This window comes from Aricia agestis, chromosome 10 (assembly GCF_905147365.1).
Source record: "Aricia agestis chromosome 10, ilAriAges1.1, whole genome shotgun sequence".
NCBI lineage: Eukaryota > Metazoa > Arthropoda > Insecta > Lepidoptera > Lycaenidae > Aricia > Aricia agestis.
This window is the reverse complement of record NC_056415.1, coordinates 656,315-717,262: the sequence shown is the minus strand read 5'-3', so window position 1 is coordinate 717,262 and position 60,948 is coordinate 656,315. Positions and strand designations below refer to the sequence as shown.

Sequence of the window (60,948 nt, the reverse complement as noted above, 5' to 3'; positions counted from 1 at the left end):
TAAGCCCCTGTAAGAATTTCACAGATGACTCAATGTAGAAAATTTGCAACGAACTGTCACCAAAGGTATTTCCGGATCATTAAGACCTGCAAACCTTCAAGAAGAGAGCGTATTCCCTCTTAAAAGGCCGGCAACGACCTGCGGTTCCAATATTGCGAGTGTCCATGGGCGTTGGCACTTGCTTTCCATCAGGTGACCCGTTTGCTCGTTTGCCCCTTTATTTTATAAAAACAACTCACGTGACATTTCCAGGGTAGAGGTCGGTGACGAGCGGCATGACGTCGCTGGTGACGGAGTACTTCTTGTCACGACACTCCATGAAGCATGGCGGCGAGCATACGCTGGCGTTGCCCACACCATAAGCTATTTATAAATCATAATATTATGTGATATTCATAAATAGAAAAAGAAAAAGCTACTCTCAACTTGAAAAAAATATGCAAGAAATTCTAAACCTAGCTCCGAAAGCCACAAAATCGGACAAGTGCTTTGGAAAAATCATGTGGTCATACTATGCGTTTTCATACTTTACCGCTCTCGAGTAACAAAGTAACTTAAATCAATTACTTTGTGGACTTTGGAGACCCTTAAATATTATGATTTAAGGGTCTCTAAAATGTAAAATTTCAGTATAAAACACGAGTGCTTCGTTTCTAAGGTTTTCTTTTGACAGGAATACAAATTTAAACCAATTAATAACGCATTTGATAAAATAATAATTTTATATAATAAAATTTGATTATTGATCGTGGCATTATGATATCCACAAAATATTTACTTTAATAAGATAATATTATTATGCTAAAGTACTACTAAGTGTACAATTACATTGTAATAAATTGAATTATATACCTCTAAAATCACTCAAGCACTCCAAATCTTTGAACTCGCATACTGGATATAGCTTTTCTGTAAAGAGACAAAATGTGAAACCTACGTACATACGTAATTTTATTTCGAACAAAATGGTACTAGTTCATACACGCTTTTCTTTAACTGTATAATACGAAAATAGTTTTGCTGCTTTTGTAATAAACCTGTATATTTAAGGTTCAAACATAATATTATTACTTGTTTTAAGAACTATAATTAAACTCTTGACAATGTTTTTATATTGTTACATAATATTTGTATATGAAAACATTACTTAAAAGTTATTTAATACGAAAAAAATAATATGATGCATTTATAATCTTATATCATTAAACGAGCAATTCTTGTATATATTTAAAATTGGAATCTCGAAATCGGCTCCAACGATTTTCATGAAATTTAGTATATCTCTATATACTAAATTTCATGAAAATCGTTGGAGTACAGTACTCATTTTCGGAGGCGATAAATCAATCTGGCTAGGAATCATTTTTAGAAAATGTCATTTTATTCGTGTTTTATCGATAATCGATAAACTGGATAATATGACTCTTCCTGACATCTATTGGCGAATAATAATACTATTTTGTGAGCAACTAATTGCTTTAACGACACAACAACAGCTAAAGCTATTCCAGCAGATGGCGTTGTTAAGTAACACGAAGTCAATGAGCGTTAGCTATACCATCCAGGTACTATTTTTAAAGTAAGTTAAACTTAGAAATAGATTGACCTCTTGGTTATTTTATCCCAAAACTATACCGTGTTCAAATCACGTACTTTCTTCTTCCCTGACCAGAGCTTAGCGATATCTTGGCTTTATTTTCGGATATTATGAGAGAAAAGTTTCTCATTCCGCATTAATGTTCTTTAGGACGCTTACGTTATAGGATAGGAGGTTTATAAGATCATAAAATTTAAGCCCTCTAAGTAATAATCTTCTTTTATAAAAGTACTTCTGAACAAATAAGTCCTGAAATTTCGTAGGTCACGCCGCTCACTATCGTATATTTTCCAGTGTCAAAAACAATTGAGACTTGTGGTTGACTACAAAAACTAATTAAAATGGAACCTAATTGAATACAAAACTATACAAAAATTACTGTAGTTTCACCGTAAAGAGGTAACAAATGGATAGACAATCTTTCATATAATATAAGTATAGTTTTTAATTTATAATAATTATTAACAATAATTAAAACTACTTTTATTTTATTGAAAATAAAGTGTATGATAGAGCTGTACACTTTTCAACTTCACCTATTTTCTTTACTTCCCTCGTATTACATTCAAGATAGAGCTGTTGTACACTTTCTACTAGAGCCTCTTTTTTCTTTACTTTGCTCCTATTACATTCAATGAGCATTTATTTCTCCCGCTCTCAGGCTCATAGAATAAAAGACCAATTTTTTTTTTTATGAAATAAGGGGCAAACGAGCAAACGGGTCACCTGATGGAAAGCAACTTCCGTCGCCCATGGACACTCGCAGCATCAGAAGAGCTGCATGTGCGTTGCCGGCCTTTTAAGAGGGAATAGGGTAATAGGGGAGTGTAGGGAAAGGAAGGGAATAGGGAAGGGTAGGAAAGGGAATAGGGTAGGGGATTGGGCCTCTGGTAAACTCACTCACTCGGCGAAACACAGCGCAAGCGCTGTTTCACACCGGTTTTCTGTGAGAACGTGGTATTTCCCCGGTCGAACCGGCCCATTCGTGCCGAAGCATGGCTCTCCCACGTATAAAACACTGAGCTGTACACTTTTCAACTTCACCTATTTTCTTTACTTCCCTCGTATTACATTCAAGATAGAGCTGTTGTACACTTTTCAACTAGAGCCTCTTTTTTCTTTACTTTGCTCCTATTACATTCAATCAGCATTTATTTCTCCCGCTCTCAGGCTCATAGAATGAAAGACCAATTTATTTTAGGACCTTCTGGAATTAAAGTTGCTAGTTTAATTAATTTTTGCTTTCAAGTCTGTCGCTATTAAATATTAAGTCGATAATATCTTGTAATTAATTAAGCGCCTAAAATATAAGTGAAGACGTTAGTGGAAGATGCAGGTTAATAACAGTAAAAAATGCCGTTTTAGGGTTCCGTACGCAAAGGGTAAAAAACGGGACCCTATTACTAAGACTTCGATATCTGTCTGTCCGTCTGTCTGTCTGTCCGTCTGTCTCCAGGCTGTATCTCAAGAACGGCTATAGCTAGATTTCTGAATTTTTCACAGATTGTGTATATCTGTTGCCGCTATAACAAAAAATACTAAAAACAAAATAAATTACATATTTAAGGGGGGGTCCCATTACAACAAACGTAATTTTTTTGCTATTTTTTGCTCGATATTAATAGTAGCAATAGGTAGGCACTTGAAATGTTCACGAAATACTGTTTTATTTATTCTTTAATAATTAATAATAAAATTTAAATAAAATAAATCATTAAAGGGCGCTCCCATACAAAAAAACACATTTTTTACCAATTTTTGCTCTATAATGGTACGGCACCCTTCGTGCGCGAGACCAACTCGCACTTGGCATATTTTATTCTGCATAAATGGAGGTTTTAGGGTCATAAAATGATTTCAAATCAAAAAATGTGGATTTTATGAGCAGCCAGATACAAAAGCCTAAGATTAAGTTATAAGGTTTATTAAAATTATAAGGGAAAGTTGAGTAATTGTCCTTATGTTATAAAATGTTATTTGGATCTTCCACTCACGTCTTTAATTATGTCTAGATATTTTTATTGTTTACAGGCACTTCTTTAGAGACAAGCAAATAATATCAAATATTACAAAAGTAACGATTTATTATATTTGACAGTAAGGGCGACCGCACATTGGATACACGACAGTTTTTAGACAGACTATCGCATAATAAAAAATTAAATCGTCTTATAGACAAAATTGTGTAATGCGTACAAGAACTGCACCGCGACAAGTCTGACTAACGACTGTCGGCTTCCCTTTGAAGTGTATGATAATGTCAAAACTGTCTAGCGGTGTACCTAGTCTGATGATACACGTTGCGTCAATGATATTCTATGTTACTAACGTAACTAGATTGGAAGTTTACGGTAGCAACGCGTTGCCACTTCGAAGATGCCTGCAGGCGTATCTCACATACATAATGACATAACGAATATATGACTTGACATTGTCTTTTGAACAAAAAAGTGTTACGCATTTCTGAGAATCTTTTGTAAGACATTGCTACTGTACGGTTCACTAAACACGTACGGCTCGGAATGACATTGAGCCAGCACGTACATTGAACCGGCACGTTTGCTTACTCGTCATTTAAACTTGTACGGATCGGTATGACATTGACCGGCACGTATGAACTTGTATAAATTTATGCATTTAAGCAGAGTTATAGCAGTGTTATAACAGAGCAATAACAGAGCATTATCAAGCATCAAGAGCGTATCATTTAACACCTATCAGTATCAGCATCATCCAGCATCCAGCATCCAGCATCCAGCATCTGTAGGAGACAACCCCTACATATGGTCCTTCGAGCAAGGAATCAACGAATCTGTGGTCTATCAGGAGCACAACTTACCAGCATTGAAAATAAGCTGTAAGGAGCATCATCATCAAGGTCACAGCAGCTCAAGACGTACAGCACAACATCATCAGGTACTGCAAGGAACATCACTTATCATTTGGTGTGTTTTTATTGTCTTGATACGGTAGCGAATCGGCTCAACCGGTCTCCCACAAGCGGGTCGCCCCGGAAGAGTTGAGACAGAACGCACATACTGTAAAGACTCTTAACACCCTCCATCATCATGCAAGAGCTACTGGCACGTCAGAGCGCTATAATTAAGGAGATCGAGAAGATCCACATCAATTATAAAAAAGACTCCGCAATTAGAAAAACGTCGGAATATTTTCAAAAACGTATCACGGCAATAGATAACTTGTGGGGTGAATTTGAACAAAACAACAAAACACTGCAGGGAGTCGAAGACAAGTCATCAGAATATTTTAAGAAAGAAATCTACTCTGAGGTTAAGCAATTTTATATAACATTAAGAGCCACCGTGATATCGGACTCTGAAAGGCCCCCGACTCCGACTATCACACAGATTTCATCACCTTCTACTTCCAAGGCAACTCCGGGGACTGTATTTCAAGTGCCAAAAATCCATCTTGATGCTAGCCAGGATCATCAAGAGATTTTGGTACAGCAGTACGCTAAATTTCGGGCACTAGAGCGGCAACTAAAACGCATCAGTGACCAAGACATCGAAGAGAAGTGGGAGATTGAAGAAGAGTTACGCAGTCTTCAACAGCGATGGCATAACATCGATGAACTCCATCTACGCATCGATAACCTATCATCCGAAATTGACAGCCAATATGAAGAGGCATTTACAGCAATAGAATCTAAATACCTCGCCACGAGAAGAAATCTTAATCAGAAATTAAGCGCTAACTTGCACTTACAACAATCCCTGCCCCAGATAGAAATACCTATATTTACTGGAAAATATGTGCAGTGGCCTACTTTCCACGATTTGTATACAGAGGCCATACACAACAACAAGCATATTACGAACGCACAAAAAATGCAGCATTTAAAATGCAAGATCAAAGGGGAGGCAGAGCGTATGATCCAACATCTTCATATATCGGCTGAGAACTATGAGGTCGCCTGGGAAATTTTAAATCACCGATACAACAATCCCCAACTACTTTTCACAAAACAAATTGAACTTTTTCTCAATCAACCGAACATCAATAAGCAGTCATCATATGAACTAAAGAAATTGTACGACACCACTACAGAATGTATCCACGCCATTCATAACTTGGGAGTGGATACAAACAGCTGGGATCCGTTATTGGTCCACATTCTGTGCAAAAAGCTAGATATGGATACTTACAGCGACTACAAGGAGGCTCGCAAAGAACCGCGCTCTCTTCCTACTCTCGAAGAGTTTATGACATTTATTGAGAGCAAATTTACAGCCCTAGAGCCCATTCAGCGCAGGGAAAAGGGAAATAACATCACCACCAGACAAGTTTATCAAGCACCGAGATCGTCAAATTATAACAAAAACTCGACATGGTCGCAATATCAAAACGAACATTCCCAGAAAGGACAATATCAAGCCTTTGTAACATACAGACAAAAATCATGTGTTGTATGTAAGGCATTCCACGATCTCTACATGTGTACAACATTTTTTAACCTATCAGGCAGAGAGCAAATAGAGATTTTGCAAAAACATAATATCTGCATAAATTGTCTCTACACACATCATAATAGACCATGTATATCAACGCGGCGTTGCAAGCAGTGCAATGGACCGCATAACACGAAAATTCATGAGTCAGTCGTGTACTCAAACAGCAAACTGCAAACATCGCAGAACGTGGACGTGTGGCGGTCAACATCGAGTACATCGCTCTCAACAACAGACGCTCCAAATTCCAGCAAAACACCGAAACGTCACTATTCATATGCAATATTAAAACAAGAAGAAAATGTATCCAAGAACTGGGAAATCAAGAACAACAGCAAAGAGTCATCAGATAGCCTCAAACAGTTTATTCATCAAAATGAGTCACTGGGTCACATACGTAAAGAAAATGACACCACAAACAGCATTATTGTCCCAGGTCAGGACTCGACTGTGAAAGGAGACACCTTTACGTTGCTGGGACGTCACAACTCGAACAACATCAATATCAAAATGCAACATCAGCAAGGAATTATGCTACCTACAACATCAACATTGAATAACTTTATTAATACATCGGTCTCCATACCTAGCACAAAAAGAGACGATGGAGTGTACGGGACCATACAGCAACAGATTCCTGGTCCAAAGAAAGCGAACATCAATGACCATCGAGCAGTCGGGAGACGCCGCCAGAGGAGCCGACGGAGCGGACCAGTCCCGCGCCCGCACCCCCCGTCTACGCGCTGCCTGCACGCCTGTGTCGGAGCGAGGAATGCGCCTCCACAGCGACATCAACGGTCACATTCCCCAGATTTCCCCGGATAGACTAAATCTTTCCTTTTTTAATTTGTTAAATGTTTAGTTTTCGTTATCTCTTAAATTAATTTACGTTTATATTTTAGATTCTTTCTTTCTTTTAGAGTGGCAAGATGTACGGTTCACTAAACACGTACGGCTCGGAATGACATTGAGCCAGCACGTACATTGAACCGGCACGTTTGCTTACTCGTCATTTAAACTTGTACGGATCGGTATGACATTGACCGGCACGTATGAACTTGTATAAATTTATGCATTTAAGCAGAGTTATAGCAGTGTTATAACAGAGCAATAACAGAGCATTATCAAGCATCAAGAGCGTATCATTTAACACCTATCAGTATCAGCATCATCCAGCATCCAGCATCCAGCATCTGTAGGAGACAACCCCTACAGCTACTCTAGTATTTTAGAAACTCATTGCGTTGCGTCTTCGTAGACAAAACAGTTTCGTCTTAGTATGCGCAACGTCTTGCGCAATTTTTGGTAGACACAACTATTTTTCTATCGTAAAGCTGACTCGTCTATGTGAAACAAGATTGTCTAAAAACTGTCGTGTCTCTAATATGCGCTCCCTCTAAGTGTATGAACTTTGTTCATATTATTTTTTACCATGAAGTATGTACGCTTTCACTTTGTGGCTGTAAAATATCATAGTCAGAATAATAAATATTGTTTAGTAGCATAATACATCATTAATTTTCCAATTATTCATTTAAATAATATTATGTTCACTGTGTCAATATTTTAATGAAGGCAAGTCCCTTGACTCGCCTGACGGTTTTGGACCAAATATTTGTTTCAAATAATTTTAGCGTTTAGGAATCTGGGTTGAAATATTCTATGTTATAAACGATAAACGCTAAAACATAACATTTAAGTGATAATAACGACAAACTGAATGAAAACAAAAGAAAAGTTAATAAATAATAAACGTCTGAACCGATGAAAGAAATATTATCTTACGGGCAATTCCTTAAATGTTTGCATGTGAGTCCCGGCTCTCAGGGGTACTCTTAGTAACAATAAAAATTACTAAGACATTTTTATGGTCTGCTCCAGGGGGGTGATTCTCAAGCGTCGCATGTCGTATCGATCAGGGCCATGTATGTTAAACCTACCGAGTAGAGTGGCAATAGAGTCGTTGCCAATCAAATTGACAAATTTCACTGTCTCGCCATTCTACTATTGGTAATCAGGCCCTAAGGGCCAACCCACACGTACCACAACCACACCACCGTCACACCACGTGGTCGGGCGTATATTTCATATTGTAAATGAACTGGACTGTTTACACGTACCAAATTTTGCAGTCGTTGTCGACCACTTGTGTGATACCGACTACATCGCAACCGCAAGCGAACTAGTGGCCGACCACGTCGCAACCACAACGTTGCGTCGATGCAATGACAGTGCGCGCACACCGCCCGAGCTCTTCCCCCTCTCCGTTTCATTGACTTTCGTACGCAGCCACATCGCAACTACTGGCGACAACGCAACCACGTCGACATTTTGTCGGTACCACAACGCAACTACAAAAAGCTGCAGCGACACCATTCACACGTAACCACTGCAAGCCAGCATTATGTCGTTGCGACGTGGTGTGGTTTTGGTACGTGTGGGTTGGCCCTTACAGGCTATATCACTCGCGTGCGCACATGCTTTTTCAATGGCAAGTGAGATATACTTCATTCGACTTCTGAAAATCGGGCCCATTCCCCGGAGGAACGAATTCGCAAAAAAGGGCCGATCACAGACTAATTTGTAATACAACATTCACGACCGAATATTTGGGAAGTTTTTCGGGAAACATTGGACTGTTTTTATATATATCGAAAGCAAAATGCCTAGTATCTAAATGTTTGTTGACATATTCACTAAATTGAATTTTTGCCAACACCCTCCAATTTGTATTCAATACAGACAGAAACGGGAAGACAGCATCATAATATCAACTTTTCTTGAGACTATAAAATTAATGTAGCTCTCTAAAAGCAGACTCGATAACGTTTCAAAAAAACAAACAAAGTTTCAAACAAACATCAGCAAATGACCCTCTCGTCTTTTTTACGATATTTTTCGCCTTTAAAGACATTTCCTGCGTGTATTTGAAAGCAGATTTACCCTAAACTTATTACACCCGGCTGACCAACACGACAGAAGCTTTGTAGGCTAATCGACTTGTCCGCTGTGGTTAGATAGGCGTAAACATTATTACCTCCTTTATTGGATTGGACGGAGGAAAAATGTTTGTATTGGATAGTTTTGGAAAATAGGATGTTAGTGAAAGGCAGTGTTATAGAGTACAATGGTATGTACGGTTTCTGATTAACTACCTGTACGTTATTTTATATACAACTAGAATAGGTACAATGTGTATAAGTGATATTATAATGTGTATTATATTATCATTTATTAAAAATGCTAAATTGTGTGTGTGTAACAATTTGTCAGGTAAAAATAAATATTATTTTTACCTGACAAATTGTTATTTCTATTATGATTAAATTATTCTTATATATTTAGACTTGAAAGCATGTAAATGAGTTAACGTTGAATTAATTACTATTATTAAAATGTTAAGTTTCACACACCATTTTAATGGTATAATGTAAGCACAAACTAGACATAAGAGAACACCTTTATAAACTACATTATGTGAATAAATGATTTGATTTGTGTATGTCTGTACGCTTACTCCGTAAGAGCGTCCGTGTTCTAATGGGCAGACCTTCGGTTCGCACTCCCAGAGGGTGCAGGCTCGAACCCGGGTGGAGGCGTGTACCTATGAGACATTTTCTGATCTCAAGTACATAATACGGACGCTCGTACGGTGAAGGAAAACATCGTGAGGAAACCCGTACATATTGGTCCCAGTCTTATTGACTAGTTCTTTCCTTTGGACTAGGCCGACTATGATGCGAGAATGCCGTATGCGCTTGGGAACTTGGGAACAAGATTTTTAAATGTCCGTATGGTTGATACGGACATTTAAAAATCTTGTCCCAGGCACTACAGTATTTGAAGAGTGGTTACTTCGCTCTGAAAAATACTGTAGAAATCATCCCCAACAGATGTAAAGGCCTAGTATGCTTACTCTTCATGTTTATGCCGCTGGAACGACTTGGATAAAAATTATTCTTTTGCCTGAATAAAAGTATTTTTTATACTTTTTATCTGGCAAAAATGTACGGTTCCACGGCAATTGCATTACGAATTTTATCACAAAGGCAGTAAACTGTATATTCTATAACAAGCCGAGGAGGCCTAGGAGCTTATTCTTACAAATAGTATATTTTTAAAAAGATAAAACTGACTTCAAAATTGTACGTAATTGAGAATTAAAATTGCCTTATCTTAAAATATACTGAACCGATTTTGATGAAACTTGTAGTATTCCCTAAGTTGAAAATACTTAGTACAACAAAAAGAGAAATTTGTAGTTCCGGAGATATATGAACACAAACATAAAAACATATATACACTTTTGAAATTTGGCACATTTGTTCTGGAAATATTACATACATACGCGTCGAATTGATAGCCTCATTTTTTTAAGTCGGTTAATAAAGAGGCTACAGTAAGCTAAAACAAAAATATTATATTATAATACTCGTATAGATAAATTACTCGGCCACAAAGCGGCTGGTTTTAATAGTGTTCAACATTGGTCATATTTCTTCTGCAGACACTTACACTCGCTATATTAGTGCCCGTCTGTTTTTTACTACTTTTATTATACCAACACTAATTTTGCCTTGTGTTTAGATACTTATGTTGGTTAATGATAAAAAAAAAAGAGAATAAGATTCACCCACAGAGTATGTAGGTACTATACTTATCAGAAATACGAAAGCCTTTTTGTCTACCTCAACAAGCTTAACTTTGCTAAACCGATTTAAATGGGTAAAGAAGATCAGTTTTGTCCCGGAAAATTTACTGTTTCCGAGTATTATAAGCAAAGGTTATCGAATATAAATTACAGTTTAGGCGAGCAATCATAAAGTTTTGCGCTACATTTTATAAAATGTATCCACTCGACAGAGCCGCGGGCAAAAGTAATGTAGGTATAGTCTGTCAAAAATGTGAAGAAATTAAAAATGACAACATTGTAGTGTCTTCCCTTCATAAAGTTAATATACCTAGCGAAATAGAGATAAGAGAGAAATAATATACCTAGCGAAAAAGAGCCTGAGCAAGAGAGATGTCACTATCAGTAACACTGCTTGGTATAAAGAGACGTATGATATATGACAGCAGCACTCTTTTTTTGACGTCCAGTCGGCACGTGCCGCACGTTGACAATTTAATCTCACAGAAATCATGTTCAATCATGCTTGTGTAAGTGTATACGTACACATATTTTTACACACAGATGAAACCAATTTCGGTTTCGTTTGACAGCTCGAGATTGTTGCTCTATTCCGCTAGGTATATTAACTTTATGCATCCCTTTCAAATCAATCTAAGATTAAGAAATTAAAAAAAACCCCCGCCAAACTTTAAAAAGTAATGAAATAATATATTTTATTTACTGCTTTTAAGTTTGAATAATTCCTAAGTGTAAAGTGTCCATAATTGTTGTCACGGTGTGTCGGGGGACCGCCAACAGTGACTTTTGCAGTTTGTATCGCCATGTCACTGATTGTCTCGATTTGGTTCGCTGAAAACTGACCCCTAAACTATATTGTTATGTGAAATCAAACATCTACATTAGCGGTCCCCCGACACACCTTGACAACAATTATGGACTAAAATATCACTTTACACTTAGGAATTATTTAAACTTAAAGTCAGTGAATAAAATACATTATTTCATTACTTTTTAAAGTTGTTTGGCGGGGTTTTTTTTAAATTTCTTAATTTAATTTTATTTCATGCTTTTTAAACTTGTGTTGGTTATAATAATTTCTATCAACAGGATCATATTATATTATTATAATGAATACCATCTAGGAACGTCCTTTTGGATGAGTCCGTCATTATGAGTCCAAACATGAAACCTCCACTTTGGGTTCATATAGAGCGCGGCTCCCATAGAATCCAGGTGATGCTGCAGCAGCAGCATGCAAAAATTTATTGGTTATCTACGTCTTACTAGTTCTCGTAATTAAAATGAGCCCAAACACGAAACCATTGCTCTAAGTTGGTGAGGAGTTGGGTATCCTATTGATTAACAGGTGATGCTGCAGCACCAGGTCAACTTTCCATTAATCACGCGTCACAAACACGTCACGCAACAAAAACAAAAAGTCATGAACTAGAATGCAATAAAGCCCACCAAACGACTGCAAGTTGCTAATCGGCCCTTCACGAACCAGATGAACCGCGATTTTTCAGCTGATGACGATGAACTATAGCTAAGAACACTCTCAATTAAGTCAGCTTTCAAACAAAAAAAACTAGATCAAAATCGGTCCACCCGTTTGGATGCTACGATGCCACAGACAGACAGACAGACAGACAGACAGACAGACAGACAGACCGACAGACAGACACGTCAAACTTATAACAACCCTCTTTTTTGTCGGGGGTTAAAAAAAGGGATGACACTACAATGTTGCCAATTTTTTAATTTCTTCACTTTTTTGACAGACTATAGTTAATGTACTCACCGCTGGGGTACTTATAGGGTATGCAGCCGCAAGTATCCTCGTACTGCTGCATCTTACACTCCGTGTTGCACGTCTCGAAACTATACCTGCAGAATTAAAGACTTCAATGACAGAACCACATAAGGAGTGAGCACACTGAGACGGGCCGTGCCGGGGATCATCGCAAAAATCCGCCTCCATACAATTTGTATGGAAGTGGATGCGCGTATCGCACACTGTGTCGAGGCGCAGCGGATTTCCGGGTATTATAATATAACATGAGTGATGGGGACAAATTATAGACTGTCAAGAAAGAGTAGATGCAATACAAAATTTTCTAAACGTAATCACACTTAAATGGTGTTTTTTTTTTCTTTGTATTTCCACGGAAAATGCTTATACTTTAAATTATATTATCACCTTGCACATTTTTATTTCGATTTAATAAGGTTTTCATACTTTTTATGTGATTTCAAAATTGTGAACAGCGTCTACTCTCTTTGACAAGCCATACTCATTTTTTCCCTTTTAATTTGAACAAACTTTAAGTTATCTACTTCATCGTCTGGCTAATATGTATCTGGTTACACATAAAATCTGCAGTTTTTTTTTATTTAAAATCATTTTTCCGCCCGTAAAGCCTCCATAGTCGATGTATGCAAAAAAGGGCAATTGTTTAACTTTTACTTATCTGGTACTTCCACTCACGTCTTCATTATTAATTCCTGTTAATAATCAAAACGTAACCACTAAATAACTATACACAGTCGTAGACCAATTAGATATGCTTTCAGACATACTGTACACGCAGAATTAATTTAGATTTTAAACGGAACGTATACTATTATAATATGCATAATATTGCCGTCATGCTATACTGAAAGCTCACATTAAATGTTATAATATATAAAAACTAGATTCCCGCGCGGCTTCGCCCGCGTAAATTAGGAAATTACGGAGAAACCGTACATTTTCCCATAAAAAATATTTCCCCCGTTTTTCCCACATTTTCCTGATTTTCGATCGTATTAGTCTTAGCGTGATAATATAATATAGCCTATAGTCTTACTCGATAAATGATCTATCTAACACTGAGATAAGTTTTTAAATCGGACATGTAGTTCCTGAGATTGACGCGTTCAAGCAAACATACTCTTCAGGTTTATAATATTAGGTAGGTATAGATTTTTTTTTAATTATCGCTTGACAAACTCAAGAAGGAATCCAATATGTAACTAATTTATTAGTAAACGAGCTTTTGCCCGCGGCTTCGCTCGAGTTAAGAAGTATTATTATATACAAACTTTCATCCCCTATTTTAACCCCTTGGGGTTGGAATTTATCAAAATCCTTTCTTAGCGGATGCCTTCGTCATAACATCTACCTGCATGCAAAATTTCAGCCCGATCCGTCCAGTGGTTTGGGCTGTGCGTTGATAGATCACCATGTCAGTCAGTCACCTTTGAGTTTTATATGTATATATATATTTATAAACTAGATGATTCCCGCAACTTCGTTGCGCCAAAATTCGTTTGCCGCGAGAACCGTATATTTTTCTGGTACCGTATTAAAAGTATCATAATTTATGTCCTTTCCGGGGACTCAAAGTATCTGTATACCAGATTTCAACCCAATTGCTTCAGCAGTTTGGGCGTGAAGAGGTACCACAGGCAGACGTATAGACGGACAGACGGACAGACACACAGACAGGCAGGCACTTTCGCATATACAATATTAGTATGGATGGCGATTTTCCACCTGTTAGTATGCTCCAGCAGCACCTCATCATGGAACCAGCAGCCGCGCTTGGCGGCCGGCACTCGTCGGATCTCGTCGTCGCACTGGAAGATCCGCGGCTCCACCTTGATGTCGAGGGACTTGCCGGGCAGCGCGTACTTGTACAAGACGGTGGTCTCGGGGTAGTCGTTGGGGTCCGATAGAAGGATCTGCAAGTAAACAGTAAGAAAACGTGTTTGACGTGGGAGAGTCATGCTTCGGCACGAATAGGCTGGCTCGACCGGAGAAATACCACGGGCTCACAGAAAATCGGCGTGAAACAACGCTTGCGCTGTGTTTCGCCGGGTGAGTAAGTTTACCGGAGGCCTAATCCCCTACCCTTTTCCCTTCTCTACCTTCTCCTATTTCCTTCCCTACTCTCCTCTATTCCTTTTCCTTTCCTCCCCTATTACCCTATTCCCTCTTAAAAGGCCGGCAACGCATCTGCAGCTCTTCTGATGCTGCGAGTGTCCATGGACGACGGAAGTTGCTTTCCATCAGGTGACCCGTTTGCTCGTTTGCCCCCTTATTTCATAAAAAGAAGTGGAAAGTGTTTCATGGAAAGAGTTCGCTGTGAAAGTGGCGCTGATAGAACAACTTTTTTTTCACCTTTGTATCGGAAAATTCATGACACTCAGGCGCATCCAGTCCATAAAAAAATTGCTATGTCAGCGCTGCTATTTTCACAGGTTAGGTGAGGTTAGGTTAGGTTAGGTTAGGTTAACTCTGTATAAGAGACACATAAGCGACGACGACCTCAGCTGTGGCTGAGTTGTTGGCGCGTTGGTAGGGCAAGCCGGGAGTCGCGGGTTCGAATCCCGCCGACGACGACGGAACAAATTTTCAATGTTCCTGGGTCTTGATGTGTATTAAATATAATTTATATACTGTATTATATAATAAAAATCTTAAATATATTATGTATAATATTATAAAAGTATTAAATATTATATTTCCGTTGTCTGGTACCCGTAACACGAGTCCTTCAGGTACTTAGCACGGGGCCAGACTGACGTGGTGTGAAGCGTCCATAGATATTATTATAAAACTATAACTTTGTTTTGTTACATATTTGAAGCAGATTTACCTGCGATTATAGTGGGGACTGGAGATACAAAACGTTCGGGCAAAGTTTATCACGTTTGCATTACGCGATGGCAAGGAACAACAAACTTAACACCAAAAGGCGCCAATTGTAACGATTTTGTCAGTGTCCAAATATGTAGTTGTACAATTACGAGTATGTTGTAGTATTTCTTGCGCTAGTCATATAAAAACAATAGTCTACTACATAATGAGCTTATTGTAAATGCGCCTTTTAATACATTACACTTTGTGATACAAAAAATAAAACTGCTACATTAAGCAAACTAGAAAATATACGTGGGAGAGCCATGCTTCGGCACGAATGGGCCGGCTCGACCGGATAAATACCACGTTCTCACAGAAAACCGGCGTGAAACAGCGCTTGCGCTGTGTTTCGCCGAGTGAGTGAGTTTACCGGAGGCCCAATCCCCTAACCCCTACCCTATTCCCTTCCCTACCCTCAATTATTCCCTTCCCTTCCCTTCCCTACCCTCCCCTATTACCCTATTCCCTCTTAAAAGGCCGGCAACGCACTTGCAGCTCTTCTGATGCTGCGAGTGTCCATGGGCGACGGAAGTTGCTTTCCATCAGGTGACCCGTATGCTCGTTTGCCCCCTTATTTAATAAAAAAAAAAAAAATGAATCTGCTAACCTTTGCTCCGTAAGAAAATAGAGGAGACCAGGGCGGGTAGTCTTCTGGTTCTACGTCGAACACGACACTCAGACCCGAACCCCTATAAAAATCACCAATTTAGTGACAAAATTAATAAAAAAATGGCACCAGGAGACTGCCGTGGTAAAGCTATTGCATAGCAATTTTTATCAACCTATGCAATTATAATTCGAATAGGTACGTCTAGTCGCACGCACACAAACACCGTGCCGAAGTCTGCCAAATGATGTAAGACGATGCACGGCTCTTAAAGCCGCTCCGCTGTGCCGGTCGGAGTGGCGGGTGTTAGGTTTATTTTCGTTACGGAATTTCTTGATTCGGTCGCCGCTCTTAAAAGTCCGTAATAAAAGATACGCAACAGCTGAAAAACCCGACAAATTTATATAGATGGCCCGTTTCTCGATGTCTTTTGCCAGGAGCTTATAATCTCTTTCTACTACTACTTTTGATTGGCTCACATCAAAAAGATAACAACGCAATTGCAAATATTAACACCTACAAAAAAACAGAAACCAACACGTGGTACACGTGGGAGAGCCATGCTTCGACCGGAGAAATACCACGTTCTCACAGAAAACCGGCGTGAAACAGCACTTGCGCTGTGTTTCGCCGAGTGAGTGAGTTTACCGGAGGCCCAATCCCCTCCCCTATTCTCTTCCCTTCCCTTCCCTACCCTCCCCTATTACCCTATTCCCTCTTGAAAGCTCTTCTGATGCTGTGAGTGTCCATGGACGACGGAAGTTGCTTTCCATCAGGTGACCCGTTTGCTTGTTTGCCCCCTTATTTAAAAAAAACCGAGCATTAGTGTAATAATAATTGTAATAATGTTATTGTTAATCATATTACATACACGGAATGATAATATTATGCTCGAAAAATACTATCCTCCTTCTGGCTTAGTCGAGTAATAAATGTTGAATAATAACACGTCATAAAAAAGCTTTTAACTAAGGATAATTTGCTTTAAAGATAAAGGCTTTCCTTTTACCTGTGTTTAGCATTTACAATAATAATTAATAATTAATTGTGTTAGGAAAAAGGTATCTTACTTCCGTAATAACAACGTGAAAAACAATATTTAGTGACTATTGTGAAAATACTGATTAATGATTAATGATTTGCTTGAACTAATTTATTATTATTTCTTATATTCTTTTATTTAAATTGAGAATGGATTCATTCAATCAGAGCGGTTCGTGCAGCTCTGTATCTTTTTTTATTATTTTTTACCACTATAACAACATTTGGTGCCCTGAAGGGTGTGGTCCTAGCAATGTAGCAGTCAACAGATCCTAGATTTTTCGATCTTATCTTCCGGTATGATGTTCCACCCTTTGCCTTTAGATGTTGAGGCATTGGCTTGATGGAGGGGGATCACTCAAGGTGGAGTTTCAAGGATGTTAAGAGGATATCGTTCTGTGGTGAACCTACCAGCTGCCAGCCAGTGGAATCACCAGACCCATGTCCGCCAAAAAGTTTCCATGTGTGCCAGGGGATACTCTTAAGAGGGACAAAGCCTGTCAATTCCACCGACGTGACTGGGTTAGGCTGCGTTTCCACCAGAGATGTGTTGCGAGGAATGTGTTTTTGAGAACCAATAGAATCGCTTCATTGACGTAACCTTGCCGTGACATCACTCAGCGCGGCGATGCTATTGAATCCTAAAAATACATTTCTCGCAACACATCTCTGGTGAAAACGCAGCCTTACGGCCATATATTGGGCGTTTAGCACAGAAGCGTTAAAATCTTAGAGAATATTATATCGAACTGAGATGTGTCTGATGCCTTCTTATTAAGCTAGCGCCTTATTTAGCAGAGTAAACAGAACTTAAACGAGTAGGCCGACTCAGAAGAGATCTCGATATACGTTTGACGTAATATTATGTCATATCGGCCGGCGCGCAGTACTAATTTGCGTTACTCTACATTCTGAAACATGTTGAAAGTGACACTCGCGCCAAACTCGCGCGTTTGTTTGAAGTCGAGGTACTCAGTTCTCTGTATTTACCGTCCGGACTGCGAGGTGGAGATGATGTTGGTCTGCTCGTACTCCGCGCTCGGGTCCACGTAGAACTCGATGTCACTGTTGTCAGTGAGTAGACTGGAACGAAAATAATATTTAAGATATACATAATATATTATAGCTAATTATCACTTTTAAAAGTTCATTATTACAGAAAGACTATTAGCATTCATAATATTTTGAGACAAAAATCTAAATCGCAAATAATAAAATTACTATCAACGATGGGGTAGTTTTCACGCCCAGATGGATGAAAACCGATAGTAACGAAGGATTACTGGTTTCAGTGAATCAGTCGTCTTCATAATCATCGCAGGGAGCTATCACTAAACTTATTATATTGAATACGATTTGATATATATTAGCCGCTGAGTTTTTTAATTACTTACCCTAAAAGCTATATAAGTGGAGGCCTATCAATCCAATCGACTTGGTCTCAGGCCAACCTAACCGGACTGCATACTCACAGAAATTCATAAAATGTATCCAAGACAAAAGAGCTATAATTGTGATTAACTCTTTGTTAGTTTTCAATTAATAAAATTGACATTACAAAACAAAATGTTAACAATGAATTCGCATTATTTTTTTTTTATCTTTATTTTTTATAGAGAGTTAGGTACAAAAAGACCATGTCACTCTCGTAGAGAGCCATTCTTAAATACTACACATAATTAATTTTTATCTCTTAATTTTAAACCAAACAAAACTAATTTATACAAAGCAATTGCTTCCTTAGATAAAGGAGCAGACAAAAATGGAAAGAATACACTTACATCACAAACATTTATATCTAAGTTAAAAAATATATCTTGTCTAGCTACTTCGTTCCCGACACATTCCATCAGTATATGCTGGACGTCCTCAACCTTATCACACTCTAAACAATTAGGTGATGCCACTTTGCGCATTAAAAATGCAAATTTATTTAATGGAATGTGTCCAGATCGTAACCTTAAAGCTATTGACGTATATTGTCTGTTCAAAGAACCTTCAAACCAGGGAATTTTAAGCGGAGTCGATTGGATAACTTTATACCATATGCCTTTTGTAAGGGACGTTGTTTTAAAATATTCCTTCCAAGTTTTATATGAAAGCTGTTTCACAATAGAAATGTAATTAATGTAGTGGGGAAAATTTTCACAAATGAGTCCATCATTTATTGCTTCTTTAGCTAAAATGTCTACCTTCTCATTCCCTACAAGACCTATGTGCGAGGGAATCCATTGTATCAATATTATTTTGTTTTGTTCTTTGTATCTCATCAACAAATCTAAAATTTGGTAGGCAATAGCTGTACCTCGAAAATTCGAGGTGCAGCGAGCCAAGTGCTGCAATACACTTCGGGAGTAACTAAAAATAACAAACTTTTCAAAATTTATTGATTCTATATAGCACAGGGCTTTGTGAATACCAACTAACTCGGCCTCCATAATACAATGTGATGTATGTAGTTTTAATTTATGTAGTTTCAATTTGCATGAACATCAAAAATTGCAGCACCTACTCCCGAAGAGTCTTTAGAACCATCGCAATAGATCTTGTAGAAATCGAGAAACTGGTTTGAGAGTAAATCTAAACATTTCTGTTTCAAATGGGCAACACTAATGTATTTTTTAGGTTGATTAATATTGCTTATATTTGTAATAATATTTGAGGAATGTCCATACTAGTAATCCAAGAACTAAGATTAAACATTTCTAAACGACTAACATTCGGAACGTAACATTCTTTAATCTCTTCAAATACAGATGCTAATAGCGGTTTCTTTTTACGAGACCAGTAGTGACCAAGGCAGGCTTCTTTAAGTTTTATTAAAATTTCACAGTTATAATTACCATCTAAATATTTCAATTTTAACAGAAACTTCCCAGCCAAAAAGATTCTTCGAACAAATAAAGGGGGAATGGCTAAATCGCTCTCCATTGCGTGGATAGGAGTACTTTTAACATAATGACCTATAACTCTCAGACTTTGGTTTTGCAACTTATCTAATTTATAGAGTACTGGTTTAGCGCTGTTGTCATAAAGAAAACTTGCGTAATCAATTCGACTACGTACCAAACTTAAATAAAGTCTACGTAAATGTAATTGATGTATACCCCAATTTGAACCAGCCAATACCTTCCTTCCTAAACCTTCATAATATTAATGAATTTTGAGGCTTTGACATAAATCTCATTTATATGTTTTTTTCCACGAGAGAGAGCTATCCAGCCAAACCCCTAAATATTTTACAGAATCGACTTTATTTAACAATTGACCATTCAACATAATTTCAGCTACTTCTTCTTTTCCATCTCTTTTAAATAAACATACCTTACTTTTTTCATTTGATATTGATAAACCTATCCTATCGGTAGCAATTTTAAAACGATCTATAGCAAGTTGAAGTTCCGATACACTTAGAATTACACTACATATAATACACTTAGAACACTTAGAGTCACTTAGAATTCTATTGGTAGTAAAAATAACAAAATCATCAACGTATTGAGAAAAAAAAACTCTTGGAATATTATTACAAATTTCAGAGGTAGCAACATTAAATAAGAGAGGAGCCAATGGATCGCCCTGTAAAATTCCTTTACTAGTAAGTCTAGAGATCAAATTATTATTTAAAACAATTACTAAATTCCGATCTTTTAAATAATTGAAAATGTATCTGCAAAGTAAAGATCCAACACCCAAGGAGTCCAAAATTTTAACTAAATAATTGATATCTACATTATTATAGGCATTTTCAATATCAATAAAACAAGCCAAAGTAGAACATTTTTTAGTAAAACCAATCTGTATACGAGAAATTAATCTAAAAATAGCATCAGGACATGAACGACTTTTTCTAAATCATTTACGTTATCGCAAATGTGCGACAGCCTATTTTAGGCGCTGATTTTTTATCCAACTTTAAGTTACTAGTTGATTTAAGTGCTCGTCGTTTAATCGATGAAATTACTAGTTTAAAAGTGTCGGCGAATGTAATTAATAGTAAGGATTTATCTATTAAGACCGTAGATATAAATTGTCCGTATGCTAGCATTTTAAGTGAGTTCTCAGATATTACGAAGCCGGTTTCTTTTAAGGAACCGCCCAAACATAGCGTATTCCATCACATCGAGACCAGCGGCCCGCCGGTCCACGCTCGAGCCAGGCCTCTACCTCCGCATCGCTACACTAAGGTAAGAGATGAACTTATGTGTATGCAGGAGTTAGGTATTTGTAGGCCGTCCAAGAGCGCGTGGGCGAGCCCGCTCCATGTAGTTTTAAAGAAAAATGGCAACATGCGATTATGTGGGGATTATAGGGCTCTTAATGCCATAACAAAAGCAGACCGATACCCTATACCCCGTTTGCACGATTTCACTTATTTATTAGCCGATAAGAAAGTGTTCACTCGCCTCGATATTTGCCGAGCATACCATTTCATTAGTGTCAACCCTAGCGATGTAGAGAAGACCGCGATCATAACGCCGTTTGGATTGTTTGAGTTCCCGCGCATAACTTTTGGGTTAAGAAACGCAGCTCAAACATTCCAAAGGTTTATGAATCACTCAGTGTTGGCAGGGTTAGATTTTATTTATTGCTATATTGATGATATTTTGATATTTAGTGATGATGATATGCAGCATAAACAACATTTAAGGGAGGTGTTCAAACGTTTAAACGAGTTTGGAATAACTATAAATTTAGACAAATGCATTTTCGGAAAATCGAAAATTGACGTTTCTGTAGAAGGTATTCGGCCTCTACCGGAGAAAGTGGAAGCAATAAATAGTTATCCCAAACCTGAAACGGTTGAGCAACTCCGACGTTTTTTGGGAATGATTAATTTTTATAGGTTGCATCTGCCTAAGGCCGTTGAATATCAAGAACATTTAAATAAGTATTTAAAGAACTCTAGAAAGCGCGATAAAACTAAAATAGTCTGGACAGAAAAATCGAGTGAGGCATTTTTACGTTGTAAATCTAGTTTGCAGAACGCGGCAACCCTAACGTACCCGAAACACGATACTCCTTTAGCGCTTATGACCGACGCGTCGAGCACGTGTGTGGGAGCAGTGTTGCAGCAGTGCATTGATAAGAAATGGGTTCCGCTAGCGTATTTTTCAAAGAAAATGTCATCGGCTCAGACTAAATATAGTACGTACGATAGAGAACTGTTAGGCATTTATTTGGCTATTAAATATTTCAGAAATTTAATTGAAGGTCGTCACCTTATTATTTATACCGATCATAAGCCGTTGACATTTGCTTTTAAAAAAGTTAATAGTAGCAATGAATTACCCCGTAGGATTAGACAATTACTTTACATTAGTGAATATTCTACAGAAATACGCCACATCGAGGGCGACATGAATATTGTCGCCGATGCATTATCGCGCGTTCACGTTGATACAATTACAGGTCTCATGGTTTTAGATTACGTTGCGATTGCGAAAGCGCAACGTGACGATGAGCAGTTAGCGCGGTTTCGCGAACGTTCTATTCGTAATAATGAATGTAATTTGATATTTAAGGAGATAATGTTAACTGGAAGCGATGTACCTGTAGTGTGTGAAACGTCTACAGATAAAATTAGACCGTACATTCCAGGGCCATTTAGAAAACAAGCTTTTGATTCGGTACATAATTTGAGTCATCCGGGAATTAGAACTTCCAAAAAGTTAATCAAGGATAGATTTTTTTGGGAAGGTATGAATTCGGATATTGGTAAATGGGCAAAGGAATGTGTGAATTGTCAGCGTGCAAAAGTCGGAAGGCATAATAAGTCAGAATTAGGTAGTTTCCCGTTTGCTGAGCGTTTCACTCATGTACATTTGGACATAGTCGGTCCTCTTAATATTACCTCTAATGACTATAGGTATTTAGTCACCATCGTAGATAGGCAAACTGGCTGGCCGGAGGCGTATCCAGTTAAAGATATTAGTGCAGAAACGGTGGCTAGAGTTTTTGTCGAGGGGTGGATAGCACGTTTTGGTTGTCCTGCTAAGCTTACGAGTAACCAGGGCAGACAATTCGAGAGTTCCCTTTTTAAAGAACTTATGCGACTTTTAGGTATAGACAAAATTCGCACTACGCCTTATCATGCTCAGGCTAACGGTATGGTAGAGCGATTTCACCGTTCCCTGAAAGCAGCCCTTATGGCTAGGTTGAGCTCTAATTCTTGGGTAGAGGAATTGCCAATTGTGATGTTAGGTTTACGTACGGCTACTAGGTCGGATACCGGCGTAAGCGCAGCGCAGATGACGTACGGCACTACGTTGCGCTTACCCGGAGATTTTTATGCCGAAAATAGTTTTAAAATTTCAGATTATAGTCAATATGTAGAGAGATTACGTAGTATAATAAGTAATTTGAAGCCCAAGCCAGCGACACATAAGGACGCACGCACACTTTTTGTGCACCCAGATTTAGATAAGGTAGATTATGTTTTTGTTCGTGATGATACGGTACGTAAACCTTTGAAGACGCCTTACGATGGTCCGTATCGTGTTATTCAAAGGCGTCCAAAGGTTTACGTCGTACAGTTGCCTGGGAGAAAAGCAACGATTTCCATAGATCGTCTTAAGCCTGCATATGTTTTACGTGAAGCGACTTCCGACTCTTGTACAGAGCAACAGTCGGAGTCGCGCGATAAAGTGTATGCAGAGCCTAAGAATGAGCCGGTCGTCGAACCCGTAAAAATGCTTACGGCGCGTACGTCGAGTTACGGACGTTCGATTAAACGCCCTGTAAGATTTTATTAAGTAGTAACATACAGTTAGCGAAGCGTTTGCGAGGCGATAGATTAATGTATATTGTGACATATTAATTGTATGCTTGTGGTAGTGTAACTTATTAAGCTAGCAGCGAGTTATAGTAACGCTTGACATAGCTTTGAATATGTCACCAGTTTTAGGAAGTTGTAAAGTAGGTTGCAAGTTTACAATTTTAAGTATTAAATATCGACGTTTTGAAATTAAATTTTACATTTTTGAATATACTTTCGCAAATTTAACTATATACTTTTGAGTTCGACAAGATGGGCAAAAGCTATAGTAAACAGGAGGAAATTGTAATAGCCCAAAATGGTGCTAACGGCGCCAGTACATCTTCCATGGAAAGGAAAATGGAAGTTTACGGCATCGTCATTACTAGTGTTGTGGTTATCCTGTTGTTGATTGGCGCATATTTTGTGATGAATAAGTGCAATAAAAGTGTTAAAAAGTGGGCTAGGAAAGAGATGTTGTCGGTGGTGTCCGTTGTTCCAGCTGATAAATCTTGTCAGCAACCCTCGCAAACGGCTTACATGTAATTGCATACCGTGTTCATTGCATTGTAATGTGTAATGCATCTGAGTGTAAACATTATAATATTGTTATCTATGATATGAGTTGTATTAGTTGTAAGTAGCTTACCCGGTGGTCGCATTGAGACCTACCGCACGATGTAGTTGTTATGTTGTAATTTTATGGGGTTAATTTTAAATTGTCATTTTTTTTAAAGGGGGGAATATTGTAGCGACACTGTCTATCGACATTGTCCTACTGTATGTTACCTTATATTGTCTATATATTATTATACTATGTTATATTTTAAATGTTATATTTTGTGCTGTTGGCTATTCAGTCACGTACTAACAATTGATTGCAATTAACGTCTCATGCACTCCACCGTACTTTAATTCCAGTCACCCCGGCCAGTATTTACACTATAGTTTCACGGGAAAAATAATATTTTTTTTCAAAGAACCACTCTAAGCGATATACCAGAATAGTATGGAAAGTTTTACAGATACAAGACATAAGTGCAATAGGTCTAAAAACTGAATGATTATTAGCTTTAGGAATGGGAACAATTTTTACTTCTTTCCACTGATATGGGACAAAACTGAAATTTAAACAAAGATTATATATTTTAACTAAATGAACCTTACCAATCAGAGGAAGGTTCTTAATAAAAGAGAAGGTTACGTTATCTATTCCTGGAGCAGAATCTTTTGATTTAATGCAGTTATTTAATTCATGAAGAGAAATAGATGTTTGAATTGGTGAAAATATAGGTGAAAATTCAGGAATATCAGGAGATACAATAGTCTGGTGCTAAATTTTGTAAAATCATATTTGCGTTATCTGAGTCAGGATATGCTGATCTAGAATTATAGCCTTTTAACCATTTTAGTTGATTCCACATATTACTGACTGAAGTAGATCCATCTATAGAGTTACAGAATTTTTTCCATGAATCTGTTTTTGCATTGCGAATCATTTTCTGAGCCTTTGATATTTTACACTTCAGCAATTTATAATTTTGGGGAGTAGGATTTCTTCTGAAATTTTTAAGTGCTAGTCTACGTTCAGCAACTGCTTGTGAAAGTTGTGCATTCCAAAAAGGTTTTGGAGAAAATTTTCGGCTAGGATTATTATAAACTTTAATAAAAGGAATATTTTTATCAGCTGCTTCATTTATAATATCCAAAAACATATAACTGATGCTTCTTGAGGTTCGTTCGGCATCTCTGAATTTTTAATGGAATTTTCAATATGATCTGAGTAAGCGTTCCAATCAGCATTTTTAATATTGCGTTTCTTAGAAAAGTGGGGATCAAACTGTATAGATGTACAAAATTTTATTACACAATTATCACTTCCAAGAGTTTCTTTAGAAACTTGCCAATTGAACCTAAGAGATATATCAGTCGAAACCATAGTAATATCTGGAGCAGATTCTTGAAGTCTGTCACTTACAATTTTTATTCTAGTAGAAGATCCATCATTTAAAGTGCAAAAGTTACTTATCAGTAAGTGCATCAAAAATTTGAACTCCTCGAGTATCGGAGCGATTAGACCAATTAGGGTGGTGACCATTGAAGTCTCCTGCTAATATGGTGTTACATCGAAATTTATTAAATATCTCTTCCCAATCATTTTGATTCGTGCGTGCAGGAGGACAGTAAACAGATACAACATTTTTGATAAAGTCACAATTTAAAATTTTTACGTGAACAATTTCAATATTTGTATTACTAAGTTGTAGGTAACACTGTTGAGATTTTACAGAATAATGCGTTAAAATTGCTACACCTCCGTAAGAGTCATACCTGTCTTTACGGTATATGTTGTAACCTGAAATTCTAAATTCAAACGTGGTGCAAGCCACGTTTCACTCAAAATTGCTATATGAATTTTTTATTATTTAAAAATTGCTCTAGACAGGACTTTTTCAATCGAAGGCTTTGGGCGTTCCATTGGATAAGGTTTATATAGTTAATTTTAATTGCAGTGCTATCCATTAAAAAAATTTAATATTTTTTCGATAGAATTTAAATCCGAAAAATATGAGCTTACAAAATTTTAAAACCACTGAAATAAAAGCTTAGCTACCAATTTAAATTTAGTCTCAAAAGAATCCTCCTTCTTCAAAATAATGCACTTCAGCTTAAATAACAGATCTTTAAATGAGTTTTTCTTCTTTTGTTTAGTTGACTGTTCAGCCTCTCCGCTTGTTTCTGACAAATTATCCGTAGATGATATGTTGAGTTGTCTTGATGTGATGAGATCTTCATCAATCTCCTCGTTTAACTTCTTCTTCTTTTTTCTTAATGTAGATTTCTTTAAATTGCATTCCTTTTGTAAGCTTTTCCTGGTTGAGACTTTGTAACTTCCGCAAATGTATGAACAAAATCAGATTGAGTAGGTATATCCAGTGTGGGGATTTGCAGCATATCATTAACAAAATCTTCGGAGACTTCACGATTAACATCAGCATTAGGTTGATACGGAGGTACGTATAATGTAAGTGCTCTCTTATAGGAGCAATTAAATTCAGCCATTAAATCGCGTAGTTTCTTTTCTTTTTGAAAAACGGGGCAATTTTTGGACAAAGCTATGTGGTTACCGGAACAATTAGGACACTTAAATGTAGATATTTCGCAATTTTCATGGTCCTTTCCACAAAAAATTAATTTGCCCTAAGGCAAATTAATTTTTTAGACGGGCAATAATTTCGTACATGTCCATATTTCCAACACCTGGAACATTGAGTCACCGGGAATGTATATGGAGTAACTAAAACTGGGTTATTATAAATATGAACATATCTGGGTAAAGACGATCCTTTAAAACAAATCCTTACAGTCTCCGAGAAAGTCCATTTACCATCAGAATTTTTGTATTTCTCCCGCCGTATACCTAATATCTCATAAGTACTAGTTAGGCATTCCAATATCTCCTCATTAGTAAGTTCCAAATCTATATTTTTAATAACACCGTACGATCTATTCACCTCCATAGTTTTTTGGCAATTAATATTATTATTCCTTAAGAATTCACATTCAATCAGTTTATCTGCGCTTTCATTATTTTCAAATCGAATTATCGCTTTGTAGGTATTTAGATATTTAATTATTAGAGGGGCTGATATTTCGACTCCCTAGTCGAAATATCAGCCCCTCTAATAATTTTCTTACTTCCTCTCGTAACTGTGTACCAAACTTCAACCTCGTCAATTGGCCTATTCCGTTTTGTAATGCGACTTGGTGATGGCTGCTCAGACGGAATAAAGCAAGTACCTATTCATCGAATTTTGCTCGCATTGAATCACCCCTCTCGACTCACTTACATTATTTGACCTTTCATTATTCTGCATTAACTCTTCAATATTCATATTCTCACTTTCATAGATAATATCACCGCATATATCGTCCGAAACACTCATTATTACGCACGGCCGCGAGCGCCCGGCTCGTTGCCGAGCGAGCGTAGGTAACGCACAGTAAAAGGTTTCGATGTAATCGCGCAATAACAAACAACGCGTCTAACACGGACCGATGTTCGCATGCCACCGAATTCGCATTATTTAAAACATGATGGGTGTCAAAGGCATCTGATCAGGATTTCTTTGTTCCAGTCTTTGGTATTTTGAAGCGGCTTTCGCCCTGTCAACGACGACTGATGTCAACGGAACCTGATTTATTGCTTTAATGTTAATAAATCAAAATCTTTACTATTCAAATTGTTCTTATTTTTTTCTTTATGTTTTCTCTTCAGCAACAGCTTTATGTATAATTGTCTCTATAAACTTTGAAACGGAGAATCAAATGCGAATTTGATTCTCCGTTTCAAAGTTTATAGAGACAAAAGAATGTAATCTTTTCGCTTGCGTCTAACCCTAAAACACTTGCAATATTATAATTTATATTTTATTTTATTCATAGATAATAATATTATGTCCATAATATAATGAATATACATTTTATAAAGTCTGTATAATAATAACTCCATCGAAGTCGCTGGACCGTGTACTTATCTAGTAGGTTTGATTACGGCCAAAATCTATTAATTATACTCTATTATACAAGATAATATATTATCTTAGTAGCAGACAAAACAGCAGCGCATAATTCCAAACGTCAGAAATGACAACTCGCTCGTTTTTAAAAATCTTCATTTCAGGCATTCAGGCATATTTTCGAAGCGTAAATGGTAAAACAGCATTTCTCGGATCAGTTAGTCTACATCTACACTACTATTATAAAGAGGAAAGATTTGATTGTTTGTTTGTTTGTCTTGAATAGGCTCCGAAACTACTGGACCGATTTGAAAGATTCTTTTACCATTGGAATCCTACATTAATTCTGCTGAACATAGGCTAAATTTTATTTTGGAAAAAAATAGGGTTCCGTAAGATATTTGGGATTTTCGGACGCAAGGTGTAAAAAATCAACCAGAAATGATACTTTTTTCGCGTACGCTGCCTAAACTATAAAAGATAGAACCATAAAATGTTCTAAGTAATTGTAGATCTTTTAAATATCTACCAAAACTATACCTATCTATGTTAAGTGAGGCACAATAACCATTTTTTTATTAAAAAATCTTGAAATGTTTTTGGACTACATTTAAATGCCTTTATTTTACTCATGGCATTAATTCTTATCAAAATAAATTATTTCATTACTAAGTAAAGTTAATGTAGATAATATTTGGTCTTTGAATGTTTGAAATTGGACGTTTTGTTTTAATGTTATGGCGAAATTAAAATATTACGATTTCTTCTGCACGTTGCGAATTGGGCGTCGTCAAGGCGCGCCGCGCGGGTGTGCTCGCCCAGAGAGTCCACGTAAATATTAATTATTATTACCTCGATCATGGGAATCGCAGACACAATAGATTTATAATATAATAGTTATGCGACAGCCGGGTGCCGCTTCATTGATGGGATAATATTATAGTGCTTCATTAATTCATTACGTTTTGAATGACTATTATTTTTGATTGCTATTATAATTAATTTCTATAACTATAAATCAAACATAACACTTAAAATATAAAAAAATACGATAAAAATGTGTATAATAATTATAATATAGTAGTTACAGGCTAAATAGTGTAAACCATTTTTATGTTCTGCTTAACATAAAGATTGACTAAGAAATAAAGATTGAAAAAAAATTATTTAAAAATCAATGTCCACCCGTGCGAAGCCGGGGCGGGCCGCTAGTAATATTATAATAACAAAGCGTTATCAAAAAACCAGCTCTTTTTTTGGTCGACTAAAACACGCATTACTGTCATATTTGACAGGGAAACAACATTGTTCGGTTCGCGGGAAGCATTTGCTAATGTAAATTAATTTTTAAACCCTTTTAACCCTAAGTAATCTGTCTCACTTATTTATGTTTCAATTAATAACTTTGAATCACAACACTGACAAGGCTTAAAATGGCGGGGCTTATGAAAAGAAATTAAGGGCACGCTGAGAAAATTTTATGTATGTCAAATTACCTACTAAAACTACAACAAAACATAAATATTTGCACACACACACACACTCTGTAAATAATTCGACTGAAATCCGACATTTGGCATGTGCGTTATATCAGAATACGAGCTTTTGTCCGCGGCTTCACTCGCGTTAAGAAGTATTATTATATACAAACTTTCCTACAGTATTTTAACCCCTTGGAGGTGGAATTGATCAAAATCCTTTCTTAGCGGATGCCTCCGTCATAATATCTACCTGCATTTCAAATTTCAGCTCGATCGGTCCAGTGGTTTGGGCTGTGCGTTGATAGATTTAGCCGTATTACATTACGGCTAGCTGTTTTAAAAAACGGCGCCGTTTTGTAATGCGGCGTGTCGACGTTTAGCCGGATTGAATGCGGCTGCATAAAAAACCGCCGGAATGCATTCGGCGCTATACGTCATTCAATACGGCTAGCAGTAATGTTATAATATGCTACAGACAATGACATAAGAAGTGTTTCTTATGTCATTGGCTAGAGACTAGTCGCCTTTTTGACAGTTTTAGTTTCATAATTTCTTCTTCTTCTTCTTCTTATATGGCGCTCGGATTTTTAACCATGGCCAGTGTCAAGTAAAATATGGCGGGGAAAAACATATTTGTAAAAAGTTTACAAAATTTAAAGTCATTTTTCCAGATTATAGTCAAGTCGAAAGTCTAGTAAAAGTCTAAAAAAAGTAGTCAGTAAGGTCAACGAGTCAAGTCATTTGTTTTAGTAAAGTGGTAGACCCTTTACTAAAACTTTCGATGGAGTTTTGGAGGGAACACAAAATGGCACGTTTCTTGAAGTTGTATCACTTGCCCACACTTGTGCACGACATCGAATATTTAATGGTTAATATTCTACCAACATTATACATTAAAAACCGAAATAACACAATTTTAGGAAAATAATACAAAATCACAACGTCACTCTTTCGTATCCCCGGCAAAAAACCGTTTCATAATTTGTTTCTTAACACTCGTGGTGCTGCCCGTGTCACAGATTAATATATGAAAAGTAATTAATTGCGTATGCCATTTAAAAATTTGGTTTGCAAGAAATAACAGCTAATAAATCATTTTGTCAGCATACAAAGATTTTGTTAGCAATAATTAAAATCACGTATTCTGTAAATAATCATGACAATGGTCAGCAATTTAAACACATAACTGGCAGCGAGTTTTATTATGTATCTGCAAAATAAACAGTCACTCGGCAGAATAATTACTTGGTCGGATACAAGATTATACATTCGGTCAGCAGAGAAAACATTTCAGTATTTTATTTCATTTCATTAATAATTTATTTTATTAATTAATAAAGACTTAACAGAAGGCCTATTTACCACGGATACCGAAACGGGGGGACGGGGGGGGTGCAGCCCCCCGCCAAAACAAAAACAAACACAATCCATAAAGTCCCAAAGTAGGTTAGGTTAGGTTAGAACTTAGACCACAACACAGAGGGAGCCGAGCGAGCGAAGCGAGCGTGCTGCGGCAGCAGCCGGCGACCGTCATAAAACAAAAGGGGGACTCGGGGGGCGCAGCCCCCCGCCAAAACAAAAAAATAAATCCAGAATTTTTTGCTTATTCTCTGAGTGCTTACCAAAATGTAATGAAGGCCACTCATTGGAGCATTGTTTTATTTTGCAATCATGGTCACCCTTTAACTTACATAGGACTACGATGCGGCTAAACGTGGGCCGCCTTATTGAAGAACGTATCGCAATTACAATCCGGCTAAACGTCGACACGCCGCATTACAAAACGGCACCGTTTTTTAAAACGGCTAGCCGTAATGTAATACGGCTAAATACAATGTGCCTGCGACATATATATAGATTGTCAGAAACATCGAACAAAACTTTTTGTTCACAGTATGTGCTGGTGCTACCGTCTATCGTGAAAACATTGCAGTAATACGTCACATTCATCACATTTTCGTCGCGATCAAACCGCCTATAAAACTAAGAAACATACAAGTAAAAATCCTCACCCTAATATGTATCTAATATTTTTATTACAGTACGACAAACTTAACACGTCTCTTTAGTGTCATTTGTAGTTACTTATGTAAAGTCATTTCATTGCCACAACGCGTTAATATCGAATAGCATGTCAACCACGACATGAATTTCGCTATTTGGTCCCTCTGTGGTAGCCACAACGCGTCGCCAGTTTTCATTAGAGCCACGAATTTCGCCATGTGTATGTTAACATTCATACTACATTGTGCGAAAAAATACATGTGGCACTCGGGGACTGCCGTAGAGCATAGCATTTTTCATCAACTTTTCATCAAAAAATTCTAATTAGCATTAGTCGTATGCAAACAACACGCGAGCACCACACCCCGAGCCGAAGTCTGCGGAACTGAAACGACGTTAAACGCTAGGTGGTTTTCGTTACGGATTTTCTTGATTGACGCTTAAAGCCCGCGATAAAAGCTTACATAGCACTTACAAGTCTCTATCATCGTTGAGCGCGGCGTAGTTGAAGGTGCAGCAGTGTCCCTCGTACGTCTTGATGAGCGAAAACACGTCGACGCAGCGTTTGCGTTTGCGATTGAACGAGCAGTACAGCAGCAGACGCTCGCAGGGTTGATGCACCTTAACCGTAAAGAAAGCCTTTTATATAGTAGTAGTATAGTATAGTCTATACGTGGGAGAGCCATGCTTCGGCACGAATGGGCCGGCTCGACCGGAGAAATACCACGTTCTCACGGAAAACCGGCGTGAAAAAGCGCTTGCGCTGGGTTTCGCCGAGTGAGTGAGTTTACCGGAGGCCCAATCCCCTACCCTCCCCTATTACCCTATTCCCTCTTAAAAAGCCGGCAACGCACCTGCAGCTCTTCTGATGCTGCGAGTGTCCATGGGCGACGGAAGTTGCTTTCCATCAGGGGACCCGTTTGCTCGTTTACCCCCTTATTTCATAAAAAAAAGTCTATGCCAGGAGTTCCCAAACTCATTTTGTCTACTGCCCACTTTGAGAACAAATTGTGTTTTAGCGCCCCCATTGTTTCAATTTGAAATGCATATCCAGATGAAATACATCACTCCCCAAGCCTCTACACAGCGCCCCCATTTTTTTTCTGGACCCCAAACCGCCCCAACGCCCACAAGGTGGCGTTATCGCCCACTTTGGGAAAGGCTGGTCTATGCTAATTATAATATAACTAGCTGTTGCCCGCGACTTCGTCCGCGTTAGTATAGTAGATCACGTCCCAAGTATTATTTATTGTACAAAAATATTCAATGTACAGCATTGACTTTCCTACGATTTTATTATATTATATAGATGTTCCGCGCGGCTTCGCTTGCGTAATTTAGGAATTTCACTATGTCCCTAAGCGTGGTCTATTCTTCATGTTTGCCAAATAACATAAAAATTGCTCCCGTAGTTCTTAAGAATCTTAATATAATAAGCAATTTCATATAATTTCCCCAGTTTTTTCCATATTTTCCTCTATTTCTTCGCTCCTATTAGTCGTAGAATAATAAAATATGGCCTATGGCCTTTCTCGATAAATAGGCTAACACTGAAATAACTTTTCAAATCGGACCTGTAGTTCCTGAGATTAGCGCGTTCAAATAAGCCCTTTCAAATAATTTCCCCCCGTTTTTTCCACACTTCCCTCTATTTCTTCGCTATTATTAGTCTTAGCGTAATAAAATATAGCTTATAGCCTTTCTCAATCAATGGGCTATCTAACGCTGAAAGAATTTTTCAAATCGGACCAGTAGTTCCTGAGATTAGCGCGTTCAAATAAGCCCTTTCAAATAATTTCCCCCCGTTTTTTCCACACTTCCCTCTATTTCTTCGCTATTATTAGTCTTAGCGTAATAAAATATAGCTTATAGCCTTTCTCAATCAATGGGCTATCTAACGCTGAAAGAATTTTTCAAATCGGACCAGTAGTTCCTGAGATTAGCGCGTTCAAATAAGCCCTTTCAAATAATTTCCCCCCGTTTTTTCTACATTTTCATCTATTTCTTCATTTCTATTAGTCTTAGCATGATAAAATATAGCCTATAGCCTTTCTCGATAAATGGGCTATCTAACACTGAAAGAATTTTTCAAATCGGACCAGTAGTTCCTGAGATTAGCGCGTTCAAACAAACAAACAATCAAACAAACAAACAAACTAACAAACTCTTCCGCTTTATAATATTAGTATAGATAGTATAGATATACAAGATGTAATAAAACGAAATGATAAACACTATGGTAGTGTGAGTTCCGTGTATAAAGATGACCGTAAAAGTAGCAGCGCTGAAGTAACATTTTTTTTATGATTTGTATGAGCAAATTCATGACACATGGGGCGCTTGCCCAAACAAAATACCACTTTTTTTTTCACTGTGAACTCTTTATAAGGAACACATTACACATCCTCAAGTATTATCACTTAGTTTTCTTACACCCTGTAGAGAAAAAGTTACTCGTATGTTTGTTTGTATCTAATAAGCTCTGAAATTACTAGGCCGACTTTGATAAAATTTGGCGCAGACAATAGACATATAGTAGACAAATGGAGTATATAAATAATAAATAATATTATGTCCCTTACTAGGATACGTTCTATCGCTGTAAAAATGTACGATTTACGTGGAACAATCAACGCCTTATCCACAGAATCGAAGCAAATTTTTCTATTCCTTTGTTACTGTTAATAGACATCGAAGTTCATGTATTTAATAGGTCTAGGTTTAAAGAATTTATTCTCAGAAGACATACAGTCACTTAAATGAGAACTTAAAACTAAAGTTACATTTTTTTACAATGGTCATATTACAGTAATATATAGATACACAGTAGTATAAGTTGTTTTAATAATATTTTGTGTTCCACCAACAATATATTTCATATTTGCTTTAAGGCGAGGATAAACCCCAATTTGTTATTTCGCGACTTCCGGTTTACCTAGTTCCAATATAATAACGAAGTTTTAAAAAATATGAGGTATAAAGCACAATATTTAAAATACCTTAAACCATAAACATTTTAATAAAACGTAATACTTTGGCTGTAATTAATTTACAAACTCACCTCCGATAAAAATCTATTTCATCGAAATATAAGTATTAACTAGGATAATTATACATTTTATTTGAATAAATTGTTAGTAAATCTATATTAAAAACTCTTTAACCGAACAATTTTGTTTCTTAATGTTTATTTCCAAAGATATTTAAAAAAAACATGAAAAATAGAGAAGACCCGCTCGCGGTGAGTACAGTTTTATGCTAAGCTAAAATGAATCTTATTGCGATGCGCATACGCTTGGTCTTTGGTTGTGTGCAAAGTTATCGTTTTGGATTGAGATTAATCCCCGCCTTAAGAGCTCACCTGATTCTAAAAATCAAACATCGTCCTTCTCTCTTTACACTCACGCCCGTCTTTCATATGCCAGGTGAAAAAGGACGGCGCGGAAAAGACGAACTATAATGATTATGAAAAAAATGTTTTGAGCAAATTTAGGTTTTATCAATACCTTTTCAGATATTAAAAAATATTAAAGAAAAGACAGCAAACTTCGAAGGTCCAAGCAAAAATGTGTCTAAAGCAAGGTTTTTTGTAAAAAGAAACTATCGAGCATTTTTTGAGTAATCGTGTTTTCGTCTTGAGCATTTAATCTTTATGAACTGAAGTTACTTGTGTCAAAAAATCAGTTTTCTGGACCTTACAGATTGATGAGATCTAGGTTAATGTATGTAGTCAAGTTAGGGTCATATTATGGGCTCTTAAGTCAGTTTAATTACTATTATTTTATAAAAATATTAAACTAGCGGGCTCGATTTAATTTAGTCCGTAATAACGTTAAATATTCATTATTTTCATCAATTAAGACGTGTCTTATAGGATTTCATAAAGGACTCCTATTATTATCATACAAACGATAGGAGCTGCGTAATAAATTTCGTAATTAACTTTAATATTAATAATTGTATCATAAAACAATTGCTTAGATGTACTTTTTTATTTAATCAAAGCCATTTTAGACAATCTTCTTAAAATATGAAATTAAAATTAATTGCTTAATGTGCTTAAGAGCTAATCTCGAAAACAGCTGAACCGAATTAGCCATTCTTGTTTAGTTGTGTCAAAACAAAACAATATTTTTTCGAGAAAATACACAATCAGGTCACCGCATCGACGACGATGTGACGTGTATGTAGACGACATTTTTGTATTATTACTTTGTGTTATTATTTAACGTTATTATGATACGTACGATACGACACAGCCTACTGTAACAAACTGGACTATCTGACATAATGAGGTCAACATAGCTTCATGAATACGCTTTGAGCCTTATATACGAATAGGCCGGCTCGACCGGAGAAATACCACGTTCTCACAGAAAACCGACGTGAAACAGCACTTGCGTTGTGTTTCGCCGAGTGAGTGAGTTTACCGGAGGCCCAATCCCCTACCCTAATCTCTTCCCTACCCTCCCCTATTACCTTATTCCCTCTTAAACTGCCGCCAACGCACCTGCAGCTCTTCTGATGCTGCGAGTGTTCATGGGCGACGGAAGTTGCTTTCCATCAGGTGACCCGTTTGCTCGTTTGCCCCGTTATTTCATTTTTTTTTGAGTTTAGGGTTTTCCGTAGGCTAATTCTATTTCTAGACTAAAGCTAGAAATTTCACAGCACTATCGGAACTCTGCGTCACACAATAGACCTGAAAATCCACGAACCCTCTTTTGTGATTCGATTTGATTTTCGGATATTCGTGTACAACGAATACTAAATCAGAGCCAATTTTTCCCCAACTCAGGGATTCCGGCACGTATGAAGCCTAAACACTGGTCATGCACCATCGAAGAAATTATTTCATAGGCAGATAACGGATCTGCGATATTTAGTCGGGTTATGTTATTTGAATGTAAGCCGGGATATGTCGTAACGTAACGAACCAAATAACGTAGGTCTGCTATTTGCCAACGAATCAATTTTTTTGATAGTACTTCACAGGCTAACACGTAAACATGACTACAGTAGAAATGCGAAGAAATATATTTACCATGAGATCTCAAGGAGAAAAGGATACATTTCCGTTTGACAATCTATCTCATTTCCTATTCTACCAGAAATAGAAACTCTTTCTACCTCCTCCATAATAGTGTCCACAGAGTAGTAATGTCGTTTTAGAATATTCAACATGTCGGTGAGGCTTGCCACGTCTTGTCTCAGTGTAAAGAACCGAAGAGCGGGGAGGCCGGCGAAGAATTGCGAGATCTCTTGTTGAGAGCGGTTGTAGCTGCTCCTGAAAAAATATTTGAATTTGGAATGATTTTGAATTTAAATTTAAGAAAACTATTCTCTTATTGTTATAGAAAAACTTTTTAATTTGGAATGATTTTGAATTTTAAATAATATTCGAATGTTCTATATCTACAATTTTTTATAGTAAATAATAATTATCTGAAACTGTTTAAATTGAGGAGCCAAAAGATTATGGTTTTGTCGGTGTATGTCGTATTATATTTATTATATTGTCATAATTAATTTTAAGTTTTAATTTGAAGTCAAGATTGTACTTAGTTAATTATTGTAATTGGGGTAGCCTGTTGTAATTTACTTTAATAAATAAATGTATGAGTGTTCTGCAGCATCTAAGCTACTGATTCTACTTTAATTAATTAAGGTGTTGTGCACTAGCCATTAACTGGTTTGGTAATAGCTTGAAATATTTCATTATTATACCTACAACAGATGTAAAATTTTGAATATAAGTGTAAGCAATGAAAAAGTAACAGGTAACAGACTTTCTCACTTAGAATAATATTATAGTAAGACGTAAAGATGTTAAATTATTACAGTATCTTGAAAATGTTCGTCGTCTCCCTCATCGACACCGCATTGAAGTTACAGATGCTGACCGCCGGGAACGGCACCTGGCCTACCTTACAGTTCGCGTCGATCTGGAATTATGTAGAAATAACACAATAGCATAAAATATAATATAGGTGCAAAATATAGGCTGTAGAGTCATTTGATACGATAAAACGATAAAGATTTCATGAAGAAAGCAATAAATTTATTTTTATGACATTATTTCTTCAATGGCGTCTTACGGCCACACTCAGAGAAATTAAATGATTTTTTTACTTTAAGTTAATGAATAATTTTAAAGAAAACGTATGGAGATTTAATTATTTATTTAATTAAAGCTAAGAATTAAATATTAAGCCGGTGTTTGAGAGTGCAGCCATAACATGATTCAAGTGTTAATTTACACTAGATGTTAGGTATTCTGGTCGCCGTGCAATAGTCTTGCCTCATAATTATAATGCGTTATTATAAAAGCCCTAATATAATCAAAATTCCTAACTGTTGGAAACGTAGTCTGTTACATCAATACCTTCAAAGCATATTCTAAATGCCACCAATAGGTATCAAATCATAAAGATACGGGTGCATGTTGCTTAAAATTAATTTTATAAAAATATTGCCAAGTAAATAAAACTTGCTTTGTCTTAAATCTTGTTATAATCCCAAAGATTTTAGAAAACCGGTAAATCCCTGGTATAAGTAACGTTCAAGCTCTGTCGTGTCTCAGTATAAACATTAAAATTAATCGTTTGTAAAGTACAACAACCCAGGTTTCTTATATACTTATACAGAGTGAATTTTAAGTGGGTTGAAGTGGGGTAGGATTGGTCGGAATTGCTGAAATGTAAACTAGAATTTGCGCATAACTCCGTTTGTAAAAAGATAAAAGATAAAAATTGTTTATTTTTTACACAACTCAACACATAAAAATATATTAAATTGGTGCGTGAACTGGAGCCAAAGCTAGGACTAGGTGGAAAAACTACAGTACTTCGCGATAAACGTACTTTTCCCGCGATTAAAACTATCCTATGTACTTTCCCGTGGCAAAGAAATTATATTATAGAGAATATATTATATATTAGATGCTAAACATCATGAAAAATTTCGTTGCACATTATCAGTAAATTAACAAAAAAACTTTTCCCACAAAAGAAAAAAATTGTACTGAGGAATTTGATTTCAAAGACACGGCGTTAACAATAAAGTTACCGTTTGATTAAGTAACTTTTTCGCATGGTATATAAAGTTAAATTTTTAACCGCTATCTTAAATGTTTCTGTTTAATCTGTCCACCATCTTCATCTTTTATTAAGGTTTTTCTTACCCTCGTAACAATTTGGTCGCTATGATACCGATGGCTGATCGCGATGAGGTATGACATGGTAAACAAGAGGTTTGCCATCATCAGAACACACCAGGGGAAGGTGGTGCGACCCTTCAGATGGTTGGTACCGTGGAGGGTCGTGATCCTTTGGAATATGGAGAGCGGTGCCATCTTGTTTTGCGAATTTAGCACAAAATTGTCTTCTTCTTCTTTAATTATGGGGGCCTCAGTAAGCTGACAATATTTTGAAAGTGGTACCAGAAATTTGTTTTTGAGGTTATTTGATACGAGTTTATTGCTTCAATGTTAGTGTTGATTGGTTAGTGTTTGACGTCAGTCAAACGCTTGTGAAAAAAAAGAACTGTTGAAAAGTTTTAAAAACTCGCTCTGAGTCCGTGAATTCTTACACGAACCTTATACATTGGTATAAATGTCACGTCAGAGAAAAATACGGTACCTACACTTTTTTCGAATTTAAAGTAAGTTTGCTCGCATTAGAAAACTCAAAACACGAGAATGTTAAAAAAATACTCGAAAACCTTTCCAAACGCGGTTTGCCGTCGCGTAAGTTGCGTTAATTAATGTTTATAATGACTTTTTAAAGTCATTCACACGACACGTTCACGATCCGACATAGAAACTGAGTAAAAATTAAATAAATCTTAACGCGTTTGGTTTGAAGCAAATCGAGTATCAATGATTGACCAAAGGCTGGTACCTTTAACTATATCCCAATTATAGTTAGCAAAAATTAAAATAACTAGATGACGTTGCAATGTTGCGACAAAATTCGTTCAGCGCGCGGCAACCGCACAATTTTCCGGGTTAAGAGCATCCTATGTCCTTTCCCGGCAAAATATCACCATAATTATATCAAAACAAAATCGGACACGCAGAAAGTCAAACACATTTTGGCATTTACATTTTCCTCCTATATTATGTCGTAATAATCTTATATGGATATAAAGATTATGTTACATGTCAAATATTTATGGATACACTTTTAAAACTAAAACGATAAAAGTTGTATCAAAATTAATAAATAAAGCTTAATTTCAGACTTATTTTGTAAGCGATGATACGTAAATCACTCTCACATACGAGATTACCACTCTCAGTCACGATTCGATTTCGAAATTCATCGTAGAATATTATATTAAAATCGTATCGTGAGTACAAAAGCGATTTTCTAATACAAAAGTTTTCATGAAAAAGGTTAAATTAAAATATCATTAGAGAACCAATTTAAAGATGTATTAGAAAGTAAATAACGGGGTGGGTTATTAGGTTTTAAAATTGAAAGCTTATAGCCAGCTAGAATGTTCTACATTAGACGTGTTTTTCAACCTTTGGGTGATTACTGATGGGGGTCGCAAAGTTAGTAGTTTGGGTCGCCTGAAGTCGAGATAACTATTCCAGTACAAAAAAAATGCTAAATATTATTTTTGATAATTTAAGTTAAATAATCAAAGGAAACATTATTATATTCTTAACCATAGGTACATACTATTATATAATACAAAAAGCAAAGCGAAGGTCGCGAAATATTTTTTATTTTCATACCAATAGTGCTAGCACGGCGACCAGCGGAAATGCGAAAGTATGGACAAACTGTGGAAATAAACCTAAGGTGCCGTTCCGATCTTTTTTCGTTCCGAAAAATTCAATTAAAATGCCACTTTATGACACACTATAATAGTATATGTCATAATGTAGGATATTATTTGAATTTTTAGAACTATAATAAGTCATAAAGTGGCTTTTTAATTGAATTTTTCGGAACGAAAAAGATCGGAACGGCACCTTAGGTTTATTTCCACAGTTTGTCCATACTTTCGCATTTCCGCTGGTCGCCGTGCTAGCACTACAGGGGTCGCATCATATAAAAGGTTGAAAAACACTGTTCTACATAACATAGTAATTTCACTCACGGTAATAGTGTTTGAGAACGCTTCTTGCAAGTGAATTAAATTCGCCATTTTAATGTATTATGCTTGTTTTGTAAGGAAATATTAAAGTAAATTGGCACTGTACTCATCTTAGTATAATGCAGCGAAGTACAGTGAATTGTATTATTTACTTTCATTGTTTGTATTTAATAATATTAATGTTGTTTAGTAATATTATTATATTAATAATAAATACCTTAAACATTCAATGTAGCCATTAAACTGTATGCAAGTAACATAATATAATAATTATAATTACAATGTAACTGTAGATTTGAGAATTTATTAATTATTTAACTGATTGCTAAATTACAGGAGTGCGGTATATTTCAATTTAGAATTAATGTTTTAAGCGATGAGAGCGCGTGTAGTTTTGTTTCTCAGGCACGAACTACGTTAATAAAAACTAAGGAAAAGTAACTCCGTCAAAAAACATGTTCTATAATAATAATTATACTTTTCAAAAATGTGTACCTAGGTACACATTTTCAAATTTCAATATATTTGCAATATTTAGGTGGCGGTCAGCGATATCAGGCTGACGTTACAATATTATGACACTTGGCAGTTCGAAAGGAACCAAATTTAAAACGGTAATAGCAGAGTAGACAGAATGATAGAGTATGCCGACTTAGAACTGATGTTGAAATTTTTAAATTTGACGTATTATGACGAAAATCGTCGCTAGGGTTGTTAACTTGTTACATACGAATTTAAAACTATGACATATTCGATGGACGTGTTTCTCTTTGGTCGTATTGTGGTAATAGTATGGGAGTTACGTCTCCTTAGTTTTTATTATTCGTAGGGCAGGTGTTGATGATACCACATAAACAGACAAAAATTTCTATAAGAAGTAATTTAAAAAAGATAACAAAATAATTAATTTACGTCTAATTAAGGGGTTTTTAAATTATGTTATTGTGCTAAAATTAATATTATTCTCCATAAGGTACTGGCAGATGGTACATTCAAAGTCTTAAATTAAAACAATAATTTGATTTCTGCTTTAGAAATTAACGCTAGATAGTAGCTTGGTACTATTATTAATTGTATTTAATATCTTAACCATTTATTATGTATAAGAGAAAACGAACTTACGGATTGCCTGATATCAATTATCTATCCATCTAGTATTATGTATTATTATGAATAGTTCAGACGCGACTTTCACTTTTTCTGTGCCTTTTCCTGATGTAGCTTTTGAGAAAAAAAACGCGCCCAATACCTTTAGCCAAAATATACTATAATATCATGGTTTTAAAAGAAAGTTACCATTTCGACCTTGGGACTCTTACATAATTTAAAAAGTCGTTACGTCAGAATTTTGACGTTTCAATTTTTTATTTAGTTTTAAAAAGCTAAAACGTTAAAGTTATGACCATGAAGCTTTACCATGATACTACCAAAGTTCGCTAATCGATCCCTAGAGGAGTCTCAAGTGCGTTAAAAGACTTATAACAATTTTTACTTTGTGACGTTTTTTACTTATAATTAAAAAAACTTTCATGTTTGTGTTCCTGATGCATTGAATACAAATTACCCTCTGTGCCAATAATTTTTACTCTGAAAACTTTTTCAAATATTGTTTCATTACATCATTTTGTTGCCTTTGCTGTTTTTTTATTGAAAAAAATATATAAAACACACTGAGTAAGCTGTTGAACTGTCAAAAACAATTTTAGGACAATTTTAAAGTCTACTAAGCGACATCAAAGAAAATATGACCTGACAGAAAATCTGAGTAGAACTTTACACATTGTTTTATTATGTTTTAATGTGTGAATATGATGAGTAGTCAAATATTTGCAGTCATGAAAGTTCAAAGACTGTCTAGTGTCTAGAGATTACTCTCTATACAGGGTGTAACAAAACAAAGTGTTAATACTTTAGAGTGTGTAATGTGTATACAGTGTTTTTTATATAGAGTTCACAGTGAAAACTGAAAGTAGCAGAGCTGAATGTTTTATTTTTGTAAGGGCAGGCATCCCAGCGTCATGGGTTTGCCTATAAAAAAAAAAGTAACTCTGTCTTCAGTGTCTTCAGTGCTGCTACTTTCAAAGTGAACTTTATATAGGGGACTCTTGCACACCCTAAAGAATTATCAATTAGTTTTATCACACTCTGTATAATATGCTGTCTGAATATAAATGCCCCTCTCTATGTTGAGTTACGATTGAAAACCATGATTGACATTAAATTTGTAGCTGACCTTAAGGTATTGAAATGTTTAGTACGTAAGTTGTAATCGCTGCATTAGGTTATCTGCCTGCTCGTTTTCTAGCTTAGAAATTTCAGCAGGTAGAATTAACAGCATGCAATGTGGATGCATAAAATTAAGCTTATGAGCATACATTAAATTAAAATTACCATATAAATTTATTTGTGCATGTAAATGCAGGGTTACCACCTACTCGAACTTACGAATTATACTACTTCTAGCTCTAATAATTCTAGCAAGTATAAAAACATTTTAAAATATTATCCTTTATCGTAATTCGTATCATATTAAGTGGATAGTTTTGATATCATCTTGGTACCACAAAATTATTTGTTAGAGTGACCAATCAGATGTTGCACTTAATGAGAATATCTGTGCTTATGCTATATCTATACTGCATCGAAACCATAATATTATAAAAATGTATTATTGTATTCCGCAAAATCAACATACTATTGTATCATCTAAGAAATTTATTCATTGACAAAAGGCGGACCTATGTCATATAGTCGGGTAATGTCAATCCAATGTCAGTCGTGATATGCCGGCTGGGTTTGACATAACGCAACCAAATTACGTAGGTCCGCAACCAGCCTATAAATCGACTTCTCTGATTGTACTATTATATTATACGCATACTACCATACCGTTGGCAACCCTATATCTGCGTATATAGTTGGAGTCCAATTTCTTTCCTTATTTACATGTCTGACCTAATTTTCTTTCTTACCTGATTAACTAATATGTTTGTTGTTTGTTATTTGTTCTTAACTAATTAAATATACGTTTGTTTTGTCAACAGATGTGGACGATACCGGCTACAATATTATACGGAAAATGAGTGTTGTTTAGCCTGTTTACCGTTCTTTCTGCTAAGTATGTTCAAGATTGTGACGAATCAATTAGCACCACTATTTTGCACCGCGTTATCGCGAAGTTTTTTAATGCGGTAGGCATAATATATTATGCGGCAGATGAAGTCTAAGTGGGTTCCGGCCCTTTTTTTTGATAACGCAGGGGAAACGCTTTATGCGTGCCCCGGGTTGGGGATTTGGACACCCCAGGGGTATGTGGGACTGACCTACCCACTAAAACCACCTGCGATTTGCCATCAACCGTATAACAAAGGGTGTCCTGGATCTGTCAAACACAGGACACCACCCCCCACAACCGGCCGGTCTCACTCATGAGGGCCGGACTTCCACCAAAGTAAGGGAACGCTTCGGCAAACTGAAATTGAAACGTTCCCCTTGGCGCCGGGACTGCCTAAGATGTTCCCATCCTCTCCCGGAGCAGTGGGTTTGGCCTGACCGAGCATATCACTTGGTCGGAAGATCTTTTATTGCGGCCTCCACTTTTATACCCACAAGATTATTCCTGATGGTGTTTGCTCGTTAAAATTTGATTTAAACTGATCGTTTTATTAGTTAAGGTTCTAGTTCATAACACAGGTGCAGTGTAAAGCCCTCTAGACTAGAGAAGTGATGATGGTTACTAAATGCAAACTCGAGTACCTCATCTTTAACGAGTTCTGAATCATTTGCATAATTACAGCATAGATTATACAGACTGACAGACGGTAGCTTTTTGTGTGAGTCGTATTATCGTCTTTGCGCAAACTACACGCTATACCAGCGGTTTTCAAAGTTTTTTGTGGTGAAACCCTTTTCAGAACATTTTTGACGGACCCCCCCCAAACAAAATAATGTTTTGTCTTTGAATGAAATCTGATGACATATCTTAAAATTATTTATGTATCGCGGAGTGGCCTTTGCGGACACACTTTGAGAATGGCTGCAGTCAATGATGAAAAACTCAAAGCTAAGATATGTTACTACCGCGCGCGTTGTGAAGATTCAAATACGGCCCAATTGGGCCGTCTGTTGTTTAGTCTGCATCGAGCGCAGTCGCGAACGTGCCGCGTCTTGTCTTACCTAAATAAATTGAAAATGACGTCGTGCGTGTTTCGAAAATGTACCATTTATGACTCAAAAGAAAACAAAACACATGGAATCTCTTACCACATGTCTTGATTGCAATAAATACCTCGATTATTTACATTTCCAATTATTTTTTCGAACAATCTGGAAAAAATCGAATTTTCGTCATAGCTCAGGCGAAGAAAGAGACAGCGATACGATTCGACGTTTGAAAATAGAACTGTCTCTTTTATGTAAATGGTTTTTCGTATCTTTTGTTTCACTTATCTGTCAAATTTGTCAATGTTTGCAATTTTGAATTTGAAAATTGTTCGGAAGAGATTTAAGCCGGAAAATAGTATGGACGTAACAGATCTGTATAAGTAGAATATCATTGGCTGCAGTCTAAACTCCTCCAAAACGGCTGGACCGATTTTGTTGTTTTTATTTTTTGGGCTTTTATATTTTATCGTTGTGCTTATTGGATAGGTCTGATAATTGGCCGATATTTTCATATTTCTTTATTTATAATTATTAATTTATATATTATCCAAAACAACGTTCTGTCGGACCAAAAAGCTCACAAACATTTCTGGCATTTATGGCAACTCCTCGCTCTTGCTGAAGTCTAGCTCTGAGCTGACTCATCTCGTCGTCTCATTTGTAATATGAAACTGACCCGGCAAAGTCATCTTATCATATCATATAGTTTTATTATATCTTATTCATATAGTTTTACGTTAAAAAATGTAGGATCGGGTTGATTATCGTGCAAGTTTACGACATTTGTTAGAATAGGATGGGGTCTATTGATAAGAAACTGCATGATGACTTTCAAATACATTTATTCTACAATATTATACAGTGGTACACTTTCGGGCAGAGATTCCTCTTACAATTGTTCTTCCGTCAAAATTCGCATCATACTGCGCTCTTGGGGTATTTATACACAATTTTTACCCGTCAACCCCCACTCCAAGTGAAGCGAACGTAGCCTTGGGATTGCACGTTGTCAGTGTGGCCAGATTTAAATATTAAAACTACCATCTAATTTAGTCTAAAATAGTTAAGTTACAATAATTTAGTATTCTAAAAACAATAAACTAAGTACTGAATTACGTAAATCATAACATTCGGCCATCCGACAACGTGCAGCGTCCCGATGCACTCTTAAAACAATCATCAATGGTGCAATACATATAACATATTTTTAGTTATCTATACATTTTCACTATAAACTAACCTATTGTTATTTATATCAAATTAAATTTTACATTTAGAAAAACAATTCATTTGTTTTGTTACAAACCGTGTAGAATGATAAAATATAATATAATAATTAATATTACAATATACAAACATTAATAAAACTAATATAACTTATAAGATTTTTGTACAATAATTGCTTTGCAATTATATCAACCAACATTGTTGAAACAATAAAAACAAATGTGGTAATTACAGTATTATAGAAGTACAACTATCTAAAATTTTAGTTACTTATGCTGAATTTGTGAACTACACAAAAGCGCATTAGAATAATTATCTTTGCGATTCATTTAATAGAAATTACATAACTCGAGTGTCAAGAAAATAAAATTATATATCACAAAAAACTTAATAGAAACAAACGGCAATATTAAAAATAAGCTTAAATACTTAATAACATCTCACACAAGAAACAAAACAAAATAAAATCGCTGGTGATATAAACCTCTGGAAGTTTTAACAATTATTGGTCTTCCAATTTTACTTTTAAAGCTACTAGTATGGAACTTCACTTCAGCCGATTCTAATTTTATTTATCATTTGCATCTGTATAGATCTGTGATCATCTGATATTCCCAAAAAAAAAACTAACTGTATAATAAATTATCTATATAGAACTTCAAATAGTAATCATCATATTCCCAGGAAAGTATATACTGAATTACATTTTTAAATATCAAGTAATTTAAAATTTATTTTATGTGGAGATGGGAATATATTTTATACACTTTATTAACTTACAAGACTACCCAAAATTAACAAATTTGTTTAAACCATGACATCTTCATGTTAAGCTTTTCTGCAGTAAAGAGCATACTTATTTATGTAATGCCTTTATCACATTTTTCGAAACAATTGTTATAGTACAGCATTTTATAAACTATGCTTCTTTCTAAAATAAAATCTTGTTCAACATAAACTTATGGTAATCAAAAGGCAAAGGTTCAAGGGCAAATACTAAGATTCACTGCAAAAATATAACTTAACTATTAATAATCATAAAAACACAGACTGCATTGATACATTTTTAAATAATACCAAGAAATTACCGGAATTATTAATGAATAATTTAATTATCATTTTAAATGACTTTCTTCTAATCATCTAAACCAGAGATAGTGTGATACATGCCTAATTTTCTATCGGTTCTCGAATAATTCGGGATTAACTTGGTTATATTTCTAAACATATAGTTTTAAATCTAGATTCCACGAGCTCCAGATCAGGCATAAAACTATAATGTTGTTGTTGAGTCATTTCTATGTTTTTGCTTCGTCTTTAATCTAAATCTCACATGACCCTTAAGTACTTTAGGCCAGTTTAGTAATACTAAGTAGTTTAAATAAGTAACTTGTCAGAAATAATAATAATAATAGTTGTTTGGCCACAAGCCCGCAACTTTGGAACAAACTCTTACAAAGGAGAATAGAAAACTACAATACCAACAATAATAATAATAATTAAGTAAAGGAGTTTTGACCTTAAACTTAAAAGTATTTTTTACTTGTAGAATTGTGATACCTATCGCTATCGTTTTTATTTTGTAACATTAGTAGAATATTAACCATTTAACATGAAGGAAGTCGGTTAAAAATAGATATCGTCCTGATGTGTAGGCAAAATTTTGCCATAACCAAATTTTGAAAAGCGTCCGAGTGTCGAATGAACGTTTAATACAATTCAAATAAAGTATGCTGATTGCCGATCTTCCCCAAGTTGACCTTAACTATTTTCTACATATTCATTAAAAATTTAAAATATAAATGCGTCTAGTTTTACATTTGGGATCATCGATTGTTGTCTACCAAATACTCAATCTAGCGACCACGTGGAACTTTAACTTGAATTAAAAGAAAAACATCCCATTGACAAATCATATTAAATTCTACTTCGATAGCAGCTTTGCTAATTCTATTTCAACGAATAATAACCAAAATACTATACGACAGACTGTTATAAAAAATCTATATTTAATCAAAAGTAAAATACTAATGCAGTAGAATTTGACAATTTTAAAAGTAAAATACTAAAAGTGTGGACCAGAAATATAAGCCAACCCCTTTAAACTTCTCAATATGTACTTATAGTCCGAAGTAGATTTAAGGAAATATAATTAAACGGATCGAATCTTCACTTAGTAATTGTTTACATCAGTAACAGTAGTCTTTTTGTTACCGTATTATTCGTAATAACAATTTGAAGTTTTTTTTTTTAAATAGGTATCTTAAAATTATTGACTAGGTATACGATTTTTATATACCACCGAATAGAAGCGAACAGTTTGTTTTATAAGAACAGAAATACAACATTACAGTGCTTTGATCTATCGATGATAGGAATCTTGTGGTAGCCATTTTTCTGGATATGACAAAAAAACGTTTGATTTTGTAGATCGCAAAACTGATTGCTTTCAATGACACTACCGTTTACGAGGTAAAGCAAAAAGTTCGCTTAAAAATTGTTCATCCAATTGTCTACAAATTACAATATTATGTAAAAATAATAAATATCTAAAACACAAAAATGTTTGAGTAGAGTTACATTATAATTCTTAATCGTTATAGCTTAATAAGTTTAGCTTACCTCAAAGAAGTTTCTTAGTCTCTTTCAGCTTTTGCTTTATATAACTACTAGCTGACCCGGCGAACGTTTTACCGTATAAATTATTTCTAGTATCAATATTTAAAAAGCAGATAAAAACCTATTCTCAGGTCCAACGAATGTACATACAAAATTTCATTAAAATCGGTTGAGGCGCTCTGGAGGAGCTTGCGAGCAAACACCGACACGAGAAAGTTTCACATAATAATTAATAATAATATATTAGATTCACTCACTCCTAACGCTATCAATCACAAAGAAGTGTTATTTGCAGTTGACATAACTTTGGCAATTATAATCGGGGCGAGCGAAGCGAGCCCAATAATAGTACCTAACACCTATATTCTACAATCTTTACATTTTGTGATACATGGAAAAACTGTCACGCCCATTGCTTTGTATGTTTAACATAGTAAGTGCTTTAACATAGTAATTTTTATTTATACCTATGTACCTAGATGCATTATTATCTAGTCTAGTCAAGGAGTGACGATGCGACACGAATATTGACATGGTGAATGTTGAACTTTCAGGATTAATAATATTGGATATTCACTGCAGCGTTTCTTAATTTCTAACAAAAACATTCTGAATACCAATTTTTAGTAGGAGCAAATGCACGAACCATTCTTTCAGGAAATAAATTCAAATTATTTAAGCCCCAGTAAAGACTTGACATCTATTTAAAACGAATTTAAGAACCTTAACATGGTTCAGTAGCCAAGAATGTTAAGAAACACGTGTCGAATTTCAAAAACTATCACCGCTTCGAAAGTTTTGTACGCCTCTAGAAAGGCAGAATGTATAGACACTTTTTTCCATTTCAGTCAACTCCAGTCTAAAATCTCAATTCAATCCATTTCACTCAATTTCACTTAATTGAATTCACTAAATTTCACTTAATCAAATTCAATAAATTTCACTTAATCAAATTCAATAAATTCCATTTAACAATTCAATAAATTCCATTTAACAATTCAATAAATTCCATTTAACAATTCAATAAATTCCATTTAACAATTCAATAAATTCGATTTAACAATTCAATAAATTCCATTTAACAATTCAATAAATTTCATTTAACAATTCAATAAATTTCATTTAACAATTCAATAAATTTCATTTAACAATTCAATAAATTTCATTTAACAATTCAAAAATTTCATTTATTAATTCAAAAATTTCATTTAACAATTCAATAAATTTCATTTAACAATTCAATAAATTTCATTTAATAATTCAATAAATTTCATTTAATAATTCAATAAATTTCATTTAATAATTCAATAAATTTCATTTAATAATTCAATAAATTTCATTTAATAATTCAAAAAAATTCATTTAATAATTCAATAAATTTCATTTAATAATTCAATAAATTTCATTAATAATTCAATAAATTTCATTAATAATTCAATAAATTTCATTAATTCAATAAATTTCATTTAATAATTCAATAAATTTCATTTAATAATTCAATAAATTTCATTTAATAATTCAATAAATTTCATTTAATAATTCAATAAATTTCATTTAATAATTCAATAAATTTCATTTAATAATTCAATAAATTTCATTTAATAATTCAATAAATTTCATTTAATAATTCAATAAATTTCATTTAATAATTCAATAAATTTCATTTAATAATTCAATAAATTTCATTTAATTATTCAATAAATTTCATTTAATTATTCAATAAATTTCATTTAATTATTCAATAAATTTCATTTAATTATTCAATAAATTTCATTTAGTTATTCAATAAATTTCATTTAATAATTCAATAAATTTCATTTAATTATTCAATAAATTTCATTTAATTATTCAATAAATTTCATTTAGTTATTCAATAAATTTCATTTAATAATTCAATAAATTTCATTTAATAATTCAATAAATTTCATTAATAATTCAATAAATTTCATTAAAAATTCAATAAATTTCATTAATAATTCAATAAATTTCATTAATAATTCAATAAATTTCATTAATAATTCAATAAATTTCATTTAATCTAATTCACTAAATTTTGTTTAACCCATCTAAATCCAAATTTCATTCATTCCAATTTTATATTATTTTAATTCAAATTTCATTTTATTCAAATTTCATTTTATTCAAATTTCATTGTATTCAAATTTCATTTTATTCAAATTTCGTTTTATTCAAATTTCGTTTTATTCAAATTTCGTTTTATTCAAATTTCGTTTAATTCAAATTTCGTTTAATTCAAATTTCGTTTAATTCAAATTTCGTTTAATTCATATTTCGTTTAATTCAAATTTCGTTTAATTCAAATTTCGTTTAATTCAAATTTCGTTTCATTCAAATTTCATTTAATTCAAATTTCATTTTATCCAAATTTCATTTCATCCAAATTTCATTTCATCCAAATTTTATTTAATCCAAATTTCATTTAATCCAAATTTCATTTCATCCAAATTTCATTTATTGCAAATTTCATTTTTTCCAAATTTCATTTTTTCCAAATTTCATTTATTCCAAATTTCATTTAATTCAAATTTCACTTAATTATTTCATTTAATCCAAATTTCATTTAATCCAAATTTCATTTAATCCAAATTTCATTTAATCCAAATTTCATTTAATCCAAATTTCATTTAATCCAAATTTCATTTAATCCAAATTTCATTTAATCCAAATTTCATTTAATCCAAATTTCATTTAATCCAAATTTCATTTAATCCAAATTTCATTTAATCAAAATTTCATTTAATCCAAATTTCATTTAATCCAAATTTCATTTAATCCAAATTTCATTTAATCCAAATTTCATTTAATCCAAATTTCATTTAATCCAAATTTCATTTAATCCAAATTTCATTTAATCCAAATTTCATTTAAAACAAAACTTTTAATAGAAACTTTATTACTTTAATCAGTGGTTCACCCACAGTTCTTAATAAGAAAATGATACTGTTGAAATTGGGTTTAAAATTTTCAGTGCACATACCTTTGGGTTTTCTGAATCGTTCATTCTATTAACTTTGATCAGTGGTTCACTCCACAGCGACTTTGATCAGTGGTTCACTCCACAGCGACTTTGATCAGTGGTTCACTCCACAGCGACTTTGATCAGTGGTTCACTCCACAGCAACTTTGATCAGTGGTCCACTCCATAGCAACTTTAATCAATATTGCACTCCATAGCAACTTTAATCAATGGTTCACTCCAGAGCATTCATGAAAACAAAAATGATCTAGTTATTGAATCGACCCCTTGAAATTGACAATAAAAAGGATAAACTGCAATAAACAGATCTCATACTATCATATTAGCATAAACCATTTCTATTTCATAGAATTAGAATGTTAGAAAAGGCATTCCATACAATCGTTAGCGCGAAAATGTATCACTCTCGAAAAGAGTGAGCTCACTCATCTGAGAGCAGTGTGCCTTAGGACGCATTAGTATTTTGATATCGTTGTTCGATTTATCTATATTACTTGTTTGGTTATCTTTCCAAGCAAAATACTTGATCATGTCCAACCATTCAAGTCATTATTAATTATTTCATTTCTTTTATTGAACAAACAATTAGTTAAGTAATTCTATACCAAATATTTACATAATACATCATAGATAATATATATTAGCTAAAATCTTGCACATCACTAAAAAAAATACTAGTTATGAATATTCTTTTTGGCGTTTTGAAATCTTGTAATAAAAAGGATATTTTATCAACTTCCATATTATGTAGGCTCTTTGCTATTCATAAAAATAAAAGTTATATTGGAGTAGTGTAATGCGAATTGTGTATAATTGCAGCTATAAGCAGTCCAAATGTGAACTACATGTGGTGTGCACTGTCGAAGAGTAGCCTCGACCAAGTGACATGTATAATGAATGATGCATGTTAAAATGTAATCTTAACTCACTGTCGAAGAGTTGCCTCAACCAATTGAAATTTATAGTGATGTTAAAATGTAATGTTAAATTCACTGTCGAAGAGTTGCCTCGACCAAGTGAAATGTGTAATGATGCATGTTAAAATGTAATCTTAACTCACTGTCGAAGAGTTGCCTCGACCAAGTGAAATGTGTAATGATGTCAAAATGTTATGTTAAATTCACTGTCGAAGAGTTGCCTCGACCAAGTGAAATGTGTAATGATGCATGTTAAAATGTAATCTTAACTCACTGTCGAAGAGTTGCCTCGACCAAGTGAAATGTGTAATGATGTCAAAATGTTATGTTAAATTCACTGTCGAAGAGTTGCCTCGACCAAGTGAAATGTGTAATGTTAAATTCACTGTCGAAGAGTAGCCTCGACCAAGTGGAAGGTATTATGTGTGTGGTGCGTGATTGTTACGTGTATCGAGTTCTTTCTACTCCGCAACGTATTTTTCAAATACCTCTTGTTGCAAAGTAATAATGACTGAATTAAATAATTTTATATTACTTGTAAAAATCTCAGATACTCTAATACTCAAGTAAATTAAAACATCTCATCTTCATTATAAGATATAACTCTCGAATGCACAAATTAATTTTTCATATAAAAATTTCACATTTGATAATCTAAAATTATCGAAAACAAAATTATTTCATTACAGTAAAAATCATTTCATAATAACTGTCGGCTCAATTTAAATAAACACACTTTACAAAGAAACATCAACTACACAAAAGAAAAATAGATAGGACATACCAATTATACTCACCGCGTACTAATTACTATTGTTAAAGAAGTTTGTTATACGAAGATGCTGCACTTTAAAACGATTTACCTCAATGTACGCAACATCTACATCGACTTTCAGAACACAGCTAATAATATATATTTGTATGGCGATTGCACCTTCATGATACTTTCAGCTGTTAACATACTTTTGAAAAATATTTTAAAAGTACCCTACATTCTTTTCATATTAATTGTATGTGAATATTTCAAATCATTGTATGCTATCATTAGATAACTCTTTTACTACTATTACTTTTCAGATTTCTTATCTGGGAGCATCGTTACACTTATGAGAAATAAAGATATTTAATCCCAGTTAAGAAATTTAATAATAAGTGAATATAAAGTGAGCGTACCTGGATTTTTCTCCCTCTTCTGAGATGATAAGAAACTGCATGATGACTTTCAAATACATTTATTCTACAATATTATACAGTGGTACACTTTCGGGCAGAGATTCCTCTTACAATTGTTCTTCCGTCAAAATTCGCATCATACTGCGCTCTTGGGGTATTTATACACAATTTTTACCCGTCAACCCCCACTCCAAGTGAAGCGAACGTAGCCTTGGGATTGCACGTTGTCAGTGTGGCCAGATTTAAATATTAAAACTACCATCTAATTTAGTCTAAAATAGTTAAGTTACAATAATTTAGTATTCTAAAAACAATAAACTAAGTACTGAATTACGTAAATCATAACACTATCATAATAACGAAGCTTATATTTATACAGCATAATAAGCATGTTTGGTTTGGCAAACGGGTAATTATCTTTTGATTATTAAAATCAGGTGTAGTTATTAAGTTTTGTAATTATAATCAGTTACATAAATAAATAAACGATACATTTTGTTATTCAATTGAGCGACAGGTTTCCAACCCTTCTCCTTAAGAACCTTCGTTAATAAATCAAAATCTTCCACTTTAACAGGAGACGTTATTGTATAGGCAGGTATAGACTGCTGAGAGATGAAGGAATTAATTAATATTTTAATGAATAGGGAATAATACGCAAAAGTCGGAGCAGAGGGCACTACTAGCATATACGGTAAAATAATCCGACTAAAATTCGACATGTTGCACACGTCATATCAGAATATTGACAGAAACGTTGTCAACGTCGAACAAAACTTTTTGTTTACTGTCTGCATCATAAAGTTAATATACCTAGCGGAATAGAGCAACAATCTCGAGCTGTCAAACGTGACCGAAATTGCAGGTTTTCATCTGTGTGAAAAATATGTGTACGCATACACTTACACAAGCATGATTGAACATGAATTCTATGAGATTAAATTGTCAACGTGCCGACTGGACGTCAAAAAAGAGTGCTGCTGTCATGTATCACACGTCTCTTTTTACCACGCAGTGTTACTGATAGTGACATCTCTCTTGCTCAGGCCTTTGTTTCTCTATTCCGCTAGGTACATTAACTTTATGGTCTGCATAGACAGTAAACAAAAAGTTTTGCCGTGCTGCCGCGGCCGTCTAGCGTATTAAAATATTGTAATTATAGGTCTACCAGAATCTGATAGCAAATTTTGACAGCAGATTTTCAAAAATATCCTTGATCGTTGGATAAATTTATTTATTTGCATGTTCCACACACAGAATCAGCACAAATCGATAGGCGTGATAGTTTTTCCGTAAAGTGTGCCACAAAAGTGCTCAGGTTGTATTATATACTAGGGCTCTCTTTGCTCGCCCTAATTATTACAAAGTCGAACGTATGACGTTAGTCCGTCCGTCTATGAATCAATTTCTTCGATGGTTCAATACTATGACCAAATTATCAATGATAACATCTAATGCGTATTTGCGGGGCAGGCGTCTAATCGGCCGAGCCGGGTGGTGGTGTTGACTGAGGCTTAGGGAACGTGCCCTAACTACGTGATTGGTTGCTAGTTTATCCCTCCACTCGACGGCCAATCGTAGCTCTATGACGTTTACCAAATTCTGTAAAAATAGTTATCCTATAAGGCGGTCCCTAGACGATCAATTTTATTGCCCAATATTACGAATTTATATTGAAGATTGTGCTATGATTTAAATAACGTTTGAGCTAGTTTAATTTTTATTGCACCATATTTTTAATTGCATCGTTTAGAGTTGCTATTCAGCAATATTTAGCTCCGAGCGAATGAACATAAATATATAGCACGAAAAAAAATTTGTATTAATTGTATTATTGTGAAATTTTATTGATCGTTTGGATTGAAAATTTTAACACTATGAATGTAGAGGAATCCTTTCTATATCGCTTTCTGTAGATATTGTAAGCTTTACATCTCAGGAAAAAAAGCTTCCCGCTCTCCTAAAAGTGATATAGTTTGGGTGCGTTCTCTTAAAAGATTTCAGGAGATTAGTTTACCCTCGTGCTCGCAAGAATCTCATAAATAACGATATTACAAATTGTTGGCATGGAGATTGCTTTTACAGTTTTTTTTTTATTACGGTTACAACACATCGATAGAAATCAAACTCTTTCTGATATTATATTGTGCGACTTTATATTAGTCATAGGCACCAGTCAGATATTATGTATCTGTATATTGCATCCTAAAAATCGTATTGTATCCTAAAATTCATATGTTTAATGTAACCAATATTTACTACTGCTTTTTAGTTTTTAAACATAACCTAAGAATTACAGTTTATTAATTTAATATAATATCGGTACTATCACGTGACTCTGCTAAACATATTATTATAAAATAATATATACCTACTATAAACTTAAAGGAAGGCTTGATACTATCTCAATTATTCTCATAGTATCGATCTATTATGTTCAAGTCGTAAGGGAATAGTATATTGGACGGGGATTTAATTTTAATCATCCAATTAGGTTCTAATTAATTCCTGGGGGCACACAAAACCTAGCGTACACTTGAGCACTAAGATACTTCAGGGCCTAAGGCAGAAAACATTAGACATTATGACAATATAGATTCTAATTTATAAAGGGACAAGATATTTGCTCAACAGACAAGGCGGCATAAAAAGGCAGCCCTCAAGTTTTTGACCATAATAATAATAATTATTGTATTAAGAGCCTGTTTCACCACTACCTGATAAAGTGCCAAATAGGCTATTCACAACTTTTTTGACAAATTCTCCATACTCGATCTGTCAAGTTAATTGGTGGATAGCCTATTTGTCACTTATCAGGAAGTGGTGAAACAGTCCCTTAATGTTGCATGTTAAGATGTTAGATTTTTCAAAATGTTAGATTATTATCTTCAAAATTCAAATATACAATAATCAAAGTGAAAATTGTATTCGTAAAATGCATACGAAATAATATCTAAACCGATTTTCGTAAAAAAAAGTCCACAAGAGGATTAAACTGTAGGAATGACGTCAGGGATTCTAATTTATAAGGATACCTTTATTTTCGCTAAATTTAAGGCTCTTACAGGATATTCTTTTAGGCGAGCAATGCAGTATAGTGAGGGAGCCCAAGAACATTTCTTTTGTGATTACTAACAGTCAACCAAGGTTTGTTGATTACAGAATCCTAAAACGGAAACCTAACCAGCTGATTTTTTGTATATTGGTAGGTTAGGTTAGGTTAGGTTAGTTTAGGACCATCAAGTCAAAGTATGAAATCCTTTCTATCTCCGTTAACTAGGTACTTTCGAGATTTTTCGAAAATAAAAATGTTGTTCGTCTTAACAAAATGTATCCAGCTACTCACAAAAAATCACAAAAAAAATTGTTCTAGGGCTCCCGTACTAGCTTTATTATGAAAATATATCACATAGAGCATAGATAATAATCTCTGTTATTTATAACATTAGAATCTATTGTTTTGTGTGTCGCTTAGTTCGTACGCACCCTATATTGGTCTATCTCAATTAAATATAATTTATTCATTTTGATCTTCGTAAAGTGTTTGTTAGGGCTCAAATATCTATTATAGGCAAGAAGATGATAATGTATATTTTGTAATTAATGTGCCTTGTTTTTGTTAAGTATGCAGTACCTGTATTTACCACTTTTACCGGTGCGAGCAATAAACCAAGGTAAAAATATTATATATTTCAACCGTTAGCAAATATTTTGCTATTTTAAAAAAATAATAATCAAAAATGCATTACAGGCCCTTGGTAGATAATTATAGAACGATCAAAAACTACTAGATACTACAAAATAGGGTTCTACTTAGCCAGTACTTTGATTTGTTTGCTTTGTTTTTCCTATACAAAATGTTTCTTGGGTTTAAAATTTCATACTATCTTTCGCCACCTGTTGAAATAAATGGTAAACACTGAGTATGTTAGAAACGTATTTTTAATTATGAACAAAAAATAAAGATGGCGTTGAAGCCACGGTAACAGAAAAGCAGAAATGGTTCATACAGCTAATACGGCAAGGGAATAAAAAAGGTAAATTTCTAAGTTTAGGTGAAACTGTTGCCCTCCCAGCTATCAGTGAATGCCCATAGATAGCGATTGAAGCAATGTTATAGAACACGAAGCTAAAACAAAGATAGAACGAGTTTTTAAGAGACTGTTGCCTTGTCAGCTATCGGAAAAGCCTCACAGATGGCACTTTTAACTATTCCGAAGTAAAGTAGAAATGCTTTTATAGATGGCGTAGTAATTCAGTCTTGTGTTGTAAAGTTAGCTCTTCAAAGTTAAAAGTTTTATTTTTCAGATGTTTTTTTTTCTTTTATTTAATTTATAGATAACTAGATGACGCCCGCAACTCCGTTGCGCCAAAATTCGTTTATCGCGCGGGAACCGTACATTTTTTCGGGATGAAAAGTATTATATTTCTCGGGACCTGAAGTATCTCCATACCAAATTTCAGCAAAAAAAAAACAGCGGAATTCCTTAGGCAGTGTAAGCAGTTTGGGTGTGAAGAGTTAACAGACCGACAGACAGACAGACACTTTCATATTTATAATATATATTTCGCATTTATAGTATGGATGTTTAAACTTTCCTATAGTATTTAAGTTATAGAAAAACCGGCCAAGTGCGAGTTGGACTCGCCCATGAAGGGTTCCGCAGTAGCAATAAGGTTTATTTTTATGAAATTAAAAGGGTTTTGATTTATTTTTGTTTCAGTTGATTTAATGAAAGTTTATTCAGGGCCTGTTTCACCACTTCCTGATAAGGAAGTGGTGATATATAAGGATAGGCTTATATGACAGATTCTCCATACTCTATCTGTCAAGTTAAGTGGTAGATAGCCTTATCAGGAAGTGGTGAAACAGATATATAAGGATAGGCTTATATGACAGATTCTCCATACTCTATCTGTCAAGTTAAGTGGTAGATAGCCTTATCAGGAAGTGGTGAAACAGATATATAAGGATAGGCTTATATGACAGATTCTCCATACTCTATCTGTCAAGTTAAGTGGTGGATAGCCTTATCAGGAAGTGGTGAAACAGATATATAAGGATAGGCTTATATGACAGATTCTCCATACTCTATCTGTCAAGTTAAGTGGTGGATAGCCTTATCAGGAAGTGGTGAAACAGATATATAAGGATAGGCTTATATGACAGATTCTCCATACTCTATCTGTCAAGTTAAGTGGTAGATAGCCTTATCAGGAAGTGGTGAAACAGATATATAAGGATAGGCTTATATGACAGATTCTCCATACTCTATCTGTCAAGTTAAGTGGTAGATAGCCTTATCAGGAAGTGGTGAAACAGATATATAAGGATAGGCTTATATGACAGATTCTCCATACTCTATCTGTCAAGTTAAGTGGTGGATAGCCTTATCAGGAAGTGGTGAAACAGATATATAAGGATAGGCTTATATGACAGATTCTCCATACTCTATCTGTCAAGTTAAGTGGTGGATAGCCTTATCAGGAAGTGGTGAAACAGATATATAAGGATAGGCTTATATGACAGATTCTCCATACTCTATCTGTCAAGTTAAGTGGTGGATAGCCTTATCAGGAAGTGGTGAAACAGGCCCTTAAGGTTTATCATTTATGACATGTAAAAAAAAAACTACTTGATAGATTTCGTTCAAACCAATTTTCGTTGGTAGTTTTTATAGTAATGTACAACATATATTTTTTTTAGACTTATCATGCCCCTACTTTAGAAGTTAGAGGGGGGGGGGGGCACACATTTTACCACTTTGGAAGAGTCTCTCTCGCAAACTATTCAGGTTAGAAAAAAATTATATCAAAAACCTCACTATGATTTTTCAAGACCTATCCATAGATACCCCACACGCATAGCTTAGATGAAAATGATGATGCTTTTTTTTGTTTCAGTTGTACCTATGGGGACCCCTAAAATTTTTAATATTTTTTCCATTTTTGTATCAAAATCTTAATGCGGTTAACAGATTACATCTACTTACCAAGTTTCAATAGTATAACTCTTATAGTTTCGGAGAAAAGTGGCTGTGACATACGGACGGACAGACAGACAGACATGACAAATCTATAAGGGTTCCGTTTTTTGCCATTTGGCTACGGAACCCTAAAAAAATAAATTTTATAAACTGATAATGTAAAAAATTAACCGTCAGCTACTTTTCAGATCGATATTCCTGGCACAAACTCTCGCTAAAATCATCAAAGATAAATCGGGATGTTACAGAAATCACTAAACTTTGCCAAAGTAATACTTTACATACGGACGTTGTTGGAATAATAATTATACGAGTCAAATAAATGGCAAAGTCGAGCGATTTCAATATGGCGAGAGTGATACTGTAGGAAGGGCAGGCCACGTTTCGCATTAAAATGACCCCGACTGTGCTCTACAGCTGGGTCTGCCGGAACTTGGCCCTCAATATCAATTGTCAATCTACCATCACTCGTCAGCAACACAAGATAAATACACGACAGTCAGGCAGAGGGAGGTAATAGGTTCACTGGGTCATCTGGTATAATATAGTAGTATTATATACTTCAAACCTGTTTTCAAAATATGCCTAAAATTCAACCATTAATTGTTTACACAATCACACTTTTGAATACAGTTTTTCTTAAGAGCCCATCCTTACTTCGAAATCATTAGTCGCGCGTGACCCGATTGCTCGATTTTCGTTATTTTTTGTCCTGGTATCAACTTCCAGTTAATTAGTGTCCTTAATGCAAAAGTATCTTGTTAATCAAATGAATATAAAATTTTTGGCAAAGAGTATTTTTTAAGTTTTAAGGTTTTTGAAATTTATAAAGTTTAGAAGGGATCAAAAAGTGGTTTAGTATACTAAATTTCACCTACCATTATCCATATTCGGGCGCAGCGCAGCGCAAAATGCGCTATAGCACACTATAATTGCCGGGTCGGGTCGCATCGCAA

The 60,948-nt window shown here is 35.0% G+C and overlaps 1 protein-coding gene and 1 long non-coding RNA gene across 2 annotated transcripts in view; one reads left to right on the top strand and one right to left on the bottom strand.

The window, feature by feature from the left end:
- Nucleotides 1-235: 235 nt before the first annotated feature.
- On the bottom strand, nt 236-37,685 carry LOC121730846 (sodium channel protein Nach-like). Its single transcript, XM_042120036.1, has 9 exons — nt 37,638-37,685; nt 36,927-37,083; nt 32,275-32,420; nt 18,028-18,120; nt 15,997-16,078; nt 14,241-14,428; nt 12,504-12,589; nt 853-909; nt 236-363 (listed from the first exon to the last, which is right to left on the bottom strand). The coding sequence occupies exons 1-9, from the start codon at nt 37,667-37,669 to the stop codon at nt 236-238; spliced, it is 969 nt and encodes a 322-aa protein (XP_041975970.1). The 5' UTR covers nt 37,670-37,685.
- A 9,189-nt stretch (nt 37,686-46,874) lies between these two features.
- Nucleotides 46,875-60,948, top strand: part of LOC121731316 — a 16,336-nt gene continuing 2,262 nt past the window's right edge. The window contains exons 1-2 of the long non-coding RNA XR_006036208.1: nt 46,875-46,885; nt 57,230-57,233. This is a non-coding gene — a long non-coding RNA (uncharacterized LOC121731316). The remainder of the gene's footprint in view (nt 46,886-57,229; nt 57,234-60,948) is intronic.

Coding starts and splice junctions, on each gene's coding strand:
- LOC121730846 (XM_042120036.1), bottom strand. CDS start 37,669: ATGAGGGAGACGACGAACATTTTCAAGATACT. Junction 32,421..36,926: donor TGGACACTATTATGGAGGAG/GTAGAAAGAGTT, acceptor TTTACGGTTAAG/GTGCATCAACCCTGCGAGCG. Junction 14,429..15,996: donor TATTTTCTTACGGAGCAAAG/GTTAGCAGATTC, acceptor GTTTACTTGCAG/ATCCTTCTATCGGACCCCAA.